The 69,351-nt window shown below is 50.7% G+C and overlaps 2 protein-coding genes and 3 long non-coding RNA genes across 7 annotated transcripts; 3 read left to right on the top strand and 2 right to left on the bottom strand.

The window, feature by feature from the left end:
• Positions 1-7,120: 7,120 nt before the first annotated feature.
• Positions 7,121-12,547, bottom strand: LOC125960928 (uncharacterized). Its single transcript, XR_007471120.1, has 2 exons — positions 10,718-12,547; positions 7,121-8,204 (listed from the first exon to the last, which is right to left on the bottom strand). It is a non-coding gene; the product is annotated as an uncharacterized LOC125960928 (long non-coding RNA).
• A 133-nt stretch (positions 12,548-12,680) lies between these two features.
• On the top strand, positions 12,681-18,685 carry RPS7 (ribosomal protein S7). The gene is made up of 7 exons (XM_004274914.3): positions 12,681-12,765; positions 12,973-13,056; positions 13,141-13,212; positions 13,381-13,524; positions 14,305-14,369; positions 17,531-17,681; positions 18,576-18,685. The coding sequence occupies exons 2-7, from the start codon at positions 12,982-12,984 to the stop codon at positions 18,651-18,653; spliced, it is 585 nt and encodes a 194-aa protein (XP_004274962.1). The 5' UTR covers positions 12,681-12,765; positions 12,973-12,981; the 3' UTR covers positions 18,654-18,685.
• A 2,710-nt stretch (positions 18,686-21,395) lies between these two features.
• COLEC11 (collectin subfamily member 11) lies at positions 21,396-57,105 on the top strand. 2 transcript variants are annotated; one of them, XM_033437509.2, is made up of 9 exons: positions 21,396-25,217; positions 27,549-27,803; positions 28,027-28,151; positions 32,120-32,262; positions 38,836-38,907; positions 51,547-51,618; positions 54,054-54,107; positions 55,969-56,064; positions 56,222-57,105. In XM_033437509.2, the coding sequence occupies exons 4-9, from the start codon at positions 32,145-32,147 to the stop codon at positions 56,611-56,613; spliced, it is 804 nt and encodes a 267-aa protein (XP_033293400.1). In that variant the 5' UTR covers positions 21,396-25,217; positions 27,549-27,803; positions 28,027-28,151; positions 32,120-32,144; the 3' UTR covers positions 56,614-57,105. The 2 variants fall into 2 exon arrangements, with proteins under 2 accessions (XP_033293400.1, XP_049552415.1); XM_049696458.1 differs by having other exon boundaries at positions 21,396-27,803.
• LOC125960927 (uncharacterized) lies at positions 49,654-56,399 on the bottom strand. 2 transcript variants are annotated; one of them, XR_007471118.1, is made up of 4 exons: positions 56,260-56,399; positions 53,159-53,232; positions 50,949-51,051; positions 49,654-50,846 (listed from the first exon to the last, which is right to left on the bottom strand). It is a non-coding gene; the product is annotated as an uncharacterized LOC125960927 (long non-coding RNA). The 2 variants fall into 2 exon arrangements; XR_007471119.1 differs by lacking the exons at positions 49,654-50,846; positions 50,949-51,051 and adding an exon at positions 52,443-52,574.
• A 4,107-nt stretch (positions 57,106-61,212) lies between the features above and the next one.
• On the top strand, positions 61,213-65,757 carry LOC125960828 (uncharacterized). The gene is made up of 3 exons (XR_007470893.1): positions 61,213-61,255; positions 63,997-64,065; positions 65,707-65,757. It is a non-coding gene; the product is annotated as an uncharacterized LOC125960828 (long non-coding RNA).
• The last annotated feature ends 3,594 nt before the right edge of the window (positions 65,758-69,351 follow it).

Raw genomic sequence — 69,351 nt, 5'->3', positions numbered from 1 at the left:
TGCTAGAAGGAAACAACAGTAGATTAGATGATACAGAGGAATGGCTCAGAAAACTGGCAGACAGAGTAGTGGAAACCAACCAAACTGAACATAAAAAAGAAAAAAGAATTTAAAAAAAATGAGGACAGTTTAAGAGACCCCTGGGACAACATCAAGCATATAACATTTGCATTACAGGGATGCCAGAAGACAGGGGCAGAGAGCTTATTTGAAGAGATAATAGCTGAAAACTTCCCTAGCTTGGGAAAAGAAATAGACATCCAGGTCCAGGAAGTACAGAGATTTCCAAACAGGATCAACCCAAAGACGACCACATCAAGACACACGGTGATTAAAATGGCAAAAAATAAAGATAAAAAGAGAATCTTAAAGGCAGAAAGGGAAAAGCAACTAGTTATGTACAAGGGAACTCTCATAAGACCATCAGGTGACCCTTCAGCAGAAACTTTGCAGGCAAGAAGGGGGTGGCATGATATATTTAAAGTGATGAAAGGAACAAAAACAAGAATACCAGGCAAAGTTATCATTAAGATTTGAAGAATAGGTAAAGAGTCTAATAGACAAGAAAAAGCTGAAAGAGTTTAGCTTAACACCAAGCTGGCTTCACAAGAAATGTTAAAGGGACTTCACTATATATGGCTATACATAAATCTATTGGTAACAACAATCCAAAAATCTACAATAGATACACATGCAAGAAAAGAGAAAAGGAGCCAAACATAACACTAAAGATAGTTATTAAATCACAAAGAGAGCAAAAGAAGAGAAAAAGAACAAAAAATAACTACAAAACAAGAAAACAATAAAATGGCGATAAGTACATACTTATTAATAACTACTTTAAATGTAAATGGATTATATGCTCCAATCAAAAGAGATAGGGTTGCTGAATGGATACAAAAACAAGACTCATTCATATGCTGTCTGCAAGAGACTCACTTCAGATCTAAAGACATACAGACTGAAAGTGAGGGGATGGAAAAAGGTATTCCATGCAACTGGAAATAAAATGAAAGCAGGAGAAACAACACTTCAAATCAGACAAAATAGACTTTAACAGAGACTGTAACAGGAGTCAAAGAAGGACATTACGTAATGACAAATGGATCAATCCAACATGGGAGTATAACAAATGTAAATAAATACGCACCCAACATAGGAGCACCTAAATACATACAGCAAATATTAACAAACATAAATGGAGAAACTAAGAGTAACACAATAATAGTAGCGTACTTTAACCCCACTTACATAAATGAACAAATTATCCAGACAGAAAATCAACAGGGGAACACTGGCTATAAGCAACACATTAGACCAGGTGAAGATATATATGTAGAATTTCATCCCAAAGCAGCAGAATACACATTCTTTTCAAGTGCACTTGGAACATTCTCCAGGATAGATCATGTGTAGGCCACAAAACTAGTCTCAATAAATTTAAGAGGACTGAAATCATATCAAGTATCTTTTCTGACCCAAATGGTATGAAACTAGAAATCAACCACAAGGAAAAACCTGGAAAAACACACAAACACACAGAGGCTACACAATATGCTATTAAGAACCAATTGTCACTGAAGAAATCAATGAGGACAAATGAAAATGTGAACTCAACAATCCAAAATCTATGGGATGCAGCAAAAGCAGTTCTAAGAGGGAAGTTTATAATGATACAAGCCTACCTCAAGAAACTAGAAAAATCTCAAATGAACAACCAGACCTTACATGTAAAGTAACTAGAAAAGGAAGAATAAACAAAACCCAAAGTTAGTAGAAGGAAAGAAATAATAAAGATCAGAGCAGAAATAAATGAAATAGAGACTAAAAAAAATAGAAAAGGTTAATGAAACTAAGAGGTGGTTTCTTGAAAATAGAAGCAAAATTGATAAACATTTGGACAGACTTATCAAGAAATAAAAAAGAGACCCCCCTCCCAAAATAAAATTAGAAATGAAAGAGGAGAGGTTACAACCAACACCACAGAAATGCAAAGGATCATGAGGTTACTGTGAACTATTATATGCCAATAAAATGGACAACCTAGAAGAAATCGATAAAATCCAAGAAACATATAATCTCCAAAGATAGACTCAGAAGAAACAGAAAATATGAACAGACCAATGACTAGTAATGAAGTTGAATCAGTAATCAAAAAACTCCCAACAAACATAAGGCCAGGACCAGAGGGCTTCACAGATGAATTATACCAAACATTTAAATGAGTTAACACCTATCTTCTTGAAACCATTCAAAAAAATTGAAGAGGAAGGATGGCTTCCAAACTCATTCTACAAGGCCAGCCTCACTCTGATAACAAAACCAGACAAAGATACCGCAAAAAAAGAAAATTACAGGTCAGTATCACTGATTAACATTGATTTTAAAAAAGCCCTTACAAAATATTAGCAAACCAAATTCAACAAAACATTAAAACAATCATATATCATGATCAAGTGGGATTTATCCCAGGGATGCAAGGATGGTTCAATATCTGCAAATTAATCAATAGGATATGCCACATTAATGAATTGAAGAAAAATCACATGATTATCTCAATAGATGCATGAAAAGCTTTTGACAAAATCCACATCCATTTATGATAAAAATTCTCAACAAAGTGGGCAGAGAGGGAACATACCTCAACATAATAAAGTCCATATATGATAAGTTCACAGCTAACATCATACTCAAGGGTGAAAAGCTGAAAGCATTTCCTCTAAGATCAGGAACAAGACAAGGATGCCCACTCTCACCACTTTTATCCAACATAATATTGGAAGTCCTAGCCACAGCCATCACAGAAGAAAAATAAATAAAAGGATTTTAAATTGGAAAGGAAGAAGTAACTGTCACTGTTTGCAGATGACATCATATTATACATAGAAAATCCTAAAGACACCACCAAAAAACCACTAGAACTCATTAGTGAATTCAGTAAAGTTGCAGGATACAATATTAATATACAGAAATCTGTTGTGTTTCTATACAATAACAACAAACTATCAAATAAAATTAAGAAAACAATCTCATTTTACAATCTTATCAAAAAGTATAAAATACCTAGGAGTAAATCTAAGAAAGTAAATATCTGTGCTTGGAAAACTATAAGACATTGATGAAAGAAACTGAAGATGACACAAACAAATGGAAAGATATGCTGTGCTCATGGCTTGAAAGAATTAATATTGTTAAATTGTCCACACTACCCAAGGCAATCTACAGATTCATTGTAATCCCTATCAAAATACCACTGGCATTTTTCACGGAACTAGAAGAAACAATTCTAAAATTTGTATGGAAATACAAAGACGCTGAATAGCCAAAACAATCTTATGAAAGAAGAGCAAAACTGGAGGTATCATGCTCCCTGATTTCAAGCTATACCACAAAGATACAGTCATCAAAATAGGATGCTACTGGCACAAATTCAGACACATAGATCAATGGAACAGAACAAAGAGCCCAGAAATAAACCCACACTTATATGGTCAATGACTCTATGACAGATGAGGCAAGAATATATAATGTGGAAAAGACAGCCTGAAGACCAAGTTTGGTTCAGTAAAAGAAGCAACTTAATTGTCCACTGGTAGATGAATGAATAAAGAATATGTGGTATATATAAACTTGACTCTCTGGAAGCTATGGGAAAACACCTTGCTGGTATTTCTGCAACAAATGCTGCCCTTAAAGGGGCCAACAGCAGCCAAACCTCTGTCATGGTCCAAAGTGCTATTTCCCCAAATGATAATTTAGAAAAACTGGCTAGAGAGGCCCAAAAATTGGCTTCAGAAAAGGAAAAACAAGATAGGAAATTCAACAACTACTGATTTGATAAAAAGATACAGTTCTGGTTTGGAGCAAATAACAACCTAGTTCTACCAGAGACTCTAAAATTCCCATCCCTGGGACTTCCCTGGCAGTCCAGTGATTAAGACTCTGCACTTCCATGGCAGGACGCACAGGCTCCATCCCTGGTCAGGGAAATAATATCCCACATGCTGTGCGGCACAGCCAAAAAAAAAAAAAATTCCCTTTCCTCACTATTGTACATGCATTTAGCCACTGGTATACTGACAAAATGATAGATGTTAGATGGTAGCTAAATGAATCCATTAAAGAATTTTGGAGACTGAGTTGTTGAGGTTCTTTCCATTAACTGGAGGTAAAATAAACTCTTGTGTCTTCTGTCTAGCTGAAAACTACCCTGTTCTATGACCTTAGAACTATTAGTTGTTAGGATGTCAAGATTCCCAAAGTGGGGACTTCCCTGGTGGTCCAGTGGGTAAGACTCTGCACTCCCAATGCAGGGGGCCTGGGTTCGATCCCTGGTTGGGGAACTAGATCCCACATGCATGCTGCAACTAAGAGTCCACATGCCGCAACTAAAGACCCTGCATGCCATTACGAAGATCCCGCGTGCCACAACTAAGACCTGGCGCAGCTAAAATGCATAAACAAACAAATAAATAAATATTTTTTAAAAAGATCCTTAAAGTGAAAACAATCTCAAATGATTGACCTAAACTCTCTATCAGAGAAATTTCAATACACACCAGAATGAGACATAATGTGGAACAAAGCAAACAAACTTTAAATCCTACTAGAAAATTTTTGAGTTTCATTAAGCAATTGTGAAATTAAGTTCCCCCCAAACTGAGTTCCTGTGCTGAGTTTATGATTAACCTCTTTATTTAAAACTGTATTCTCTTTCTTGTCCCATCCCCTGCTCCTCTCAGGATGGAAAAGAGTCAAAGAAAAGGGGGAACTGAAACTGAGCAGGCCCAGTAGAGGCCTTCCCAGTGACAGACCTGTTTGTGTCCTCGCTTATTATTAATTGGGAAAAGAGGCTATTGAAATACACTGTGACCTCCTAGGCTCCTACATGTGGAACAAAGAACAGGCCCTAGCAGTTAATATTTGGGGAAGTAAAGAATGCAGAAACAAAGGTAGGACAGTCAGGCAGGAGAACATCCATAACTTAAAAAATATATCAGTCACAATAACTCCCAGTTCTGTTTCAAAAGTAAAGATAAGTCTGACGCACATTCTTAAGTTGTTTTGCAGATACTAAACCCCCAACCACGTGGAGGAAGTTGACTGCATGCTGACCACCGGCATGCATGCTGACTGCCGGCATGCAGCCCCAAGATTGAATGGAAGCAGAGAGTTGATGATGTTGACTCCTAAAATGCCACCCTGTTACCTCACCACCGACCAATCAAAAGGACATGCATGAGTCAATTACGCATCCCTTAACCCTCTCCCTCACCCTGTCTTTAAAAACCTTTCCCTGAAAGCCATCAGGGAGTTTGGTTCTTTCGAGAATGAGCCACCCATTCTCCTTGCTTGGTGTCTGCAATAAATTCTGTACTTTCCTTCACCACAACCAGGGGTCAGTAAATTGGCTTTGCTGCACGCAGCTGAGCAGACCCAAGTTTGGTTCAGTAACAATTGTATGATTTATATTAATATTAAATTGTTATTTTAAAAAAATGTATTTTATTTATTTTTGGCTGTGTTGGGTTTTCGTTCTGTGCACAGGCTTTCTCTAGTTGTGGTGAGTGGGGGCTACTCTTCGTTGCAGTACACGGGCTTCTCATTGTGGTGGCTTCTCTTGTTGCGGAGCACGGGCTCTAGGTGTGTGGGCTTCAGTAGTTGTAGTACGTGGGCTCAGTAGTTGCAGTTCATGGGCTCTAGAGCACAGGCTCAGTAGTTGTGGCGCACACGGCATGTGGGATCTTCCCAGACCAGGGCTTGAACCCGTGTCCCCTGCATTGGCAGGTGGATTCTTAACCACTGCACCACCAGGGAAGTCCTGAATTGTTATTTTGAATTTGTTCTCTCATACTGCCAGATAAAGCAAGTAAGTAATTGTATTTACATGTTTAGGTAAATTGTGCTTTCATGTTTAAGTTGTTTATTATAAAAGGAGATACAATTATATAGTCAAGGATATTAAAAGGAACTGTTCTGTTAGAACTGGACTGTAAATAACAATATGAACTCATGGCTTTATATGAAAAAAACTATTGTAAAAATGCCTCTTTTCTAGCCCTGTCTACTGAAGTGGTGTAGGAGGACCTCCATGATGCACCCTAGTACTGAAATTCCAGCCTCCAATATCACTTTTTAATAAAAGGAATCAAGGCTTTTTGGAGAAAAGGCTAATCCCATGTCTGAGACAGAATAGTACAAAATGAGCCTGGAACACCTCCTTATGCCAGAAAGTGAGAAGATGCATAGAGATTAATGGCAATCACAGGACACAGGAACTGATTTAAAAGGGGCTCCTTCTGGCCCAAACTGAGTAAGACAACTTCAACATTGAAGGAGAATAGTGGCTGAGGTTTGTTGTTATAAAGTGAATATGAGTCAGAGGTCCATGATGATACACCAGAAAAAGGCTAACAAATTATCTTACAAGCCAGAGAATAAGACAGATCATATTTCTCTTGAGGCTTGTTACTCAATCACCGTATTACTGACTTATTTATTGTACAGTTAAAGAATAAAGAAACTAGCAAATGCATAAAAACCAGTTAGCAGGTATTATCTAACATAAATATCAGTAGAATAAGTTGTGACTGTGAGACTAAAAGCACCTATTTTTTAAATTTTTATATACAGCAGGTTCTTATAAGTTCTCTATTTTATACATATTAGTGTATATATGTCAATTCCAATCTCCCTATTCATCCCCCCCTGCCATGGTTTTCCCCCCTTGGTGTCCATACATTTGTTCTCTACATGTGTCTCTATTTCTGCCTTGCAAACTGACTCATCTGTACCATTTTTCTAGATTCCACATATATGCATTAATATACAATATTTGTTTTCTCTTTCTGATTTACTCCACAATGTATGACAGTCTCTAGGTCCATCCACGTCTCTACAAATGACCCAATTTTATTCCTTCTTATGGCTGAGTAATATTCCATTATAATATGTACCACATCTTCTTTGTTCATTCATCTGTTGATGGACACTTATGTTGCTTCCATGACCTGGCTATTGTAAATAGTGCTGCAATGAACACTGGGGTGCATGTGTCTTTTTGAATTATGGTTTTCTCTGGGTATATGCCCAGTAGTGGGATTGCTGGGTCATATGGTAATTCTTTTATTAGTTTTTTTTTTTTTTTTTTTTTTTTTTTGGTGGTACGTGGGCCTCTCATTGCCATGGCCTTCTCCCGTTGTGGAGCATAGGCTCCAGACGTGCAGGCTCAGCAGCCATGGCTCACGGGCCTAGCCACTCCGTGGCATGTGGGATCTTCCTGGACTGGGGCACGAACCTGTGTCCCCTGCATCGGCAGGTGGACTCTCAACCACTGTGCCACCAGGGAAGCCCTGTTGGAAGATTTTTAATCACAGTTTCAATTTCATTACTTGTGATTGGTCTGTTCATATTTTCTATTTCTTCCTGGTTCAGTTTTGGAAGGTTATACCTTTCTAAGGATTTGTCCATTTTTTCCAGGTTGTCCATTTTACTGGCACAGAGTTGCCTGTAGTAGTCTCTTAGGATGCTTTGTATTTCTGCGGTGTCCATTGTAACTTCTCCTTTTTTGTTTCTAATTTTATTGATTTGAGTCCTCTCCCTCTTTTTTTGATGAGTCTGACTAAAGTTCTATCAATTTTGTTTATCTCCCCAAAGAACAAGCTTTTAGTTTTATTGGTCTTTGCTATTGTTTCCTTTGTTTCTATTTCACTTATTTCTGCTCTGATCTTTATGATTTCTTTCCTTTTACTAACTTTGGGTTTTGTTTTTTCTTCTTTCTCGCGTTCCTTTAGATGTAAAGTTAGATTGTTTATTTGAGATCTTTCTTGTTTCTTGAGGTAGGCTTGTATACCTATAAACTTCCCTCTTAGAACTGCTTTGGCTGCATCCCATAGGTTTTGGATCATCGTGTTTTCATTGTCATTTGTCTCTAGGTATTTTTTGATTTCCTTTTTGATTTCTTCAGTGATCTCTTGGTTATTTAGTAACGTATTGTTTAGCCTCCATGTGTTTGTGTTTTTTACATTAAAAACACCTATTAAATGTACACATGCAACATTCTCTCAGGTTCCAAGTTTTAAAAGTTCAGCACATGCCATGAGGGTTATGAATAAGAATCTAGGAAGCCTGTGTCCTAAATCTGTTAGTAGATAAGTCAATCAACTGGTCTTCAGGTTGGTAAGTAGTTTTCAGTCTGGGAAGATCTAGAATTTTGTATAGAAATGTCTATGAGAATTAGACCCATTGTACAAATAACTTTCGGTCAAGGGAGAAAGAGTACATCCTTGGTCTTTCTCTCATAACCATATGTAAGGGATAGTTTGGTCTGTTTAGAGTGACAGCCCAGTGGCAGTTATTTGAAATACATATCTGAGTAATCGGTTTACACTAATGATTTTTAGGTGAAACCTAGTTTAATATTGGTATATCTAAAGAAAGCTTTAGGTTCTTTAATATATGTTAATTGGATTTACAAGAAGTTGTTACTTTTTAAGAAAGTTTTGTTACACAATTGTTTCTTGAGATACTAAAAAAATGCTTGAAGTGATGAAGATGCTGCATCTGTTCCCTCGGAAAAAGGAGGAACAACCTGCAATATGGGCACTTGACTCTATTCCTCATCAGCTGTACACAGGCCACTGGACAGAGGCCGCCTTGACCTCTGCTCACAGCGTCCAGGGCAGCCTGGGTTGGTGTCCTGGGGCCCCTCAATTCTCCCTCATGCCCTTGTCCAGATGCTCACTCAGTAGCATTCTTGGGGGTAGGGAGAAAGGACAAAATACCTTTTTAACATTTGGGTTTGCAGCTGGATTTCCTAATATAGTCATTTTTCTTTGCTTGCTTCACCTACTTGCACCACTTTAAGGCTTTCCTGACCTTCCTGGTCAGCAGGCATGTTTTAGTTGTAATGTGCCTATTCTTCCCACAGCCAAGGCTTTCCCCTGCAGGAGAACTAATGCAGCCTGAGGCTAGGAGGGAAGAAAGGCATCATTATGTTGCATCTGTGACTGATGCCAGCAATTGAGCAGGGCCCTGAGTGTGCAGGAAAATGGCTGTCATTAAGCCTCTACATATGCTGTGCCTTTCAGAGTGGACATGGAGTTAACTTCATGCCTGGATGAACAATGTAGTACAATTACAACTAATACTGATGTAGCAAGCGGGGATGACCTCATCTCCCTTGGTCACCCTTTGGCTATTCCCATTTGCAAAGGGCTTACAAGACAGTGGATTGAGGTACTTGTTAGAAGTCGATATATTGACAGTGATGCCAATTTAATAACCAACTGTAAGGTAGATGTGGGCTATTTACGCTCCGTTAGCTAACGAAGGTGTTGCTGTATTCCAGTATGGCAAGGACTCTGTGTTCATAACGGCACCTCTCCTGAATAAACAACTTAGAACTGTATTTCCGTTAGGCAGAGGCCTAAGCAAAATTTGACTCCAGTGCCTCCAATCTATACTTTTTCTATATTTCTTTTCTCCTGTTGTAAAACCTCTCCTTTCTAGGTATGGAGTGACCTTCCTCTGATCTCTGGAAGGTCAAATCTTCCTAAAGAAGGGGTGCTTTTCTGTCCCCCCTAACAGACTCCACTCTCCCAATCACTGCCCAAATGTTCTCTTATACCTCTTTTATCATTTCTCTGCTCTTCTGCTAAACTAACCCTGGGGGTACGTTCTCTGTTTCCAGGTAGTATTTTCATTCTTACAGGAACTGGAAATAATGTATTGACTTGAAGGTTCCCCATGAAACCTACTTAAAAAGGTATCTTTTACTGTTACGAACATTAAAAGGATAATAAGGGGATATTATGAACAATTCTACTCGCATAAATTCAACAATTTAAATGAAATGAACCAATTCCTCTAAAAGCACAAACCGCCAAATCTCATCCAATATGAAAGAGATAATTCAAATAACCTTGTAACTATTAGGAAATTGAATTCATAATAGTAAAAAACCCTGGAAAAAGAAATCTCCAGGCCCTGATGATTTCATGGCAGACTTCAACCCAATGCTTGAAGAATTAACACTGATTCTACACAATTTTTTTTCTGAAAATAAAAGACAAGGGAGCACTTTCCAAGTTATTTTATGATGCTCATATTAACCTAATACCAAAACCTGACAAAAACAGTACAAAAAAGAAAACTACAGACCAATGTCCCTTGTGAACACAGACATAAAAAATCGTCATAGGGCTTACCTGGTGGCGCAGTGGTTGAGAGTCCGCCTGCTGATGCAGGGGACACGGGTTCGTGCCCTGGTCTGGGAAGATCCCACATGCCGTGGAGCGGCTGGGCCCGTGAGCCATGGCCGCTGAGCCTGCGCGTCCGGAGCCTGTGCTCCGCAATGGGAGAGGCCACAACAGTGAGAGGCCCGCCTGCCACAAAAAAAAAAAAAAAAAAAAAAAAAAAAAAATCCTCATAAAAAATGTTAGTAAATGGAACCCAGTAATATGAAAAAGAATTGTATCCTATTTCCAACTGGGGTTTATTCCAGACATTCAAGGTGGGTTCAATATGTGAATAACAATTAACGTAGTCTACAATATTAACAGGCTAAAAAGAGAAACTCACGTGATTAATCGATGCATAAAATGCATAACCCCATTTATAATAAAAACTCTTAGAAAATAGGGATAGGAGGGAACTTCCTCAATAAATAAAGATAAAGAATATCTATGGAAACCTAAGGTTAACGTCATATACTTACTGATGAAAGACAGAATGCTTTCCCCCAGGGTTGGGGAACAAGGCAAGGATGTCTTCTCTCACCACTCCTCTCATCAAAGTACTGGAAACCAGAAAGTACTTTACTGAAGGCACTTTTGGAGTGCTGCTTTGGTGGAGTGGCTGACACAGATTGAAAAGGCATGTAGAGCACTGACATGGAAATGGTTCATCAAGAGGGTTCAGAATGGCTACCCAGATAAGACCGCAGATGCAGCTATACTTTCTCTCTTGAACAAGTCCCAAGCTGACTCTTAATTTTCCAGTGAGATAGTTAGTTGCCCTTTTTTTTGAAACATTATTAGAGAAGCATATACAGCTTTAAAAATCTGAGATGAACACAATCTTAGCTTATTTAAAGTTGTTGGAAATCTTAGAGATCACCTAGTGTATTGTTTTCAGCATTTTCCACAGCGCCTGGCCCATGTAGATAATTGCTGTTAAATTTGACAAGTGAGGAAACTGAAGCTCAAGTAGACTAAGTTATCTCCCCTTTGCCAGATAACGTGGCACAAGTAGTTCCCTGCGTCGGAAATGCCCTTCCCCCTGGTGACTACTCTTCCACATTGCTGGTTAATTCCATCTCTTCCAAAGAATTCCATGACTTCTTAAAGCATGAATCCTCCTGGCCACCTTTACTCATTTTACTGTTACGTGTTATTACAATTCATCATTATATATTTAGCCATACAATTTATGGGATATTATGTTCACTAATCTGCAATCTCGCGAGGGCAAGGATCCAGTGGGTTTCCCTTATAACTAGCACCTAGGGCAGTATTAGCACGGAACATTCGCATTAACAATTATTTGTGAATCGTATTTTTGGCTCCTGTCTAGGGCAGGTAGTGCTTTACACATGAGTTTCAAGTGACAGGACGGTAGGCACTTTTCCAACAAAACATTCTTCTGTTGACTTCTTGGTCCATTCTAAGGCAATTCACCATCTCTCACCACACCTTGACCACATCCGTTTCTCCAGCTCGAGCCCCGACTCTTCCCAATCACCTTTCCCCCCGCTCTGGCCCTCCTCCTGGAATCGCGCGTCCTGCATCTGGCCCCCAGGTCTTCACCCCTTGGGGTGGTTCTCCTCCAGCTTCAGGCCACCCCACCACCGCCGTTCGCAGATGTCTCAGAATTGTCGGCCGCACCAAGCAGTCAATACGAGAGCCACGTGTGGCCTGAAAATCACATTTATTTGTAAAGCACTTCGTTTCCAAAGAGCTTTCACAAATGTCATCCTTTGGGTTCTCTACACACAGAACTGGCATCCAAGTCTGTGACTCCTTCCCATTGCTTCAGCAGTGTTTTAGCTTCCTCGTGTTTTTTTGTTTTTTAATTTATTTGTTTTATTTATTTATTTTTGGCTGCATTGGGTCTTCATTGCTGCGCGTGGGCTTTGTCTAGTTGTGGTGTGCGGGCTTCTCATTGTCGTGGCTTCTCTTGTGTGGAGCACGGGCTCTAGGCACGCGGGCTTCAGTAGTTGTGGCTCGTGGGCTCTAGAGCGCAGGCTCAGTAGTTGTGGCGCACGGGCTTAGCTGCTCCGCGGCATGTGGGATCTTCCCTGACCAGGGCTCAAACCCATGTCCCCTGCATTGGCAGGTGGATTCTTAACCACTGCGCCACCAGGGAAGCCCCTTCCTCGTGTTAAGTTAGCCTTTTTAAAACGTCCTCACCTCGGGGTAGCCCAGGTTGCTTTTCTCGGGCCCGGGGCTCCAGCCCAGACTCCGGCCCGGCCACCCGGCTACCGCCTCAAACTTCCAGAGAACGCAGAAAAACTCCCGCAAACCGCCCGGAAGAGGAGGCTCTCGCGGGCGAAAAAGCGTAGCGAACGCACTGGTCCTCCGGAGCCTCTTCCTGGGACTCTCTAGGCTTCCACCTTTTCTCAGTGGTTCTTCCGGTTTGTTGACTCGCACTATTCCCGCCTCTTCCCCTCTGCCGCCGGGATTTAATGAACTGTCGCGAGATCTAGGCCTCTTCCCAAGCCTACTGGAGTCGGCGGCTGCAGCGAGCGTTGGCCGCTTGTTCAAGGTATGTTGCCGGACGCCGCTGTGCTGGCCCGACGGCTTTGAGGGGCACACGTCTGGGGTCCCCGGGTGGAGATGCGGCCGATTACCTGGCCCGCGGGCCCCGATGGCGGGTGCGGGGGGAGCTGGGGCTGGGACCGGGGCCGGGCCGCGCGGGCGGGTGGGCGGGCGGGGTCGCGGGCCGCCCGGCTTGAGCGCTCCGTGCTTCCAGGTGCCGGCCATGTTCAGTTCCAGCGCGAAAATCGTGAAGCCTAATGGCGAGAAGCCGGACGAGTTCGAGTCGGGCATCTCCCAGGTGAGGGGGCGGGCGGAGCGCAGAGGCCGCGACGGGGTCCGGGGTCCGGGCGCTGAGGGTGCTCTCCTGCCTCTTCTCCCGCAGGCCCTCCTGGAGCTGGAGATGAACTCGGACCTCAAGGCCCAGCTGCGGGAGCTGAACATCACGGCCGCCAAGGTACAGTGGGGCGTCGGGGCACGTGCTGTTGGCGGGACGCCCCAGCGACTCGGGTGTCGAGCGTGTGACGGTGTCGGCGCAGTGCGTTACCGCTTCAGCTGGGCCAGACCGGAGGGGCGGCGCTGGGGGCCTAAGCGCGAGTGCGCCTCTCTGCTCTCTCTTTCCCAGGAAATTGAGGTTGGTGGCGGTCGGAAAGCTATCATAATCTTCGTTCCTGTTCCTCAGCTGAAGTCTTTCCAGAAGATCCAGGTCCGGCTCGTGCGGGAGCTGGAGAAGAAGTTCAGCGGGAAGCACGTTGTTTTTATCGCGCAGGTAGCTGTGCTGCTGCTGAATGCGCCGTCTTGCGAGTCCCGTTATACGTCGCTCGCGAGTGTGAAGAAGCTGTTCCCGGAGCTTAGGGTGCTCGCACTGGGCTAAAGGGAGGCGGCGCACGGCTGCTGTTAACGCGAAGGCGGCTGTGTGTGTGCAGCGCCGTCGGTGCACCGGGGGTGCACACAGGTGATCGCGGTGAGACGTGCGCTCGCAGTGAGCCTGAGTTTTCAGCCTGATGGAATTGCCTGTCTGAGGTTCAGCGAGGTTTTCCTGCCTGGTGCGTCAGACGTAGGTTTGGGGAGGAAAAGAGATGCAAAGAAATGGTATGTAGGGAAAGTGGAACACGGTCGAGAGGTTTTGTTTTGTTTTTAAAGTTATCTGGCCTTCCTGCAAACAGAAATCTATAGAAATTAAGTGCCTGGCTGATGAGGAATTAACGGAGTGGTATCCTGGCTTAGTACTGAAGTGGGTAGTGGGCCGGATGGGACGTGAAAAGGGGTGTGATCTTTGGGAGATCAGTCATATCATGGAGCAGCCGACATTTTCCAGTTGCATTTTAATGTAAGCCATGGATTCTGAAAGAATTACCGAGAAATCGGGGAGTACGTAAGAGGATTTCTCAGTATCTTGTTGGGTCTAGGTTGTTTGGCTTTCTGGAGCTTTGAATTTATTCAGCCGTGGAGTCCTTTGGTTTTTAAAGCAGGTTGACAGTGCTTTGTTTTCTGCCGACTTACTTACGGTCTTTTTTTTTGTTGTTGCGTGATAATTTTTACCTTACAGAGGAGAATTCTGCCTAAGCCAACTCGAAAAAGCCGTACAAAAAATAAGCAAAAACGTCCCAGGAGGTAAGTTTTAGCAGCATGAAAAACGCACCACTCTTGTCAACAATTCTTGACTGGCGTGTGTTGTTCATAGTCAGAGCTGGAGTAGGCTCCTAAAATTAAATGTTAACGTAGGAAATCCATTTGCACGGGGACTTTTATCAAGTGACTTAGCTTTTTCTATAATTATATGCGACATGTCTTAAAAGTAACTCTGGAGGTAAGAATTATGTATATTCACATAGGTGGTATAATAGGTTACTGTTATCACAAAAGATGAGATTGTTTCCTCCAGTTCTTTGGGCAAAGGGTAGGAACAGTGGGGAGGAATCTTGAGTTGAGTGCCGTGGGGTAAAGCACACCAGATGTGCAGGTGGGCTGCGACCTGTCATCCTCATTGTTGACTTTTGCTGTGGATTAAGGCTGAAAGATGAGATTTTTCTATTGCTCACATCACGGGTTAAAGGTGTCAGTGCAGTTGTAGTTGCTGGTGGACGAGGCTTTGTAAATTTGATCGAACTGCAGGTTATCTGACAGAAACTTAGATATTGCAAGTTGGCTCTTTGGGCCTTCTGGTATTTTGTTGAAGTCTCTGGTTTCATAGACTTGGATTATTGGATCGCTGCAGATCCTGCCCTTGGACCAGTTTGAGAAAAAAAATACTCAGGCATCCCTCTAACTGCCAGAGAGGCCAACCTTGTGAAGTACGTAATTTGTAGTATTAGCATCCCTGCTCATGGGCTGAGGAGACTCCCCCATCGCTTGCTCATTACAGCTAGCATTAGTGACGCTGGAATTTACAGTCAGTCTTGTTTCTAAAGTTCCTACAAAATAGGAAGTGATGGGTCTCCAGTGTTGTGGGCGGATGTGTTGTACCATATGCTGTGGTGGAGGGGGGAGAGGGAGTAGTGGTGAGGCTGGAAAGGCCGGTTCCAGGTTTTCTGGAACTCGGGAGTGTTGGTCAGTACCTTGAGCTTGTTTTTTTTTAAAATATAAATTTATTTTATTTATTCTTGGCTGCGTTGGGTCTTTGTTGCTGCGCACGGGCTTTCTCTAGTTGCGGCGAGCAGGGGCTACTCTTCGTGTTGGTGCGCAGGCTTCTCATTGCGGTGACTTCTCTTGTTGCAGAGCACGGGCTCTAGGCACGTGGGCTCAGTAGTTGTGGCTCGCGGGCTCTAGAGTGCAGGCTCAGTTGTTGTGGCACACGGGCTTAATTGCTCCGCAGCATGTGGGACCTTCCCAGACCAGGGCTCGAACCCGTGTCCCCTGCATTGACAGGTGGATTCTTAACCACTGCGCCACCAGGGAAGCCCCTGAGCTTGTTTTAAGTTGGAGTAGCTGGCAGTTGGAGTAGCTGGAGTAGCGTAAGAATTTAGCTTTTTTTTTTTTTTATTCTGGACAGTTTGCAAGAGATCAAATATAGGGGATAATCAAGAACGTTTAGTTTGTTAATTATGATACTTAAAAAGTGGTTTTATAATCTCAGTTCTGACAACCCCAGTTAGTACTTGAGTATAAAGACAGATCCTTTGCTTCGCACCCAACTAAGGCACTGACTCCCAAATCTACAGCCTTAATTATCTTCATCCCAAACCTGTTTCCACATTTTCTCAGGTAATGACTTCAACCCATTCCTAGTGACCTGGTCTAGACATTGGAGTCTTCATTCTCCTGCAATGAGGTCTAGTTGGGAGGCCAGAGTGAATCCACCCCTTTCCAATCTGGTTTCTTGCCTTCAGATTCATTTTCCTTCTCAGTCGTTATCTCTCTCCTACAACAGATTAAATGCTGAGGTTTATGTTTTCTTTGGCTTCTCATCTGTAGCAGGGTTTCAGTTATTTTTCTTCTGAAGCAGATTAGTTCCTATGCTTTGTGATTATTAAAGTTGCGTTGCCACTGCTCCCCCTTAAAAAGTCTTTAGACTGGGTTGGAATTTGAGTTTGAGGCTAGCTTTGATTGTGTCCTAATTTATGTTTTGAAGGAAGTAATTAGCAAGTTTCCATATGTGTGCCTACCTAGTCCTGTAAGAGTAAGAAGTGCTTAGTCGGTGGTTAGCAGCCATTTATCGATTGGGCCATCTATCTCATTTGCTTTTGGAGAGGTGATAAAGGCTTTGGAAAGTGGGTCCACCATGGGGCAGTGAGGCCTTTGCAGTTATTTAGGAGCCCCTTCTGTGTGCGTGGGAGCTGCCAGACAGGAAATAGAAATGAGTAGAACATAGTGTCTGATCCACTGAGGGGTGAACAAGACCTAGACACGTTCCATAATACAGGGTAGCTGCATAAACATTGAGAATGAGAGCTGTCTTTTCGTTTGCTTATTCCTGATATCCTGTGGTACAAAGCTGATACTCTAAAGGTTTGGAATTAATTGAACCTTCTCATCAGGCAGCCAGATGGGTTGTGAACTTGAAGTGATACTCAGGAGAGGAGCACGGTTCCCTTGGCAGTTCGTGTGATGGGATGGGCTGGAAACCGGGGACCCTCATAGGAGGGGCCACATCCTAGAGCTGGTGATAGAGCAGTGTCTTTTGGGATGGGATGTCACCTCATTCCATCGCAGGGAACAAGGGGTTTGGTGCATTTTGGAGGCCAAGGGGAGCCCTCAAAGGGTCTTTAGTAGGTGAAGTGTGTAATGACATCAGTGATTATTTTGACAGCAACGGATGGGATAGTTTTGGAGAGAGGAAAGAGGTTACTGCAGTGATTTAGTCGAGAAATCATACGACTGACAATAAACCTAAAGATAATGTATAAAAATAAAAGTCATCGTCAATCTCCATCCCCTGGAGAAAATCAGTCATAATAGCTGGTGTATGTGTACGTTACAAGATAACACATTTAAAATACGCTAAGCTTTTGAAATAAAATAATAGGGTGTCGGGAATTCTCTGGCAGCCCAGTGGTTAGGCCTGGCTTCAGTTCCTGGTCAGGGAACTAAAATCCCCCAAGATGTGCTGTGTAGCCAAAAAAAATGGGGTGTTTGTTAACCTGTTCTAGATTGTTAATGGCTCGTGGTGTGATACATTAAATGAAAGTAGATTACTTGAAAGCTAGTGTTAATCTGGTTTCAGGAACCTGGAGTTTGCCATTTATGTTTTTGACTTCAAGAGGTGCCCTTGGGGCTCCCAGGAGGGCAGACCTTGCTAGATTTCTCACTTTTGTCACTGTATTCTATTCTTCAAGCCGCACTCTGACAGCCGTGCACGACGCCATCCTGGAGGACTTGGTTTTCCCAAGTGAGATTGTGGGCAAGAGGATCCGCGTGAAGCTGGACGGCAGCCGACTCATAAAGGTTCATTTGGATAAAGCACAGCAGAACAATGTGGAACACAAGGTAATAGGCCTTGTTTATTATGGAAAGATCCAGAACAGATAAGGGTAGATAGAATGCAGCCTAACCCATCCCCATGTGGCAGCAGAACCAATCTTTGTGAACTGAGGGCCCACTTCCTCTTGGATTATATGTCAGGTTTTAAATTGGGGTGTTGGTTTGTTTTTTTTTTTTTTTTGGCTGTGTTGGGTCTATGTCGCTGCGTGCGGGATTTCTTTAGTTGTGGCGAGCGGGGGCTACTCTTTGTTGTGATGCGCAGGCTTCTCATTGCGGTGGCTTCTCTTGTTGCGGAGCATGGGCTCTAGGCTCATGGTCTCAGTAGCTGTGGCTTGCGGGCTGTAGAGCGCAGGCTCAGTAGTTGTGGCGCACGGGCTTAGCTGCTCCGCGGCATGTGGGATCTTCCCAGACCAGGGCTCGAACCCGTGTCCCCTGCATCGGCAGGCGGATTCTTAACCACTGCGCCACCAGGGAAGTCCTGGGGGATGTTTTAAAAGATGGAATTCTCTACCTTTTAAGTTATTAGAGAAATTGAAGTAACTAATTCCATGGTGTGACTCTTAGTAAAGCTGTTTTTATGGGCGGGGTGGTGGTCGTGTTAGAATCTGGGGAGAACTGTCACTTTGCTTCATTCCTGGTAGAGCATTAACCTCTGGGGTCCCCCGGGGTCTGCCGAGTGGCCTAGAGGAGACAGCCCTCGGGTGCAGTGCTGTGGAGGCCTGTCCCACGACACGAGAGGAGCTTGCCCCCAGCTTGGGACTATAGAGGCATGTCTGGTATATTCCTTCTCTGCCTGGTTGCTGAGGAGAAAAACCATACAGGGCACAATTTCACAGTCTTTAGGCTTTAAGACGAATGTGTATTGAAATGTTTTGTGATGAGTTATTTCTTTTCTCATAGGTTGAAACGTTTTCTGGTGTCTATAAGAAGCTCACGGGCAAAGATGTTAATTTTGAGTTCCCAGAGTTTCAGTTGTAAACAAAAATGACTAAATAAAATATTATTCACAATATTCTGTTTTGGGTATGTTTTTCCAAAGGAGAGAGCTGTGGGTGCAGAGCTGTGTGCATTATCAAGTAGCTTCCTACACAGGCTGGAAGATTTTGTAGTTTGTGTCCGTGTGTTGGTTTCAGGTGTACGGCACCGTGATTCAGTTATACATATATATGTTCTTTTTTCAGATTCTTTTCCCTTAGGTTATTATAAAGTATTGAGTACAACCTCGTGTGCTCTACAGTAGGTCCTTGTTGGTTATCCGTCTTCTATATTAGAGCCGGATTGTCTTGGGGAGCATGAGAGGCCAAGGGCTGCCCTAGCCTGGCGTCCGCTGTCTGATTTGCTGCCTTCACACGAGCCGCCCTTGCTGCCCCTCCCCATCCTGCCTTCCGCTGGCCTTGGGCCTGTGTGCTGGTGACCTTGCCACACCCTGCAGGCCTGCCCCTTCAGGCAGGGGACAGTTGACCTGGAGTCGCAGGATGTGCGGCCTAGTGGGCAGGAGCCGGGCCGGGCAGCAAGCGGGGCGGAGGCAGGTCAGCTCGCCCTCCACGGCTGCGCTCACTGGGCCTTGGGAGCGGGGTCCCTGCACCAGCAGCAGCCAGCAGCTCGGGACTCGGTGGAATGAAGACACCTGGGCCCGCCCCGCCTCCTGAATCAAGCTCCAGGGGTGCCCGCCATCGGGGTTTTCAGGAGTCCTCCAGCCGATTCTGAGCGTATCCTCCAGCACTACGTTCCCTGATGATCTCTGGTGATGTAACATCATTGGACGTTGTAATGTGTGGTGTCTCTGAGGGGTGAAGCCAGAACCTACCTCTCGTCACGACGGGGTGCCGTGCGCTCCAGATTCGTGCCCTTGGCTGTGCCGGCTGGGCTCCTGGACCACGTCCGCTCTGTGTCCACCAGCGAGCAGGCTTAGCGGATGGGTGGGGGGGTCCTCACACTTGGGGCAGGGGGCCTGGCCTTGCTCTGGGCTGTCGTGGGCTCTGGAGAAATGAAGCCTTCAGGCGGAAGCAGGCCGCGGTTAACGTCCTCGTGGACAAAGTGGTGAAGAGATACGGCTGCACGGTGCTGTGACCCCGGGGAACATTCCCAGCCAGAGACACATGGGTTTGATCTGGCTCCTGTGTCCAGATTTCTTAGTTATGTCTGAGAAATGTAAATAATAACTGGGAGATGAGCCAGATTCTTGTCCCAATCCCCTGGAAGTGGCCCGTCTCTTTGGAGGTCAGAGTTCTGAGGGAAAAGCCTGTTCCTGGTGGCCATGACTTTCGTGCGTTCCAGAACAAGCCGAGGGGAAGGAGGAAAAAGGGAAGAGGGAGACAGGGAAGCCCAGAGGAGAAGCACCTGGTGATTCTGATGGCTTTTGGTACTTGTTTGCAAAGCAGGTGTAAACATGGTTTATGATCTAAAAATGGTTCTAATTTGCAATCTACTGGAAATAGGCAAGTTAGTCTAAAATTATCACTTGTTTTTGTAACAGTAATTCTCAGGTTATTGGCGCTTTTTATAAAAAGTGCGTAACATTTCAGGACTCAGAAGCAGAAGGTAAGTACCCCCCGTCTGTCAGCTGTGAGACAAGAAAGGGGGCTGGGAGGAGGGAGGGTGGCCTTGGGACGGCCGTGTGCGATCTGCTGTCCTTGAGGTCTGGTCGGCATGTCCCCTGCCTGTGTGAGCACGGGCCAGTGCTCTAATTCTCTCCCTGTCTCCTGAGCTGTAAATGGAGCAGTGATGCCTTGCTCGGGGGCTGGTTGTGCGGACTGAGTAGTGATGCTGATCCTAGCCAGGCCCCCGGGAACTGAGCCTTCACCCCATGTGAATCAAACACAGCCCAGCGACTGCGTCTCAGTGGCGTGGGTGTGCAGGCGCAGCCGCCGTCCCAGTCCTCAGGTCGGGGGTGTCCCAGTGGCCGTGGGCATCTTTGGGATCTGGCCACGGGGTTCTCCCTTCTGCACTCTTGGCATTTGGGGCTTAGTTATTCTTTGTGGTGGAAACTCCTGGGCGTTGTTGGATGTTTAGCAGCATCCTGGAAGCCAGTGCCCCTCGCCCCCTCCACGGTGTGACTACTGAGACTGTCCTCAGAACATTGCCAGATGTCCCCTGGCGGGGAGTTGGGGCAAGGCTGAAGCTGGGCTAGGGTTGCATTATTTTGGATTTAAGTTGGTTGAGTGGTTCACAGTGATTTCCACGTACAAAGAGCTCATCACTTACAGCCTGGACAATGGTGTGGTCAGTTCAAAAACTCAGATTATTCTCTGCACAAAACAAACTCAAAATGCCTGAGATCAAACACCTCATATGAAAGAAATGAGTTTCTTCCAAATATAACTACCAACCTAAAGAAGTACATGACATACCAATAATGGCTTAGGAAGTTGAAATAAATGTTTTAAAAGCTACCAATAATAAATTCAGATAACCATGCTAGGGAAAATACTGAGTTACTGTCTATTCTTTCAATAGAAAAGCATTGGCATGGCAGGAGGTGAGGACAGAATATGCAGCCTAATAATATAGAACAAAAGAAAGGTAGTGTCAGGCAGCTTTTTTTTTTTTTTTTTTTTTTGCGGTACGCAGGCCTCACTGCTGTGGCCTCTCCCGTTGCGGAGCACAGGTTCCGGACGCGCAGGCTCAGCGGCCATGGCTCACGGGCCCAGCCGCTCCGCGACCTGTGGGATCTTCCCAGACTGGGGCACGAACCCGTGTCCCCTGCATCGGCAGGCAGACTCTCAACCACTGCGCCACCAGGGAAGCCCCAGGCAGCTTTTCTTAAGTGCAAGTTTTAATTTTGAGACAATTGTAGCTTCACATGCAGCTGTAAGAAGTAAACCAGAGGAGTCCGTGTACCCTGTCTCCCCAGTGGTAATAGGTCCTGCGGGAGCAGGGCCCACATCACGGGTCACGGACGTCCCTCTGTCCCTCTCTTACACCACGCCCACCTCCTCAGGCCCTGGCCACCACTGGTCCGTTCATTTTGTAGTTTCATCATTTCAATACCATTCTATAAACGGAAGCAGGCAGTGCAGAACCTTTGTAGGACTGGCTCTTTTCATTCAGAATTCTCTGGAGACCCTCCCAGTTGGTGCTGTGTCCGTAGTTGGTTCCTTTACCACTGAGCGGTGCTCCCTGGTATTGAGGACCAGAGTTTCTTTAACCAGCCGCCCATTGAAGGACGTCTGAGTTGTTCTCAGTTTGGGGCTGTTAGGGATTCAGCTGCTATAAACCGCCGTGGATGTTCAGGTTTTCATGTGAAGGTAAGTCTTGGCTCCTGGGGTAAACGCCCAGGAGTGCAATCGCCGGGTTGTAGGGTAGTTGCATGTTCAGTGTCTTAAGAAAGTGCCCAACTGTTCCCAGAGCGGCTGCACCATTACATCCCCCCCAGCTTGTCATCCTCAACAGCATTTGGGGTCCTTGCTCCTTTCAGTGGCAGCCATTGTGACAGGTGTGCGGTGTGCCTCACTGTGGGTGTGAGGGGCGTTTCCCTGGTGGCCAGTGATGTTGGACATCTTTTCATGTGCTTCTTTGCCATCCGCACAGACTCTTGGTTGTAATAGCTTTTCATGTTGTGGCCCGTTTTTTAACTGGATTGTTATTTTCCTGTTGAGTTTTGAGAGTACTTTATAATTCTAGATAAAAGACCTTTGGTAGATATATAGTTTGTGAATATTTTTTCCCCTCCTGTAGCATGTTTTTGCATTTTAATAGGGTTTTCATTTTGATGAAGTACAATTTATCAATTTTTGCTTCTGGGGATTGTACTTTTGGTGTTTTATGTCTAAGAGCTATTTGCCTATCCCTAGATCCTGAAGATTTTTCTCCTATGTTTTTTCTAAAAGTTTTATAATTTTACACTTAAGTTCGTGATCTATTTTGAGTTAATATTTGTATAAGGTTCACCTGTTGCCTCTGGATGTTGAGCTGCTCCAGCACCATTTATTAAAAAGACCATCCTCAGGCTTCCCTGGTGGCGCAGTGGTTGAGAGTCCACCTGCCGATGCAGGGGACGCGGGTTTGTGTCCCGGTCCGGGAAGATCCCACATGCTGCGGAGCGGCTGGGCCCGTGAGCTGTGGCTGCTGAGCCTGCGCATCTGGAGCCTGTGCTCCGCAATGGGAGAGTCCACAGTGGTGAGAGGCCCGCGTACCGCAAAAAAAAAAAAAAAAAAAGACCATCCTCCTTCCACTGAGTTGCTTTTGCTCCTTTGTCAAAAATCAGTTGGGTCTAGGGAATTCCCTGGCGGTCCAGTGGTTAGGACCTGGTGCTTTCACTGCGTGGCCCAGGTTCAATCCCTGGTCGGGGAACTAAAATCCCACAAGCCACGCTGAGTGCCGCGTAGGCCAGTTAGCACATGAAAAGGTGCACTGGTCAGGAGGGAAATGAAAGTCAAAACTACAAAGAGAGCGACCTCACAACTTTTGGGATGGCTGCTATCAAAACAAAACAAAACAAAACCCAGAAAACAGCAAGTGCTGGTGAGGCTGTGGAGGAATTGGAGCCCTTGTTGGTGGGAACGTAAAGTGGTGCAGCCACTTTAGAAGACAGTATGGCAGCTCCTCAAAAAAGTAAAAATAGAGCTACCATACGGTCCAGCAACTTCACTTCTGGGTATAACCAAAAGAATTAAAAGCAAGGTCTGGAAGAGATATTTGTACACCCATGTTCATAGCATTATTCACAGGAGCTAAAATGTAAAAGCAACCCCAGTGTCCACCAGTGGATAAATAGATGAGCAAAACATGGTCCATACATACAGTGGGACATTACTCAGCCTTAAAAAGCAGGGGAGGGACTTCCTTGGTGGTCCAGTGGGTAAGAGTCCACGCTCCCAGTGTAGGAGGCCCGGGTGTGATCCCTGGTTGGGGAACTAGATCCTGCACGTGTGCTGCAACTAAAGATCCCGTGTGCTGCAACTAAGACCTGATGCAGCCAAAGTAAATAAATAAATATATATATAAAAAAATTGGACTTCCCTGGTGGTGCAGTGGTTAAGAATCCACCTGCCAATGCAGGGGACACGGGTGTGATCCCTGGTCCGGGAAGATCCCACAAGCGCGGAGCGACTAAGCCCGCGTGCTGCAACTACTGAATCCCGCGCACCTAGAGCCCGTGCTCCGCAACAAGAGAAGCCACCGCAGTGAGAAGCCTGCGCACCGCAATGAAGAGTAGCCCCCGCTCGCCGCCAACTGGAGAAGGCCCACACACAGCAATGAGGACCCAATGCAGCCAAAAATAAAATTAGAACAAAACAAAGCAAAATAAATTTTAAAAAAAAGGAAGGGAATTCTGACAACTGCTATCATGTGGATGAACCTTGAGGACATTAGGTTAAGTGAAATAAGCCAGTTACACAAATACTCTGTGATTCCACTTACCTGAGATGCTTAGAATAGTCAGTTCATAGAAATGAAAAGTCGAATGGTGGTGGCTAGGGGCTGAGATGGGGGGACAGTGGGGAGTTATGTTTAATGGGGACAGAGGTTCAGTGTTACAAGGTGGAAAGAAATATGGAGCTGGATGGTAGTGATGGTTGCGTGACATTATGAATGTATTTAATACCATTGAACTCTACAGTTAAAGCGATTAAGAGGATAAATTTTATGTTATGTGCATTTTATTTAAAAAAACTTAACAAAATCAGTTGGGTACATTTGTGTGGGTTCTCTGTTCTGTTCCATTGTATAATAAGTCTTGAAACTGGGTAGACTGATTCCTCTTTATTCTTTTTCAAAATTATTTTAGCTATTCTGGTTCCTTTGTCTTTCATATACATTTTAGAATAGTATTGTCTGTATCTGTAAAAACTCTTGCTGAGATTTCAATAAGAATTGTGTTAAGCTTGTAGATCGGTTTTGGGGGAAATGACATCCTATGCGGAGCCTTCTGGTCATGAACATGACATGTCTCTCCGTTTGTTTAGATCGTCTGTGATTTTCTCACCAGCATGTTGTGTTTCAGCATATAGGTCCTATACATGTTTTGTTAGATTTATACCTACAAATTTCATTTTATTGAGCAATTGTAAATTGTATTGCTTTTAATTTCAGTGTCCATACGTTCACTGCTAGCTTATAGAAATACAACTGATTTTTGTATGTTTATCTTGTATTCTGAGACCTTGCTGAACTCACTTAATAGTTCTAGAAGTTTTTTGTAGACTCCTTGGGATTTTCTTGGCAGACAGTCGTGTCCTCTGCAACAAGGGACTGTTTTACTTTTCCCTTTCTGATCCCTGTGGCTTTTGTTTCCTTTCCATGCCTTCTGCATGGGCTGGAACTTCCAGCATGTTGCTAAATAAGAAGTAAGATTACTGTCCTGATTTTCCTGATCTCAGGAGGGGGCACTCAGCCTTCACCTGAGGATGATGTTAGTGTTGGTTTTTAAAAATAGATGCTCTTTGATGAAACAGGAAGACATTTTTCCAAAGGACATGCAAATGGCCGACAGACACATGAAGCGATGTTCAACATCGCTAATCATCAGGGAAATGCACATCAAAACCGCGAGCTATCACCTCACACCTGCCAGAATGCCGGGCATCAAGAAGATGAAAGGTAATGAGTGTTGCCGAGAGTGTGGAGAAAACACTGTTGGTGGGAATGTACATTGGTGCAGCCACTATGGAAAACAGCATGGAGGCTCCTCAAAAAAGTAAAAATGGAATTACCATATGGTTGTGCAATTCCACTTCTGGGTATTTATGCAAAGGTAATGAAAACATTATCAAAGGGATGTCTGCCCTCCCAGGTTTATTGGAGCATTATTCACAATAGCCAAGGTACAGAAACCTAAGTGCCTGTCAAAGGATGAATGATAAAAGTGTGAGATAAATATATATATACACACACAATCGAATATTATTCAGCCATGAGAAGGAGAAATGTCTTTCCATTTGTGATGGCGTGGTTGGCCCTTGAGGTCATTATGCTAAGTGAGATAATCCAGACAGAGAAAGACAAATATTGTATGATATAACTTACATGTGGGTCAGAGGAAGCCAAACTCGTAGAAACAGAGGGGAGTGTTGGTTGCCAGGGTTAGGGTTGGGGAATAGGAGAGATGTTTCAGGGCACAAATGTGCAACTAATAGATAAATAAGTCCTGGAGATCTGATGCACAGTATAGTGAATATAGACAACAATATTTTACTTAAATCATCAAAACTTCTGAGAGACTAGATCTTAATTATTCCCACCACAAAAGAAGCAATGACAACTACATGGTGTAATGGAGTGCTAAATAATTTTACAATGGTAGGCAGCCATATTACCAGGCACAGGTGTATCAGATCAACACGTTATATACCTTGGACTTGCACATTGTATGTCAAATATATTTCAGTAAAAAAACATATCTTTTATCCAAAAAAATGGATGCTCTTTGTCAAGGTGAGGAAGTTCCCCGTCTATTCTTATTTTTCTGAGAGTTTTTATCATGAAAGGGTGTTGGATTTTGTCAAATGCTTTTACTGCCTCGATTGATATGATCATGTGATTTTCCTCTGTTGGCTTGTTAGTATGGTGGATTACTCTGGTTGACTTTTTTTTTTTTTTTGTGGTACGCGGGCCTCTCACTGTCGTGGCCTCTCCCGTTGCGGAGCACAGGCTCCGGACGCGCAGGCTCAGCGGCCACGGCTCACGGGCCCAGCCGCTCTGCGGCATGTGGGATCCTCCCGGACCGGGGCACGAACCCGTGTCCCCTGCATCGGCAGGCGGACTCTCAACCACTGCGCCACCAGGGAAGCCCCTGGTTGACTTTTTTTATATCCTCCTTGTTCTGTTTAATTCTTTATCATTCCATCGTGAACATTTCTCCAGGTCATTAAAATTGTTCAAACACTGCATTCTTTTTTTTGTTTTTTACACATCTTTATTGGAGTATAATTGCTTTACAATGGTGTGTTAGTTTCTGCTTTATAACAAAGTGAATCAGTTATACATACACATATGTTCCCATATCTCTTCCCTTTTGCGTCTCCAAACACTGCATTCTTTTTTTTTTTTTTTTTTTGCGGTATGCAGGCCTCTCACTGTTGTGGCCTCTCCCGTTGCGGAGCACAGGCTCCGGACGTGCAGGCTCAGTGGCCATGGCTCACGGACCCAGCAGCTCCGTGGCATGTGGGATCTTCCTGGATCGGGGCACAAACCTGTGTCCCCTGCATCGGCAGGTGGACTCTCAACCACTGCGCCACCAGGGAAGCCCCCAAACACTGCATTCTTAATGACTAGTTGATTTTTGAATATTGACCCAGCCTTGCATCCCCAAAATACCCCACTTGTTTGTAAATAGTTTGCAAATCCTTTTATATATTGCTCAATCCTCTTTCCTGATATTTTGTTAAAGATTTTTGCATCTATATCCTTGCGGGTTATTGGTCTGTAGTTTTCTTCTTTGGTATTGTCTTTGTCTGGTTTCGGTGTCAGGGTAACACTAACTTCATAAAATGAATTGGTAAGTGTTCCCTCCTCTTCTATTTTCTGGTAGAAGTGTGTAGAATTGGTGTTATTTTTCTTTAAACGTTTGGTAGAATCCTCCTGTGAAACCATCTGGGCTAGAGGTTTCCTTTTAGGGAGTTTTAAAATTACAAATGCAATCCCCTTAATTGCTATAGGGCTGTTAAATTCTCTGTTTCATATTGGGTCCATTGTGGTAGTTTGTGTTTTCCAGGAAGTGGTCTGTTTTCGTCTAAGTTGTCAAATTTTCTTATGCTATCAGGTGGTTTTAATAAAGAATCCATTCTTTTTCATGGATTTTGTGGTGTGTGTGGAATTTGTCAGTTCTAAAATTTGTAATTTGTTATGACTTCTCTTGTCAGTCTTAATAAGTATTCACTTTTGGACCTCACTTTTTATGATCATAATTTGATATGTGTCTTTTTCTTAAAGGACCCCCATCTGCCCTTTCGTGTATAAGTCAGGCCACACAGGAGCTGGACCTGCCCAGCCCCCTCCAAAGACGTGGATTTGGCATGTGTTTGTTGCCTTAAATGACACTCCTGTGAGCCGAGGGAGTTTGGGGCCTCACCACCGGTTAGGTCTCGACACGCAGCAGACGAATACTTTATGCTTTTGGAGTGAAACCTATATGGAAAAACTGCAAAATATGCCGGCCTGTATTTAGTCCTGTCCGTGTGATACCAGGTGACAGTTGTTGCTCTTCTTTCTACTTTCCTAAATTTCCACGATACACATGCTTATTTTTTCAAAAAATGAGAGGAACAGAAAAGGTGGATAAAAAGGGACTGACTGGGGAGTTTGGGGTGCAGAGTTAGGGAGGCGTCTCCAGGAGGGGCCCCAAGACCCCGACATCTCACGTGTTTCCAAGTTCCCACACTCCCTTCTCCGCCTCATGCATTTCAAACAGGAAGCTGTTTGCAGATAATACTGCAGCCCCAGCCTGAGTTGCCGGGCAGTCTGACAGCCAGGCCTCTTGCCCGACGTGTGGGACCGCGGCCCGAAAACAGCAGCCTGGCCTGGCGCACGCCTCAGGTAGGGACGCTCTGCTGGCCACTCTGCAGCCTTGGGAGCGGGACGGGGGTGGGGAACCCGCGGGAGATGCTCAGGCGGGAAGGCGAGGCTCCTGACGGGGCACAGGTAGGAACTGGGTGCAGGGCCGAGGGATTTGCTCTCAGATCGGGTGTGTCGCAGGGATCAGGCCAGAATTCTGAGGCTTGATTGATTCGGTAGCTCACGGTGGAAACTTCCTGGAGCCGAGCGCCGGGCACCAGAGCTACCAGTTACTAGGAGATGATCAGGTTTCCATAGGTTCAAAGGGGTGACGCAGTTTTTCCTGCATCCCAGCCGGGGTACAAGCGGCCGCAAAACCCCCGTCCCAGCCCCTGGCACACACACCTTCCTGAGCAGCTAGCTCAGGCTCCTGGGGCCTGGTGGACCCCCCAGCGGGAGCGACGGGGTGACCAGCTCCTCTCTGCTCAGTGGACAACCTCTCTGTTTCGGGCTCAGTGGTGGGAGTCCCAGATGTGGGGCGAAAGGCGGGGCTGGAGAAGGCAACTTTCAAGGGCACATAGGGTCACCCTGTACGGGGTGGGGTCATCCTGCCTCCAAAATTGGATTCCACAGCGTCCTAGGGGCCCTCCTGCCTTGGCCCTGGCTGTCCGGCCGAAGTTAGGCAGTGGTTCTGAAGTTAAGAGGTAAAGTTTGGAAGCCACTGAGTGTGCATAACTGGATTTTCTGTTTGATGGGAAGCACGTTGCCCGGGTAGCAAGCAGAGCGGCGCCCCAAACGTTCACAGCTGTTCAGTTCTATTTACGAATTTGAAAAATCTATATGCCAAATAAAAGAACAGACGATTTGCATAAGGCCCGGGGAGGTAATAGGGAAAAGGCCTCTTCTTGCTTCATGGTCTTGGTAAAAAGATAGGAAAAATGTGTGCCCTTGGGGTGAAACTCTGTCAGTGCCATAGTCGCTGGGGAAGGCCCAGTGTCACTGTAGGGGTGGGGGTGGGGTGTCTGCCTGCCAGTGAGACCCGCAACGCTTCTAGGGACGTGCTTCTCTGCAGGCATTCACGGTGCCCGTAAGACGGTGGGCCCTGCTGTAGACATTTAATGAAAATGTACAGTTGCACGTTTGGCCCATTAAGCCGCACTTTTTTCCCTGTCTATTTCATTGTTATATCGTGTTTCTACCAAGAATTCCAAATTGAATTTCCTTTCTTCTCGGCCAAGCTGGCCTCCTTCACGGAGGGGCGGGCCTTGGCTGGGAGATAAGGATGTTTTTCTTGAAGAGACCCAGGAGGAGCTGCAGCCTCCCCGTTTATAAAACAAAATTCCTCTTGTAAGAGGGCAGGAAGGAGCCCGAAGTCTGGGAAAGAGGCTCCCACCAGGGCCGCCCGCACTGATTCCTGCTGCAGGACCCGAGGTGGGCCCAGACGCGTGAGCGGGCCAAGGGCCGAGGGCCAGCGGGAGGGCAGCCCCGGCTTCCCTGCACTCCAGGCCCTCTGCCCCTCGCTCCCCCTCCTTGGGAGGTGGCATCTGATCTTCTGCAGTGTGAGAGCAGCGAGTCTTGCTGAACAAGGTGGCTGTCTTCTGACCCAGTTGTCTCTAGCTAGAGAGGAAATTCCCATGCAGTTCCCGAGACATTTAAAACAATCTAAACACAGCTGGCCTCCCACACATACCAAGAGGCAAGCATCCATTGGCCTGAGCACAAAAGTCAGGGGAGCAAGTGTTTATCGTGGCTTTTTAAAAACCGCCAGCTAGTTGACACGTAACATTCTATTATCATCGCCTTCAAGAAGTACCTCCTTGACAGGAACAGGTGACTTGCCGCTAAAGCAGCAGCTGCGCTCTTCATGGTTAAGAACACAGTGTGATCGTCCGGGCTGGCCGCACACTTGGCGGTGCTGCTTTGTTCAAAGACCATTAGGAATTCAGGCCACAGTCCCATTGTGCGGCCCTCTACGTGGGTCCGCACAGGTCGCGTGTCTGAGGCGCTGGCCCTGGGAACACCATGGGAACGTGGAAAGCCATCAGCAGGAGAAGAGTGTCACGTTCTATGTGAGTGCCGCTGGGAACCTATGGGCGTTCATTCATTCATGTGCCCATCCTTCCATTCACTCGCTCAGCTTAGCGCCTGCAAACCCCAGGCCTGAGTGCTCCAAGCTCTTCCAGTTACGGCTGCAGGTGCTCACGGCGGCCGATGTCCGGGATGAGCTGCTCGCTCGGGGGTCAAGGCTTAGCTGACAAAGGAGACGGAGAGAGCCAGCTCGCCGGGGCCCGCATGCCTGAAGGGCCCTGCAGCCTCTCACTGCCTCCTATTCACTGTCTTTAAAACCAGGGGCCGTATACGTCACCAGGGGGTCCGGGGACTAAATAAGGCGTGTGTGTCCACGTTTGGTGTGCAGTAAACGTTAGCTCCTTTTCTCTCCACCAAACGTGAATGTTAGAAAATTAAATAAAATAAAAGCCCACTACTGCTGTGACTGAGGGGGAGGATGGGCCCTTACTTTGATTCGGGGAAGCTGACAGTCGGGCCGAGTGAGCAACAGTGCTGACAGGACAGCGTTAGGAAGTCCCAGGCCAGCCCATCGTCACCACTTCTTAGTTGTCACTGAGGTCTCTGCCTCTGGCCTCCTGGCCCGTGAGGCTGGAATGACGTGCCCATCCCTGTGCAGGGTTGCATGAGCACCATGTTGTCCCCGATCTGGTGAGCAGTCCTCCCCCTGCCTTGTCCCTACAGGATCAGATCTGTGACCACACGTGGGGAGCCGGGGCCTCACTGCAGGACGGCACGGATGACTGTCACCTCTGTCCCCTTCGTGGAAGATCTGGCTAACGCACAGGCTCTTCACGGGGGGCACAGAACGCTCTCACTCAGCAGCTCTGCTTCCAGCCCTTCATTTGTCTGGAAGCCAGGGCCGGCTGTGGGACTCCTTCCCAGGGTGTGGTGGCCAGGATGTCAAAAGCTGCTGTCCAGTGGGGCCGGCCTGGTGCTGAGCTGCGTGCACCGCTGCCTGTTCTTCCTCAGGGTGACCCCAGGACGCTTGCCTCGCTGTAAGGTGAGGGAACAAGCTGACAGGAGATGCAGTCTAGCCAGGGCGCTGGTCCGGGTGCAGCCGGATGCACAGCTGTCTCCCAGCACTGTGGCATCCAGACACCAAGGTCCCGGGGGGCAGACCTCAAAGTCTGCGTGCTTCCTCACTGGCCCATGGCGAGGGGACCGGCACAGGGACGGGGGGGCAGCTGTGTCCTTCCAACCTCTGTCCCTGTCCCACACCCTTTGGTGACGGGGGCTTCCTCATTGACGTGAGGACATAGTAAGCTACAGGAGTGTGCGGCAGCATAACGTTGATGAATCCTGGAGCACGATGTTGAGTCAAGTAGGTAAGACGACACACAGCGTGACCCAGTATCTCATAAAACTCAGAACCTGGCACACTAGACACGGCGTTGTCTAAGAATGCATCCACTGCCGTGCACTGAGGCTGTTTTGGAAACAGCAGGAGAAGGTGGGCTCAGGTGAGGAGAGCGGCTCCTCCGAGGGGAGGCCGGGGGCGGGATGGGCACCGGGGACTCGGGTCAGGGGCCCGGACGTGTGAAGCGAATGCTCACCAATGTTTGTTTTATGGCTGAGCGTCCGAGTTTTCACGTAACGGTAAACATGCCTCTGTGTGTATCAGGTATCAGTTATAAGGAATCAGAAGAAGAATCTGGAGTAACGCATCCGGAGTGGTGACTGTTGTCACTGCTGGGCGAAGGGGATGTCTCGGTGGAGGTTTCAGTCGGCACCCGTGTGAGAAAGACAGAATGACAGAGAGGGAGACAGACAGAGCGACAGGAAGAGAAAGAGGCACCAAAGCACTGACAGCCGCTCCAGGGCAGCTGCCACCGCGGCCCCCAAGCGGGGCGAGTGTGGTGGCCGGCGCGCCTGCACACTGTCACTTGCTGTCCCGGTTCCCGGAATTCCCGTCACTGTTTACTGCTTCTCCCTCCCTTCAGGAGTCAACGTGCTGCGAGGCTCACCATGAAGCAGTCTCTGGCTCTGATTGGCCTGGCCTTCCTGTCGGTGCTCCGGGCTGGGGGCGCTCAGCAGACGGTGGACGACACCTGCTCTGTGCAGATTCTCGTCCCCGGCCTCAAAGGTAACTTCCGCCGGGCCTCCTGGAGGTCAGGGCCTCCCGGGCAGCGGCCAGAGTGCAGGCGGGAGCTGCGTGCGAGCGGCGGATGCAGAGCTCATCCCGCGTCCCCGGGCCGGCTCGGGGCCCGGCCGCGGGAAAATCTGCCCCGTCGATGGCCCTGGTCCCCCCTTCTGTAAAGTCCAGGGTCAGACTGTACGTGGCGTCCACACTGTCTTCAGGCGAGGGACCCTGTAATTCTGAAACCAGACGTTCGTGTGCAGCTCGGTCCTCTCTGCAGGGACCCTGTAAGGCGTCCGAGGTGTGTTCCAGGCACTGCACACGTCACCCGCAGCGCCTCTCAGGGTGAGATGCTCTCATTGTGCAGATGAGGCCGGTCCAGGCTCAGGGAAACTTAGCAGCTTGTCTGAGTGGGTTGCGTAGCTCTGAAGCCTGGGCTCCTGCTACAGCTCCTGAGAGCTCTTTATTCCTCCTTCGAAAAATCAAGAAAACGCCTCCTGCGCTTTGTCTGTGATGCGCCTCCAGGGGGGCTGCCTCTGTAGAGCAGGGATGGGTGGGCACCAGCACAGGGGGAGGGCCTTCACTCAAAAAGTCACCGGGTTCTACCGCGCACGGGCAGGAGATCCCAAGCCGTGTGGCTCCCAAGCAGGACCAGCTCCGTAATTCGAGGGGCCCAATGCAGATGAAAATGTGGGATCTTTTGTTCAAAAGTTAGAAAGAATTTCAAGACGGGGACAGGGCACCTCCACCACGTGGGGCGAGCATGCCCCTTGGGCCTTGTGCTCCTAGGAGCAGCGGGCAGGGTCCCGCATCCCCAGACTCCACTCTGCCCCTCCTGCCTCTATAGGGCTGCGTGTGCTCTTAGTAATGAAGTTACACGGCCGTTTGTTCTCTGCTCTAAAATTGCTCGGGGCCTCTGAAGCACACAGCTCCTGACTCGAGCGAATCTCCCATAACCTGGGAAACATACACCGGGAGGAGGCCCTAAAGAACGGTGTAAGCGTATGTTTATTGTTATAGAAAGAGTCAGTCATTTTTATTTATTTATTTATTATTATTGTTACTGTTTTGGCTGCACTGCAGCTTGTGGGATCTTAGTTCCCTGACCAGGGATTGAACACCGGGCCCCCTGCATTGGGAGTGTGGAGTCTTAACCACTGGACTGCCAGGGAAGTCCCAGAGTCAGTGACTTTAAACAGTCTCTTCCTAACCCCATTAAAAATATACAAATACACAGAAATAGGAAAAAATCTAGACGGAGATATACTGGCATGCTAGCAGCAGTGCTTCTCTCTGAGCACAGAGTTGTGGGTGTCTGGGAAAGCTCGGTCCAGATATTCTACTGTATAGCCACATTCGCCATTTAAATATAAAACCGGGACACTATCAATATTCAGATGTCTCTGGGTTTTCAAGCACGTCTTGAGGGTACTCTGAGACAGATGCTTTTTGACATCTGCGTCGGTGACCATTTCTGCTGCATCCATGTTAAGGGCGTTCCAACCCGCGTGCTCGGCGGGTCCCCTGCAGTGCTTCCTTCTCCGAGGGTGGCCCGCTCCAGGGACACCTCACCTCCTCTAAGCAATGATTTCTCACCACCCAACACCATGCTGTGGTCGGTGATGAGCCACTGTATTGCCAGGTGGAGGCATGGTCCACAGTGATGAGCCACTGTATTGCCAGGTGGAGGCATGGTCCACAGAGAGCCGACTTGCTGTCACTCTCCTGCTCCTCCCCCGTTCGCAGACTGAGTGTCTGCAGTGAGCAGACACGGTGTGGGCCCTCCAGCGGAGGGGTCTGCCAGGGAATCTGCGGAGCCCCTGCTCGCCAAAGCTCATCTTCTGGCAGGTGGTCAGACAGGCTCCCGAGTGGTGCTGAAGCTGTGTGGGATGTTTGGGGCCATGGGCAACACGCAGACCACGTGCTACCCACAGTGTGTGTTCCGGATCCAGCGTTTCAGTGGCAGCATCGTTTCACACGTCCGGTTTCACGCTAGTCTGTCAGCACCAAAGCAGCGATTTTAGTGGAGAAACTTAGTATATTTATGAAAGCCTCTAGAAACTGGATATCTTGTTCTTTTCTAAATTTCCAGCTTTGCTGGGGGTGGAACTGACAGATGGAAGCTCTGTCTATTCAAGGTGTGCATCGTGATGCTCGAATAGGCAGGTACCTTGTGGACGGATCGCCGTCACGCTGATGACCACACCCACCTCACCTCGTTACCCTCCGTGCGTGTCTTCTTGTGACGCAGAAGCGTGGGTCAGTGAGAGTTCCTTCTTTGTGATGCGAGGGTGCTGAGCCGAAACAGAGGAGGGGTTTCATGCTCTGACTTGGGCAGCAGGGGTGAGAGTGGAGGAGAGAAATCTATGGCAGCAAAGCAAGTCTGGGGCTTCTAAGCAGCAAACGTTCAGGCCCATGTGGATGTGCGTCCCCTGCAAAGTGAAGATTGGCATCACGGCAGAGCTCCTTCCCCGGATCCGCGTCTCGTGCAGCGTGGGGCAGCGGCGGGCCGGCCGCCCTCTGCCCGGCGCCTGGTCCCACCCAGCTCCTCCTCAGACCAAGCTCCGACCTCGAGGACATTCTATGCTGCTCTCAGGGCACAGAGAGCAGGATGCGCCGGAGAGCCAGGGCAGTCTGTGAAAGATCTGATTACAGCACATGTGCCAGGGCCTGCCTTGGTCAGTGGAGATAAACACAATTCAGGCCCCGCCCTTAAGATGAAAGAGGCAGGTGAGGGGTCTCCGTTCGTTCATCAGCCGCGTCTGTGTTACAGGCCCCACCAGGCCAGGCTTAGCCTGCGAGGGTGGAGCCAGTGCCCGTTTCCTTGGAGACGGAGCCTGGAGGTGGCAGGAGGTCTCTGGGGACATGGCGCCCGGCTGCTTCCGGCCCGTCCTGGTGCTTCCTCCTGCGAATCCACACTGGGCTTCAGAATCCTTCTCAAGGACTCCAGGCGGCCTTCTCCTTGAGAAGAAAGTCATGTGCTATTACAGACCTAAATGTAGCACATTATCTTTGTATCTGGAGAGAGTAACAACTCATTCTGATGGAAGAGCAGTCTTTCCTTGATGGCTGGAAAAATGGGCTGTAGGTAGGAAAACACTGGTGTGTATTAGCAAGCCTGCTGCTCAGAGATTTTAAAAGGGCATCGTTATTCTTACAGGTTTTATCAAATTAATTGAAAGAAGGTTGATAAAGCCAATAATGTGACTAACACATGCACGTGGGGATTTCACGCTTCTGAAATGCTGCTCTGGGCCAGTTCCCTCCTCAGCTCTGGTCTCCCTGCCTCTTTCCTGTCCTGACTGCTCTCTCTCCCAGAGGAGGGTCCAGTCGGGGACGTGGCCTGCTTGTTCTCTGATTAGGGTTTTGCTGCCCGGAGCTGGAGAGCTGGCTTGTTGCCTGTCTCTGGCCTGGCTCTTCATCATAAAGTGGACGTGATCCCTGCCTCACGGGGCAGGGCGGGGGCAGGTTAAATTAATGGAACTAAGCGAATGGCTGTGTGTGAATGCTAGGAGTTCATCTTAATCTATAGAAGAAGCTGGTGGGTTTGCTTGGTGTTAATTTTCCACGATTATCCACAGAGCCGCTGTGCGGCCCAGGGCTCTCCCAGCTGCTCCAGGAGACGCAGGCGGGCACGACGTGGACCCTCCGTCCACGGGGGGCAGTGGGACGTGGGCACTGATAATGCTCGCGTCTGGCCTGGACCCTGGAAACATTAATCTCACTGTCCTCCCCTGATGCAGGCATGGGACCACGGTATTTTCCTCCTTAAAGCCTGGCGGGGGCGTCCGGTGGGCCGTACGTGTGAGGTCTGAGTGCTGTCTGTGCCCGGCCCTCCCAGCTCGTCCCACCTCACCTGTGCAGTGTCCTTTTGTCTCCTCAATCTCTGCCTGGCTGCATCTTCCTGGTTCAGCAGGTCTGCATTAAAAGCCACTTCATCAGAGAGGCCTCTTCTGATCTCAGTCTAAATTACAGCCCTTCTGTTCAAGTTCCTGCTTCATTTTATTCTCGTACCCTGTGTTGCTAATGACAATTCTGTGTCAATCTAATTCTCATTCACATGCGTGCAGTCTTTAAACATTCCTTCTCCTCGTGGCGCTCATAGAATTTTCTCTTGATTCTTGATGTTCTGCGTGTCACTCTGACACATCTGAGTTATTTTCCCCTCATTTCTTTCCTGCTGGCACTCTGTGGGCACGCGCATTGTGCTCTTTGGTGATTTTCCTTAGTGCAGGGAAGTCATAGCTATTAAATCTTCACAGCTGTTAAGGCTTCGAATGTCTCTTCTCCTTTTCTGGAATTCCTGTATGATGCATGTTGGGATCTGTGGGGTTTTTTCTTCAACGCTCGACGTGATAACTTCAAAACCGAAACAAAACTTTCCATCTCCTTCTCTCTCAGTGTTGCCTTGTAGACAAGTTCTTCATCCTAATTATTTGTCTCATGAATTAGCTTTTATCATTGGCCATTCTGTTACTCAGCCTGCCTGTAGAGTAACTTGTTTCAAAAATGTGTTTCATGCACGAGATTCCCTAGTTGGTCCCCTTTCATTGCCGCTTGTTCTAGTTCGTAGGTGCCTCTTCTCTCTCATCTTTATGAGGATATTCAGTGTCTTTCACAGTCAGATTCTGGCTGCCCCGCTGAGTCCTGTTTCCTGGGTTGTTATTTCTTTTTTCACGATGTTGGTGCTCCTCCAATGTCTGCTGATTCTTGATGGTGAGATCAGTCTGTTAGTCGGTATTTCTTGGTAGACTATCAGTTCTTCTCCAAATATTACTACTGTAATGATTTCCTTTCTTTATAAAGATAAGAAAAAACCCGAGAACTACCCAGAGATTCAGGGGCCCGTGTGTGCCAAGTGTGTCAGCCGCCCTTTAGCAGCGGTTCATGGAGCCGGCACAGCTGTGCCGGGGTGGCAGTAACGTGCCAGCCCTGCATTCCACGTTTAAATGGAATGCCCCCTCCCCTTAAGGCCAGATTATCAGTTTGGGGGATTTCACTGTGGAATCTGTAATCTCAGGGGAGCGTCTTACCAAATGAAGGCGCGTGTAGAGAATTTACGGAGAATGAAAGTTCACTTGAATGTTGGCCTGCTGTTTGCCCAGCTGGGCAGGTGCACGTCAGCACCCACACCCACCCGTGGGAGGCAGATACATCAGGGAAGTAGATGAGGCCACGAGACAGTGACTGTGGTACAGAGCAGGGTCCTCATCACGGGAGAACGGAGATCCAGTGAGGGGCTGAGGAACAGCTTCCTGGACAGTCAGGTGAGCAGGTGAAACCCGCACAGGTGGGTTGATGGTCACGGCCGACTAGGCAGAGGCAGCAGTGTAACCGGACCCCTGGGCTCCAGGTGCAGGCCTGTGGGGAGGAGCTTAAAAATGGGACATTATTTATAACTACATTTGGCTGTTGGTGGTTTTGAATCTCCTTTGAGAAGGGAAGTATCATAACGGACTCTGTGTTTTAGGAAGATGGTTCTGGGGTGGATTGGAGTGGGGGGCGGCGGGGGGCACCGGGAGGGGGCCTTGATGTCCCATCCGCACTCCGTCCTCTGCTCCCCCCGTGCACTGTGCTGCTCAGACAGGGTGTCTCCACGGTTGTTTGCGACCTGTCTCCTGCCCTGAGCCGCATGAGGGCGGGCTGGTGGTCCCGTCACCTCCAGAACTGCAGAGACGTGGCTGAGCGTGGAGCCCCCATGGGCATCGGGAGGGAGCGGCCGGTTGGGCTTCGCAGAGCTGGGCGATGCTTGCACTTATCCGATGAGGGAGACAGAAAAGCAGAGATGACCGTGGGGCTTGGAGCCTGGAGTCTGGGAGACTCGGTGTCTCAACGGCAGGAGCAGGAAAGTCCACAGAAGAGACTCACTTCTGGGGAAAACCACCAGGTCGACTTGGGACGTGCTAAGTGCGGGGTACCAGGGAGGCTCCACAAACAGCCCGTTTCCCTGTTTCGGTTCTGAACAAAACAGGAAATAAAGGAAAATGTGCCAAAACATGGTCAGGATCTGTGAGGAAGGCTGGGGGCGTGTGTAGCTTAGGCTGAGAGCAGGACGCACCTGGCCAGCGAACCTGAACCGGGTGATGTGCTCACCTGGTCACAGGTGTCCCCGTGTGGGAGGACCCTGCCCCTGAGCAGTAGTGTACCCTCTGGGGGGTGCTCACACTGAAGGGACAAGGGGACGCCGACTCGTGTGCCCAAGTTTATTCTTCCCGAGAGTACCGGCCAGACAAGGGAAGAGAGAGGCCAGCGCGGGTGGTAAGGGGCAGCAGAGCAGCCATGGTGGGTCCTGGGGAGCCCTGTGCACCAGAAGGCAGACTGGGGCCAGCCCAGGGGGATGGATGGAGAGAGGGACAGATGCATTCCCAGAGGGAGTGGGGAGGCAAGGCAGCAGAATCCTGAGAAGAGACTTGGGGAGGGAGACCTAGAGCCAAAGCTGGGAGCAGGTTGGGAGGAAGGGGTGAAACCCCCCGGGGGTGGGATGGGAAGAGGGAGGCCAAGGGGCCTGGCTGGCGGCACACAGACACTGGACCCCGGCGCTTAGAGCAAGGTCCTAAAGGCATGTGACTTTTTCCACAGGGGATGCTGGAGAGAAGGGGGACAAAGGCGCACCAGGACGGCCTGGAAGAGTCGGCCCCACGGGAGAGAAAGGTACCTGCTGCTCCTGGGCCCCAAGGGCACAGCTGGGGCACCGGCTCCTGGAGAGCTATTGGTGGGGAGAAGGGGGGTGCGTTCGAGAGGAACCCGGCACCTGTGTAGGTCTCGGGACTGAAGCAGGGCACAGAGAGGGCTCTTTAAACAGTGCTCCCTGGCTCTGGCCTGCCCGGCACCGAGAAACAAAGTGCCTTCTTGGAGGTGTGCCTCATCGGGTGGTTACGTGTATGGAAACTCGGCGCTCGCTTGGCCTCACGTGCAAATTTGGGATCACTTGTGATCGTTACACGTATAAGTGCAATTATGAGGGTGTGCAAACAGTGATGGAGGCGTGTGAACAGTGATGGAAACAGTCATGTAGGTGTGCAAAGGAGAGAGAGCACAGATTTGGGTGGGGCATGGGGGGTTACACCGTGGCCTCCCAGTTTTGGCTAACGGACCCTAGTCACCTTGAATCTGTTTCCTCATTAGGAAAAAAAATAGTGTCGTTCAGCCTGCCTCCTGGGGTTGTGCTGGGGCTTACAGAAAATAGATCCTACCTAAAAAAGAAGCTACATGGTGCACGGTGATGTCAGTAAATGCCACCATTAGGATATACTTCCTTTTGCTGCTTTAAAGTTTGTGAAATCCGTAAAAGCTGTGTTTGGAAGTGCTTTGTCAACGCCTGCACACTATTCTATGAGAACACATGCTGGGATTATCCAGCCCGTCCCCACCCCGCCTCATAGCATCGGAGTTAGGTGGTTCTTGTAACAACACAGATAAAGGTTGTTATGTTTTTAAGTCCATGCACTGTTTTTTCATTCTTAAATTTTTTTAAATGTTGGTTTTTTCTTTTTTGTTTAATTAATTAATTTATTTATTTTGGCCCCGCTGTGAGGCATATGGGATCTTAGTTCCCAGACCAGGGATCGAACCCGCACCCCCTGCATTGGGAGCACTGAGCCTTAACCACTGGACCACCAGGGAAGTCCCAGTTTTTTCGTGTTTTGAGGTGTGATTTACGTAGCGTCAGTGAGTTTGGCAGCTGCAAATGCCTGTGAAACCCGGGTCACAGTCTAGATCCCGAGCACTTGTGTCACCACCATCCCTCCATCAAGCCCACGTGCTGATTTTTATTTCTTACTTTCCCTTTACTCATAACAAATTAATTAAAAAAATAAAAGAACTGTTGTCCTGGTTCAAAGTTCAAAACATACAGAAATTATTCACAGCCACTAGTCTCCTTCCCATCCCCACCAGCAGCCCTCGCCACTGACAACCACTGTTAGGTTTCTTTATCTTCACAGAGATATTTTGTAATGGCTGAGTGAACACTATTCTTTCCTGCTTCTGTACAAACAATTGCAAAATGTATGTAATGTTCTGCATTTTCACTTAACCGTGTTCTTGGAGATCATTCATTCTACAGGAGGACATGCAGGTTGTGCTTGCTCTCGCCTGGAGACATTGTGTCCATTCTTTATCTAACTGGTCTCCTATTACTGCAGATTTACAGTTCCCTAGGGCCTTGCTGCAGTGAGTGAGTAATCTTGTAAATGTCATTTTTAATGTGGACGAGTACAGCCTGAAGATAAATTCCGGACAGAGTAATTGTTGATCAAAATGCACGTGCATTTGAAATGTTGGTGGATATGGCCTTCCAAAAGGATCGAATCCATTTACCCTCTGTTTATTGAAGCACAAGACGGCCGACCCCTTCACCCTCCCTGCCTCAGAAAGCTGCCAGTCTGGTAGCCGTGGAAGGCCACGTCAGTGGGGCTTTAACTTAGCCTCTCTAATCATAAATGAAGCCAGCTTATTTTTCAGGTGTTTAAAAGTCATTTGTATTTCTTTTCTTTTTTTTCCTTTTTGAGGATTGTCTTTTCCTGTCTTTTAAAAAACCTTCTTGGGTTCTTCTTTTTTTTTAATTTATTTTTCGGCTGCATTGGGTCTTCATTGCGGTGTGCGGGCTTCTCATTGCAGTGGCTTCTCTTGTTACGGAGCCTGGGCTCTAGGCGTGTGGGCTTCAGCAGTTGTGGCGCATGGGCTTAGTTGCTCCGCGGCATATGGGATCTTCCCAGACCAGGGATCGAACCCGTGTCCCCTGCATTGGCAGGTGGATTCTTAACCACTGCGCCACCAGGGAAGTCCCCCTCTATTGTCTTGTGAGGACAATGTCACATTTCACAGTTAGGAAGTGAATATGCCTCTATTCTGGATGGTCACAAATTCATTTTCATGACGCCATTTCATTGATTTTTTTTTTTTTTTCCCTTTGGCCGAGCTGTGCAGCATGTGGAATCTTAGTTCCCTGACCAGGGATTGAACCCACGCCCCCTGCCGTGGAAGCGCGGGGTTTTTGCATTGATGTTTTTTCAAAGTAACGATGTTTGAGCTCAACGCACGTGCAGCAGGCAATGCCTAATTTCATGCCAATGTGGACCCGTGGCTGCTCTCTCATCTCTGTCACTAGTGTCACCAACATGTAGCTCTCTCATCGCTCTGTCATCATCATCATTCTCTCTTATTCTCACTCTTGAAAAGGCAGGACAAGCACGCAGAAACTATAAATGCTGTTATTATAGCGTCCGAATCTTCTGATGAGGATGAACGTTGCTGGGAAGGCAACAGCCTAATTCACTGCGTTTTCCTGTCATTAACCACTAAGTTGAGTGCTGTTACGTGCTGAGATCTCGGGGAGGCCACCTGAGCCCCAGAGTCAGAGGGGGAGAACAGATATGTGGACCCTGGAGAATAAATTGAGGCAGAAAGCTGCGGGGCAGTGTGGAGGGGAATTTGGGCTGGATCGAGAATCTGTCTTGTTTCAAGTTTTTCTAACATGTAACAGTAAGGTGTGCTCATGATAGAAAATTTATATATATCTATAAAAGTGAGGAAAATCAGGCATAATAAAATCATCCAGAGATAACCACTTATTTTGGTATATTTCCTTTTTCGGGGTGACTTTTCTTGCTTTGTTGTAATTATATTGTGTATATAAGTTTGAACCTATTTCTTAAATTTAATGCCAAATTTTAGTGTAAGGATTTCTCATGTATGAAATCATTTTGATGAATGTCTCCTACCCATGGGTAACTTAAAACTCCACTGGGAGCGGTATGTTCGAGAGCAGAGTCCTGTGTATGATTCGGGCAGGAGAGGGGAGCCTGGACCTGCCCTTTACAGTCCCATTGACCTGCCTGACAAGGAACCTGCCAGGCTAGGAGGCGATGGGGCAGTGATCACCGGGCTTGCCAGGGGTCTGGCTTCGCCACTGACAAAATGAGCAGGTTTGGTCTGGGGTCTTTGCTACTTTGTAGAGCACAGAGAACAAGTCAACCCAAGTGGGATATATTTGGATTATTGAATAGTGGGATAGTTACGTAGAAATCTAGGAAATATCCATTTTTGGATGACCTTTAAAAAGAGGACTGGCCGTGGCATGATAGAATATAAGAGAATAAAATAGGATACAAGAACAGACATGTGATCGACTAAGATATTTACAAAAAGGCGAAGAAAAAGGATGGAGAAGAAATCAATCAGAATACTAGTAGTAGTAGACATTTCTGGGTTATAGGATTATGGACCTTTAAATTCTCTTCTTTAAATTCTTCTTTACATTTTCTCCTGTCTCTATCGTTGGTGTTCCCAGCAACGTGCATGAACTATACTTTGGATGTTAACAGGTATTTTGAAAGGTTGCTGTGGCCGTGGCCCTGGCCTGTGGGCGATGTAGGCTCACCTGGAGGCCCAGGTGAGGGTTCGTGAGCTCTGGCGGTCTCCCACACACTGACGGCCATGCTCACAGGGTCAGCATGGCTGCACCTGGGCTCGTCGGAGCCCGGAAACTGAGAGCTGCGGCCAACCTCAGAAGCGCTAGCGCAGGTTCAGTGTGGCGAAGCTCGAGGCGGGCCGTGCTCGGAGACTCAGGTGTGCTGGGAGGCGACCTCAGCTCCAGGACGCCCCAAGGCTCCTCACTGGAACCGCTCTCCCGCCGGGATGCGGGATTCTCCCGGCCACCTTCCCATCCTCCTGCATCCTGCTTTCGTGGAGGCGTTCCCACCAGTGCCCTGCTCTTAGCGGATTGCAGCTACTGCCCGGGGGCCCTGTCCCCTACGGAGAGCAGTGACCACTGCAGGGCGGGGTGCTGGGGAGACTTGCCTGGTTTCTGCATCAGCTTGGTTTCTACGAAGAATGGCAGTGGGCTGGATCTGGGTACCTGTCCAGAGGCTTCCGAAAGGGGCTCCTAGGATGCGGGCTCCGGGGCGGGAAGGGCAGGGTGTGGGCGGGGCAGACCCGCTCAACGCCAAGCGTGCTGCTTACCAGCTGTGCTGGCTTCACACCCTCGCTTCCAACCCGTGAAGGCAAAATAATAACGTAGTCGCTATCAGTCCCTATTGTTTATTAAAGGATGAAAGCTGGGAACTCGGGAGCAGCAAGCCTGGTGCACCGTGGGCCCTTGCGCAGCTGCCTTGTTCCCACTTCCGAGCTGTTCCAGCCCCACGCCCACCGGCACTGAACCCAAGGTGGTCCTCGCTCATCCCGGACAGCGGCCCCTTCAGAGTCGGCTGGGACCTTTCAAAAACGGTTATTTCCACTTGAGGCTGTGTTGATATTTCCCCAGGCACTACATTAAGCCAACTTAAATCCTCAGTTGTGTTTATGCAGTGCACTTACATCATTCACACTTGATTTTCATTGTTTAGAAATTATTTTCACTGGAATTACTTTTCCCCTGTGAATTTTCACGGACTCCTTGAACAGTTTTTTTTTTTTTTTAGGAATCAATTTTATTTATTTATTTATTTATTGGCTGCGTTGGGTCTTTGCTGCTGCGCGTGGACTTTTCTCTAGTTGTGACGAGCAGGGGCTACTCTTTGTTGTGGTGCGCAGGCTTCTCATTGTGGTGGCTTCTCTTGTTGTGGACCATGGGCTCTAGGCACGCGGGCTTCCATAGTTGCAGCACACTGGCTCAGTAGTTTTGGCTCGCGGGCTCTAGAGCGCAGGCTCAGTAGCTGTGGTGCATGGGATTAGTTGCTCCGCGGCACGTGGGATCTTCCCGGACCAGGGCTCGAACCTGTGTCCCCTGCATTGGCAGGCAGATTCTTAACCACTGTGCCCCCAGGGAAGTCCTCCTTGAACAGTTTTAACGTTTTAGTTTTTTACCTACCTCACATCTTCCCAACTCTCACCTCTGCCATCCTGAGCTCTTCTGAGAGTGTCATTATTTGCACCTGGTTGAAAATTTCAGCTCTAAATTGTATAGACAGGACTCTCCCATCAATGTTTAGTTAATGACAGTTTTCCTCTGTGTAGTTTTAGCCAGCGTCGGTTTTATTTGGTGACGGTTATTTCTACCAGTAACATTCTCTATGAAATTGTCAGAAGACTGAACGCTCTTATTTACTTTCTTGCTAGTTTATGCGAAAGCGTGGGTAATTCCCTGTGGGCGGCCCAGAGTCCCCCTGGGTCTTTGCACATTTCCATCTCCCCCGCGGGACCCTTTCCTTCACTTACCACCTCGTTCCTGACTGGACTGTTCACGTGCCATCAAGGACCTGGCCCTTGGAAGGCTCTCAATCAATTGTTTGTAAAATATCTTGACATTCACTGTCTTGAAATATCTTTGAAATCTGCGGGTGACCTGTCTGTGGCCGAGGCCCTCAGGTGTGCGTGCCCCTGCTCGCCCCAGGTTCTAGAGAAGTCTGCGGGCCGAGGAGCCTACTGAGCAGACAGCCCTGCTCTGAGGACGCTTCCCAAACCGTGGGGACCAGCTGGGCCTGAGTTAAAACGCAGCTTCAGCTTTGGTCTGGGGGGCGGCCTGAGAGGGGGCGAGTCCGTTGGCCCGCGCTGGGGCTGCCGGTCGCCCGGGGCTGCGTGGGGTGGGACTGCAGGTTGATCGCGAGCATCTGGATGCCCTCCACCTGGCGCCCTTCTCACGTCAGCTTCCGCGAAATGCAAGCTGCGTGGACATGGGGCTGCTGCAGGGCGGCTTCCTCTTCTGCTGATTTGCCTTGTGTTAGGGGGTGGCCTCTGGTCACACACTGAGCAGCCCCCCTGTTGAGAACTCAAAACAGCTGTAGGAGAAAGCGCCAGAAAGCTGACGGCTGCCTTTTCTGGAATAACAAAGACAAGCCCAAGGGCCGGCAGAGCCTCCCGCTGTCGCTGTCCATTGTCCTTTATTGAAATGAGAGCTGTCCCCACACTGTCAGAGTGCGCGCTGTGGCACACAGCACGGAGCTGGCTCTGCCACACGACCTGCTAAAAGCGTGTCGTCCCAGCTGTCAAAGCTCCTAGCCCCCAGACACGCAGCTAAGAGGCCGCCGGGCCCCTGGGCGCAGAAGCTGGGGACCCACCTGGCCTGCGATGGGGGAGGGTGACCCTACGTCAGCGACGGGCTTTCTGGGCGCTGTAATGTGCACATTATCTCCGTTGAAAATCTCAGAGGCAGCTGGATGCCAAGTGCTCTTTCTGCCCTGTCTCCTTTTCAAAGGACGGTGTGAGATCTTCATTAAAATTAATAAGAATTAGCAGCCCGCTGCGAGCTGCCCCCGTTCCTCGTGCACGTCCAGAGGACAAACATGCGCTGGCACACTTCTCATAAGCGGGATGGGATGGGAAGGGCTGGCACCGCAGTCACAGCTCCCTGGGGAGCCACCACCGCCAGCTCCGGAGACTTAAAGGGACCGGATCTGAGTGTGTCTGGTGCGTTTCCAGTCATCCACCAGGGTGGGGGGATTTGTTTGGTTTTTGCAAAAAGCTCCTTGTCATTTGGAGAGGCAAGAGGAGGCGGGATGAAGCCAGCAGGGCTCTTGTTCAGATCCAGTCTCCTCTAGGCTGGCAGCCACACTGCTTTTCTGCTGCTTTCCAAGGAGTGTCTGCGAGTTAAGGCAAGTCAGCATCGCAGACGACCTTGGGTTGCCCTCAAGTGGAGAGTGTGTGGACATCTCGGGGAACTCAACGGTTCTTGCTTTTTCTTCTTCTCCAACACACCCCGAAGAGAGAATATTCCTATGAGGAACGGCAGCCCACACCCTTGACCTTGTGTGCAGGGTCACGGTGCAGGGGCCTGCTGTAGGCTACTGCTTCCAGCTTTCAGCCCGAGTGCTGTGAGGATGAAAGGCTTGCTTGGTGTGTGTTTGTATGTTTGAACATGCTGTTTGTGTGTATGTGTGCATGTATTGTGAATGTAGATATGTGTGCATGTGTACATGCATGTATACGCACACGCACGTGTATGTATATATGTATATGCACGCGCATATTTGGAATGCATGTGTGTGCATGTATGGGTTCACATATGTATCTGTGTGCATATACGTATGTATGTGTATATGCATGTGAATGCATGCGTGTGAATGCGTGTGCGTTGTGTATATGCAGCACATGTATGTGAATGCATGCACAGTGCATGTGCGCACATATATGTGAATGCGTGTGTATGCACACGTGTATATGCATGCGCACATAGGTGCATGTGTGTGTGTGTGTGTGCACGTGTGTGTGTGCATGCGTTGCCCAGCAGGCACCCACAGGTGGTGGCTATTGTTACTCTGACACCCCTCTTGGGGCGGGACTGATGGCTGGGAGCTGTGCACGGCAGGGCGCTGGTCGTGCTGGCTGGGGTGACCGTCCGCATCAGGCCCAGCTGCCCCCAGCACCTAGCCTTCTGCACAGAGGCCCTCTTGTGAGGTCATCAGGGGGTGTCGCGAACCAGGTCTCCTCTGGTCCGAGGGCCTGGGCCGTGGGCCCCGAGGATGCAGGGCTGAACAGGGACAGGTGAGGCCTGGCCCCTGAGCGGCTCCTCACAGGTGAGCCGGCACCACGGGAGGCTGGGTGTCGGCTCTGCTCTCTCTGGTTTCCTAGTTCCCACCTTCTGGGCCCTGGGGAGGGTTGTTTGTCTCCCACGAGCCTGCAGCATGCCCTCAGGCCCAGTCCCTGGAAGTGCAGCCTTGGCTTGTGGCTGGGTCTGTGGGGACCAGGCCGCTGCCCCACAGCTGAGGTGAGGGCTCGGGGCCCTGGGTGTGGCCAGGAGACCTGGGCCGATGTCCTGTGCTCAGTGGCCTGAGGGTAATGCCACCTTGCAGGTGAGGAAGCCGAGGCTCTGAGGGCTGTGACCCACCCCAGGCTGCACGGGTTGGGGGCCGGGACCCGGGCCTGGTCTGCCCGATTGCAGGCTGCGCCCTGGATCACTGGACACCAGTTGCACTAGCGGCATCTGGTGGTGGGTGGCGCTACCCGTCTGATTCCACTTTCGCTTCTGGGGCAGAGGGAAAGCGTACCAGTCAGCTGCGGCTGCTGTAGCAAACGCGGCAGATGTTTATTCTCTCAGCCCTGGAGGCTGGAAGTCAGAGACCGTGGTGTCTGCAGGGCTGGCTTCCCTGAGGCCTCTCTCCGTGGGGTGCAGATGGCCGCCTTCTCCCTGTGTCCTCATGAGGCCTTTCCTCTGTGTGTGGCTCGCTGGGTGTGTCTTCTTCTTCCAGGGACACCAGTCCTATCGGATTAGGCCCTCACCTTTCTGACCCCATTAACCTTAATCACCTCTTGAAAGGCCATCTCCAAATATGGTCACATTGGGGGTTAGGGCTTCAACATAAGAATTTTGGAGGACACACAATTCAGCCCATGCCAGGTGGTAATGGCAATAACACTGTGAGGTTGAGATCCATCAGTACATGTGGACAGGCTTTCCTGGCACACAGTGTACCTGGAAGTATTCTAATTTATCTCTGAAAGTTGGAGAAACGAGCAGAACTGCCCAGATTGCAAGCACCTCTATTGCTAGCTCCAGTTTGCTCCTGGCAGCAGCAAGCAGTGGGTTACCATGGAATCTCAACCAGCCTCCAAAGAGGGCTGCCCGCGGGGTCTGGTCCAGCCCTGCTCCAGCTTTGGGGCCCCTGGAATCACCCAGGGATGTGTTAAAATGCAGATTTCGGTGCTTGAGCTGGTGGGGCCTGAGGCTCTGCTTGTGCAGATCCAGGGGGGTCATGGGGGACATGGGTCGCTCTTGAGGAAGCAGCGTCCCAGCTCGGAGCTTCTGCCTCCAAATGACAGTCATAGCGGCCAACACTTAGGCCCACCTGCCACGTGCCAGATGCCGTACCCGACGGTGCTCGCGTTTCCCTCAGCCCCGTGAGATGGCTCTACTATGGCTGTTATTAGCTCCATTATGTAGGTCAGAAACGCACAGAGATGGCACAGCTGAGTGACGGGGAGAATCAGCTGGGCCGCAGGGCCCGAGCTCCAAGCCTTGTGCACACGGCGCTGCGGGCCTGGAGTCTCACACACAAGAGGAGCTGTTATTACAGGACACCACTCTGCAGAGAGAAAGACTCAGCCTCGAAGGTAGAGCACAGACCTGGGGCTGCCTGACCCCCAGCCTTGGCCTGCACGGGCGACCTCCTGCAGCTCCAGCCTTCTCATGTCACCGCAAACCGCAGGGGTCTCCAAGCCCGGTTCAGGAAGCAGCGGCATCCGCAACACTCGGGAGCTCGACGGGGATGCCCCACCCGGACCTGTGGAATCCCCCCGGGGCAGGCCCAGCCGTCAGAGGTGACGAGCCCCCGGGGGACTCCCACCCTGAGGTTTGCAGACCTGCAGCGCCTTCATTCCCCGCCTTGGGCTTGGGCTCGCCGCCTGCCCCCATCCCCCTGCCCCGTGAGCTGCTGGCATCCGATTGATTTTCTATACGTGTGCCTGGTTTCTCAGAGCCCCCTACGGCAGGGGCCGGGTCCCACACCCCTCCAAGGGCGGGAGCTGGGCTCAGTACCTGCTGGGGGCAGGTGCCACGTGTCAGCGGCAAGCTTGAATTAGTGGTGAAGTTCGGCTGTGCAGTTGAGAGACGGGCTGAAAGCCGAGGGCTCTCCAGTCACCCTCAGTTTGGCTCATTTACCACAGCAGGATGTGCGCTAGACCCTGACGGCATCCTTCAGCAGGTGCCATGGATCATGAGTTAATCGTCTGCTAAGCGAGAGGTTTCCTGCGGGGTCGGGGCGGGGTGGGAGGGGGCAGCGCTTTCGCCATTGTTCTTGATCGCAGGTGTTTCCCCCTCCAGTGTGCTCGTCCAAGCCTCCTTACCCTCTCCCTGTCTGCTTGGGGCAGCAGGAGCCGTCTGGGCGGGAGCAGAGGGGTGGGCAGGTGTTGTTTTGAGTTCCCCTCTGCAGGGAGGGGTCTCGGGAAGAAGTGACCCCAAGGTTGGCAGGAGGCCCACACTCTGTCCTCACCTTTTCTAGGTGGAATCTTAGCAAACAGCAGACTCTTCAGGGGATGGGTTTGCACTCACACCCAGTCTGCCCCAATCTGCCCGTTAAAACGTGGACCAGACTCCTCTGCGGTGTCGGGTCTTCTGAACGAGGAGGCGTGTTCCCCAGGCAGAAGCCACTCTCCAGACTCTGGCGACCCTGCCCCTCTCCAGTGGGAGTTCAGTGGGATTCACGTGCTGGGGACCGTCCACCCGACTCATGACTGTAGGTGCATTACTGTAGGTGCCTTCCTGCCTGAAGATATGGTTGGGTTGGGGTCTCCGAGACCTGCCCTGGGCACTCTCTTCGTGGGACTGCCCGATGGAGCCCGAGCTTAATCCAGGTTATCAGGCCTGCGTGTCCCTGTAAGGACGCCGCAGCAAGTGTCCCAGCAGACCCTGCTGAGACAGCGTGAAAACAAGCCAAACCCCCCCGTGATTTGGCGAGACGTGAAAGTAAAAAGCATGAGCATGGAGGTCATCTCGACACTTATCCGGCTCAGCCCAGCTTCCCCAGGGCTCACGTTGACCCCAGGACCTCAGGAGGGGCACAACGGAGAGTTATAGGGAAGGGAACGTTGGCCTTTTGAAGAAAAGGTGTCCGGAAGGAGGGTGGCGGCCGAGGCCCTGGAACAACGGCAGTAGCTGAGTGCGCACTCCACAGGGGCTTTGCTCTGGAACACTTTGCAGGAGGCTGAGCAGGGTGTCTGTGGTCATCTTTGAGCTCAGACCACACTAATGGACTAGAGGGTCCAGACAAGGGACCAGGGTGTCCAGACAAGTGGCTCGGGGGCCAGCCAAACACCACAGACACAGGGGCTTAACCCCCTGACCCTGATCTCGCACGGTTCTGGAGGCAGGGGTCCCAGAGCAGGCTGTCTGCATGGTTGGGGTCTGGGGAGGATCCGCTCCCTGGCCTGCAGACGGCCGACTTCTGGCCGTGTCCACAGATGGTGGAGAGAGAGGATTCCAGGCTGTTCATCCTCTCATCAGGGGACGCATCCCACCCCGTGACCTCCTCTGACCCTGACCCCCTCCAGATGCATCACATGGGGGTCAGGCTTCAGCATATGAATCTGGGGGGCACTTCAGTCCCCAGCAGGAGGGGACAGTGGTCAGGCCTGCTTGGGGGCTGGTGCTCCTGTATGGGAGCACAGACAGGGTGGGGAAGCTGAGGGGAAGATTTCAGGGAGAAAACAGTTGAGATGTTTGAAGGACTGTCTGTGGACGGCGGATTAGACTAGCCGTGCATCTCTCTGGCTGCAAAACCAGGACTGCTGGGTGGAAGGAGCAGGTGGCACCTTTCGAGCTCCTGCAAGTCAACAAAGGAACACTTTTCTGTGGCTGGAGCTGCCTCAGGACGGCTGTGCTGGGGGGTTCACTTAGAGCCCCAGGGGCGTGGCTGTCGAGGCCGCTGTGGCCCTGTCTGGCCCAAGAGCTGAGTAGCTTGTTCCTCTTCCAGCAATAAAGTGAAGCCCTCACCATATCCTCAGAGTGAGTATTTACTAAGTCTCTGCCTCCCAGACATTTCTCAGTCTGGGAATTTCTCCCTACCCTCCCGACACCACTCCCCTGGGCCGCCTCCTGCGGTGCCTGCCTCGTCCCTGTCCAGGCCTCGTCCACATGTGACCAGAGGCATGGTGACGTGGTCCTGGCTGGTGGCTCTCTTCTCCCCAGCTCCCGGATGCCTCCTTGGAGCCCTGGGCATCTCCTGTTACAATACTAGTTGTGTGAGTTACCACTGGCCGCTTATCTCCCCGATCCCCCCGCAGACCCTGAGCCCTGTCACTCCTGTGTCCCCAGCATCACGCACCATACACGGTGTCTGGGGCAGGAGTCACCTCGTGGCGGGACCAGGTACTTGACCCGGGCAAGAGCTTAACCCCTGTGAACCCCATCTGCGCGATGAATCCCTCCTGTAACCAAATAAGAGAACGTGTGCGCGTGCTCTGTGCCAGACACTTCACCCTTGTGCGAACGTGAGCCGGCTTTGGGTGGGGCGTCTGCATCTCTGCTGTGGTTCACCCCTCAGCCTGTGTTCTGTCCTCTGACCTCAACCTGGCCTGAGCTGTGGGGACATCACAGAACTAGGACTTGCTTGCTGGCCGGAAGTGCTCAGTCTAAGGCGCTCGGTTGAGTTGAGGACATGGGGATGTACCGTGTGGCCTCCTCTGTTCCGTAGTGTGTGTGACTTTAGGGGTGTGTGTCTTCCTTTGGGAAATACATCAGCAGGTGACATGTAGAGCCTTCTGGGGTCAGTCGGATACACGACCTTGGAGAGGTTAAACAAGAGTCGTAACGTGTTCGGTCTCCTCGTGTGTGTGTGCATGCGTGTTCACATGGGCTGATACACAGGAGGTGTACTGCATTACCTGTGCCTCGACCAACTGTGATCTCATTGTTTTCCACAGGAGACGTGGGTGACAAAGGACAGAAAGGCGGCGTGGGGCGCCATGGAAAAATCGGTCCCATTGGTTCTAAAGGTACTTCCGACACACCTCTGCTCACGTTCCCTCGCAGGCTCACCTCCCAGGCGCTTAGAGAGTAGCTGGCGGTCGTGTTTATTTTGTGCGCTTTATACACGATAAGCTGTGTTCCAGCGTTTGCGTTTTGGGATCGATCAGACTTGACTGGGTGCCACGAGGTGGGGAGAGCTCCCTGCCCCTCAGGGTTCACATGCTGCCTGGGGGAGAATCAGGAGCCCCATTTAGGCAGCGGAAGGACCGCGTTCCCGACACACTGTCCGTCCACCTGCAGCTCGGGTGACTCAGACTCTCTGAGACTGGGGGCTGGCTCCCCATGAGCACGGGGGGCAGGAGGGTGACAGCAGCGTGGGAGCAGCGCCAGTGCCCACGCGACCCCGTTTGACCTGCACAACCCTGGAGGGTGGGCAGCTCGGGAGACTGTCCCCAGGGCAGTTAAGGGGTCGCTCAGCATCTCCCGGCTCTTCTGCGCCCCCGCCCCCCATTCCGCACTCAGTCAGCAGATGCTTTCTGAGCCCCTGGCTTGTCCTGCGCCCATGCTAGACCCCAGAGGGCTCGGGGTGGAGGAGGCGAGGCCCCTCAGCCCCATGAAGGGCTCCCCCAGGTCCTGTCGTGGGTGCTGGCAGCAGGAGACAGAGGCTGGGGGGCTTGGGGCTGGGAGGGAGTTTGGCTGTGGTCTGCTCTGCCCAGCGCGGTGCCCGCAGTCCTGTGCTCTATCACCGTGCCTGGGGCTTTGAGCTGTGATGGGTCCAGGTGGTCAGTTCCGATCGAATGGCACAGACCTCCCCCGGCCCAGCCTGTCCCTGGTGGGAAGGGTCCCTCAGCCAGGACCGAGCTCGGCGAGCTGCGTCTCTCCTCCCGGCGAATCCGTGGGCAACACCTGCCCCGTGGATTCATTACAGAGCACACAGATCGAGATGCGTGATGTAGAGAGGGATGCGGAAGCTGTGAAAAAGCTTAAAAAAATTGTGGTAAAATATTTGTAACATAAAATTTGTCACTTTAACTATTTTCAGTGTAATTCAGTGACACTAAGCACGACTGCAGTGTTGTAGGACCACCACCGCTACACATTTCCAAAATGTTTTCATTCCCCCAGAGAGAGACTCTGTCCTCATGAGGTAATGACGCCCCACCCCTGCAGCCCCTAGCAGCCTCCGATCTGCTGTCTGTCTCTGTGAACGTGCCTGTGTAGATATTCCATATAAATGGACTCGTACAGTACTTGTCCTCTTGTGTCTTGTCTCACTGGGTATAATGTTCCCAGGGTTCATCTGTGTTGCAGCAGGTGTCAGAATTTCTTTCCTTTTTAAGGCTGGATAATTTTCTGTTGCATGGATGGACCACGTTTTATTTATCCCTTCATCTGCTGACGGCCACTGGGGTTGTTTCCACCTTTTAGCTGCTGTGAGGAACGCAGTGGATACTGGCTACAAGTAGGGATGTGTGTGCTTTTAATATACAGCATACGCTCTGGGTAAATGTCAGAGCCTCACCAGGGGACAGCTTGCCAAGAAGGCCCTTACTGGGCTTAGCTTACCTGATCTGCTCCATCTCTGAGACTCTGCCGTCCTGGGTCCTTGTCGAGCTGATCCTTGAGTCATTTCCAAGCTCCTGGTGTTGATAAAAGAAAAAAAAAGGAATCACTTGGACGGAGACTGCCGAGCTCTCTCCATCCCCATCAAACGGAACATGACTCTCCAAGGATGTAGAAGTCGCTGCCCCTTCACTGTCCCAGGTCAGCCGAGAAGCTTAAGTTCTCTCAGGGGGAAGAAAGGTAGTGCTTTAGGAATATCCTGTGATTTAAAAATAAATAGCCATTGTCTAATTTCTAGAAAGCTTTGTTGCCATGATTTCCTCCTATCCCTTTGTTTCGTAAGTTGGAAGAAACGGAGGGGCAGAGTGGCTGAGTTGTCTGTCCTGTCCACAGAAGGCTGGCGCCCAGGTGTCCTGGTGGCTGTGCCCCTGGGACACCTTGCTGCCTCTCAGAGAGGGACAGGGAGGACCGATCTCATCTTGACTCTGTTTGGATGAGGGAACCTCTACGGTCCATCCGTCTCTGACGTTACCTGTTCTACCTGAATTTTCTTGCTGTGATGTGGGACGTGGAGAGAACTGGCACTGGGTGTTACGGATTTCCGAGGTGATAGCGTGTTCTAGGAAACATGCTGGGTTTTCCAGAATTGACTTAAAGAACGCTCATCTGATAATCTCTGAAGTCCCATGATATGTGGATGTCCCACGTCACATAAACAGAGCCTGAAGAATCAGTCATCTACAGACCATTCCTCCCTCCAGTTCACCGCAGAAGGAGGGTCTGGGAGGAACCGCAGGGCACTGCACATGGAAGAAAGAACATTGCTACCTGGACATTTGAACTCAGGGGACACGTCCCACCCCTGCTTTGTGACTTTGGCCTTGCTTCTCTTTTCCAGGTGAGAAAGGAGATTCTGGTGACATAGGACCCCCTGGCCCTAATGGAGAACCAGGTATGGCATAAGGGGTCCAAGGATTTTTTAGAAATGTGTTAAAATTGTACTTTTAGAAAGTATAAATCATGACATAAAACTTAATAGGCTGGAAAAGCGCGTGTAACTGACACGCCTTCCTCGTGCATCACACCCTCCTGTGGACTATTTCAGTGTTTGCTTTCCTGCTACCTGAACGTTTTCGTTCCCGTTCAGGGCTGTGGTCTGCACGCCGGCTGTGTATTATCCCCTCATCACGATCCAGCTTAGATACGCGCGCCCTAAGCGCACTTTCCTCCTTTCCTACTGTTCTCTGGGAGCATCAGGACCCCCTCCTGACCACCAGCTTCTCTGAGAAGCGCGCCTGTACTTTCCGGTTCATCTTCCTCATTCTGGGTGTCCTTGCAGCCGACTCCCCACAACCCTCCTGTCACCGCGGACCCCGGCCCAGCTCAGTGGACTTAACCGACTTCCCTGCCGACTTCCCTTAACTTCTCCCTGGTGCCAGGAGACCGGGCCGCGGGCAGCCCCCGTCCTCTCTGCCTGCCGCCCTGTGGCCCCTGCTTCTTCCTCTCTTCTCGGAGGAGCTCTGCCCGCTGCCCTTTCTTCTTTCTCCATGTGGCACAGCCTGCTGCCCGCTCCAACCCCACCTCTGTTCCCTGGACTTCGGCTGCACCCGCACCCCTGCCCAGCACGCACCTCCACCCCGATGTCACTCAACCCCTGTCCCTGCCAGGTTCAGGCCGTCTATGCGCAGTGTCCCCCAACCCCTGCCGGACTGTTCCCACCACCATCACTCAGGCTCTTGTGGCCTCTCAGCCCCGTTACTGAAACGCCATCCTAACAGGTGTGCACCCTCTGGTCCTCGTCCCCCACACGTGTGACCGCAGGAGACACTGCACAGATACTAGATTGAGGGGGAAGATACAGTGTCTGCGTCCCTTGGGTAGGCCCTTCCTGCCAGCTGAGGGGACCTGTCAGCTTGATACCGGTCCCATCTCTCCAGAAAACATCAGTGCCTCAAACCTCAGCGAACTCAAAGACAACGTGTGTCTCAGAAAAAGTTCCATTAAAGAAAAAAACCCCAATCACATCAGCATCATTCCAGGTGCCCATGTGTTGGGGAGTGTTTGGGTTCTAAGTGGTAGAGGGGGGCTGAGAGTTTGGAAGACCGGGCCAAACACCAAAGAGTGTGTTCAGAGTGGAAAGGCAGGCTGAGAGCTTCGCACGATGGAATTTCTCAGGAAAAGGTGAGAAGTCCTGCCCCTGTGCTCACAGAGTCAGAGCAGAGGGTGGGTGGGAGCCGGCGGCCCCTCCTGGTCTGGTGGAGAAGCCGAAGCCAGCAGTGCCACCATGGGCGACGGGCCCCCCAAGCGCTGTGCCGGCCAAGTGACATTCTGAGAAGTTTCCTGACTGCGTGGAGCTCTTCACAGCTGGAAGGTTAGGGCCCTCCTGAGAGGGCCAGGAGGAAACACCTGAGCTGAGGCAGGGTTGGCCATGCTGGGATGACTGAACATCACCCCACGGTTCCAGCTCCACCACTTTCCTCAAACGTCTTGTCGTCTCTCCTGCCGCGCTGTCACTGCCCGCAGTCTTCCCGAGGTGACTGTCCTAACCCCCTGCTCTCGCCCGCCCGTCTCGCCGCCATACCTCCACTGATCTCCTAAGCGACCAGAGCGAGATTGTGAAACGTGCATCCGACCTTGGTGCCCCTGTGGAAACCCTTCCACTGCTCCCTGCCTTTAGGATCAAGTCTGAAACCTCCATGCAGCCTCAAAGGCCTTCGTGTTTTGAATCGCCTAGCATGCTGGGAAGGGGGTACCCCCCCTCCCGAGCCCGCCTCCGGGTCAGTCCCATCACACGCCGGGCGCGGTCTCCGCAGGCATCCCGTGTGAGTGCGGCCAGCTGAGGAAGGCCGTCGGGGAGACAGACAACCAGGTCGCGCAGATCACAGCAGAGCTGAAGTTCATCAAACACGGTACGTGCTTCTCGGGGCTTCCCTGCTCCCGTGTACCCCCGACCCCTGCCCGGAGGCAGAGCGGCCCTGGGTCTGCTCCCCGTGCGCGCGTGCTGGGTTGGCGCCCCGGGTTTGCTGGGGACCCGCGAGCGCTCGCCCTCCAGCCCTGTCCCCGCAGCCGTCGCCGGCGTGCGCGAGACGGAGCAGAAGATCTACCTGCTGGTGAAGGAGGAGAAGCGGTACGTGGATGCACAGCTGGCCTGCCAGGGCCGGGGCGGCACGCTGGGCATGCCCAAGGATGAGGCCGCCAACGGGCTGCTGGCCGCCTACATCGCGCAGGCCGGCCTGGCCCGCGTCTTCATCGGCATCAACGACCTGGAGCGGGAGGGCACCTTTGTCTACGCGGACCGCTCGCCCATGCAGACCTTCAGCCAGTGGCGCAGCGGGGAGCCCAACAACGCCTATGACGACGAGGATTGCGTGGAGCTGGTGGCTTCCGGGGGCTGGAACGACGTGGCCTGCCACCTCACCATGCACTTCCTCTGCGAGTTCGACAAGGAGCACGTGTAGCGGGGGCCCTGCTGCTCCAGCATCGGCGGCCCCTCCGCCACCGGGTGGCTGCCGGCTGCCACCACGGGTGGGAGGCTCTGCCCGCCACGTGGTCCCCAAGCAGGAGTGCGGGGTCCCCGGTAAAGGCTCCTTTTCTGAATCTTAGAGAATGGTGCATGCTTGGGCGAAAAAGAAGAAAAAAAAAAAAAGTGTTTCTGGGTATTATGTCTGAAGAACTAGAGTTTTATTATTTGTAGTGTAGACAAAATGTTCGTTATGTAATTATTACTCAGAATCGCTCTTGGCTTTGTGCAAAGTATGAAACGAGATCTTTAAATGTTATAACAGTTAAGTACAAACAATGGTAGAGGGGTCTTCAATGACTACCTTCCTTTTAATTTCTATATGGAAAAGAATCCTCTTAGCTTAGATCAATGCTTCTGTAAACGTAGAAACAATTTTGCTTTGCTGCGGATTTCAGGAAAAAGAAAAGTAAATGCTCCGAATCTGACAACTGAATGTTGTTCTCAGTGTCTTCTCTAGCGGTATTCGTTATCTATTCCTGTATCGCGGTCATCCCCAAACAGCGACTCACGACAAAGCATCAATGTCCCCGCAGGTCCTGTGGGGTGGGACTTCACCCAGAGCTCGGCTGTGTGTGTGGGGGGCTCTGTTTCACCAGCCACACTTGACCGTGAGGTTGCTGGTGGCATTCAGTGCCACACGGGTGGCTGGATGGAGGCCTGGGTTCCTTGCTGGGCACCTCTGCCCTGGGCACCTCCCCAAGGACCGCTGGCCACCTCAGAGCAGTGCGAGCATGCGCCCATCCTGGAAAGCGACCCCCCCCAATCACTGTCTGCGTTCTGGTCTCAGAAGCCTGTCCCCAGGTCCAGCCTGAACTTGGGGAGGGGACTCCTGGAGACGGGACCGCTGGGGGCCATCCCAGAAGCTGCCTGCCCGTCACCCACGGTTCTTCCTTTTGTACATCAGAATCCCCAGTAAAACATAATAAACATCTTCATTTTTCAAAGAAAACAGGCAGACACGCACCCACAAAGGAAAACAGCTGGGGCTGGGAGCCAGAAGGGGGCTCCGGGGACACCGCTCTCCAGGGCCTCTTGTGTGTCTGCGTGTCTTGGGAGCGAGGCCCCGGCTGCCCGACGTTCTGGACCGCGCCTGCAGGGTGTTTGTGTAGCGACTGTTTTGGAGGAAGGGGAGCGTCTGCCTAGAGCTGCTGGCGCGGTGAGAGCCCAGCGCAGTAAAGGTGCCGCTGGCTTCTTCCCCAGGGGCTGGTCCTCTTTGTGCCCTGCAGACTGGAGCTCAGGCCCCGGTGCTATTGCTGTAGGTGCCACAGGGGCCAAGGCAGCGGCTCTGCTCCGGGTATCTGCGGGACCCCCGCTGCACCCACGGGCCTGTGGGGCAGCCAGGCACCCCTGCTCACAGCCCAGGGCCCATGACCTTGAGCTGGCCCAGGTGACTGCCCCTCACAGGACAGGCAGATCCAGTCCCGGGGGCCTGTGCAAGGGAACTGACCAGGTGGTGACTGCGGTTGGGCAGGGCGTCCTGAAGCCGGAGCTTCCCCAGCATCACCGCGACGGCCTCGGCCCATGCGACTGCCCTCGGTCACCTGGACAGAGCTGCCCTGGCTCTAGGGTGGGTCAGGTGTGCCCCACCCCTCCAGGCTCTTCACCGGGGTCAAGGGCAGCCCAGGGCAAGCCGGCGCCTCCCTGGGTCTGGATTCGTCCCTGGTAGGGGAGGAGTTGGGATGGGGCCACTTTTGTGCTCTCGTGTCGGGACGAGTTGGGATGGGGCCACTTTTGTGCTCTCGTGTCGCCTCGGCTCTCAGGTGAAACCAGAGGGAGCCGATCCACGTCCCCTCCTGTCGCCGCCTCCGATGAGCCCGCCTCCGAGGCTCTGTGCCAGCACGAAGCGCAGGAAAGCACGCCGGCCTTTGTCTGTGCCCGGGTCACACACCTCTACAGGGCTGTGACGGTTTCAAAGACAATTTGATAGGACAGGCGCAGCCGGCAGGAGGCCAGAAGCACAGCCGCTAATTGAATCCCCCAGCTCGGCAGGAAGGGCCCGCGGGGTGGGCCGCGGCCCCTGATTTGCAGCGCAGGAGGGAGGCGGTCTGGTTGAGGGGAGAACCGGGATTTATTAGGTGCTGCATCGAGGCGTGACCGGAAAGCTGGTGCGCGGGCAGCTCTCTGAGCCCCGGGTGCAGCGTGGGCGGAGAGGATGGGCGGCGGCGGCGTACCCGCGCGTCCACACTGCCACCCAGCGGCCGCGGGGGGACGTGCACCCGCGAGACGATGCTGCAGGGGTCCCGGGCCCCCTAGGCTGCCCGCCACACTGAGGCTCTGGGGGTTCGTGTGTGTGTGTGTGTGTGTGTGTGTGTGTGTGTATGCATGCGCGCGTGTGTGTATGTGTGTGTGTGAGAGACAGAGGTATTGAGAGAGTGGGGACCAGTCAGAAACGGAGAAGGGAGACAGATGCAGAAGAACAAAGGGACAAAGGGCAGCAGGGAGGGGAGGAGGGCCCCCCCAGACCCAGCAGTGCCAGACCCTTCAGGGAACACTCAGCCGTGCTCCGTGTGGCTTCTCATCGAGGCCTGAGTGTGAACCCAGGTGGCGGCAGCCATGGAGACCTGACAAACAGAGGAGTCGGGAAAAGCATTGGTCTTCTGACCGTAGGGGTCACGGCGAGCTCTAGCATGGGCTTCCACTCCTCGCCCTGGGCCCGGTGCCCCTGCAGCACGGGGGACGAGCGGGGTTTCGGGGGGCTGCAGCGAGAATGGCAAGAGGGTGTCTCCTCTCGGGCGGGGACCCGCGGCTCAACGCCTTCTTGTCCCCGGGGCAGCCTCTGTCTGTCGGTTCCTGCCTCACCCAGACTTGACAAACTGGCTTCCGCGTCTGCCGCCCTGGGGGTCTGGACGGCGCCCACCTGCTTCCTTGGGGGCGGGTGGCAGGCGAGGGCCCAGGAGTGGTCACCAGGGGTAACCCCGTTTAATCTAGCAGATCAGAACCAAGGGCAGGTGGCGTTTCTTAGCTGTAAGCAAAAAAATCTGAATCTGGCTAATTTAAGCAGAAAGGGAATTGTTGAAAGCTTTTTGGCAGTTCAAAGGAATTTTGGAAAGACTGGAGAATGTCTTGGGTGCTACACGGAAGGGAGAAAAGCCCATACACCATGCAGGGCCTGCAGGGTCCCTCTGCCGGTAGCCGGCTGCAGACAGGAGCAACTGCCCTGCACGCCCGCGCCGAGCTCCACATTCAGCACTGGTATCGAGCCTGTCTGGGTACCTAGATCTCCAGGCCAGTTATATGTGTCTGCCCAGGTTGTGCACTGCACAGATCCAGAGGCACCACACCAAGAACATTCCACACACAGTGGCTTTGTATGTGTCTGTGCCCTAGATATGAGGAAGGCTGGGAAAGCTTGCCGTTTGCAGTGTTGATGGCGGGAGGGAAACTCTGCTTCACAAGGATGGGGTATCCCAAGCAGACCATATCAGGTAGCTTAAACCACCGCCAAACTTAGGGACTTTAAACAGTAATGGACGAGTTTTGTTCTTAAGAATTTCATCTGGAAGGGGAGACATGTGCCCCCTGAGACCAGAGGGTCCAGTGGGAGCCGAATGGGGGAGGGCCAGGCAGGTTCTGGAAGGGGATGGGGGCAGTCTCTCCCGACAGTTTGGTTTCATCCCGGAGGACTGGAGGTGCAGGGGGGAGCAGGGCAGGCCAAGACCCGGTAAAGAGAACCCAGGAAGGAAAGTGGGAGGGGTTCTTGAGGCAGGAAACCCCTCCAGGCATCAGAGGATCCCTCGCTCCGGCACACCTGCTGCTCTGAATCCCTGCTCGGTTCAGCCGCTTACGACTTAGGCTCCCTGGAATAACCTTGGGCCTCAGTTTCTCCATCTGTGATAACAGCGCTCTGCAGGGTGGTGTGATGATGAGTGTGATCACCTGTGCCCCTCGTGTGTCAGGTGTGGCCATGTGTGTCAGGTGTGATCATGTGTGTCAGGTGTGGCCACGTGTGTCAGGCAGGTGCTCAGCTGTCCCCGTCTCACCGGAAGCCCTTCCCCAGACCCCAGGCTCCCAGGGCTGGGACATGTGTCTTTCTTGCCACGAGGCACAGGTGTGCTTTCTCAAGGTCCGCGAGACCCTTTAACCCCCATGGAAGCTCTGTGTGCGTCTGCGCTTTCCTGGCTGAGGGTCCTTCCCGTTCTCAGCCCCCCTGGCTCTCTTCTCTGCCTGGAACCACTGCTGGGTGTGCTGAACACATGCTCTCACGGAGGCCTCCTAGAGACAAAGCCCAGGGGACCCAGGAACCAGGGAGGAGGGGCTTCAGGCCAGGTTGCTGTTAGGGATGGGGGCGGACAGTGGCAGGGTCAGCGACAGCGGGGGGCCCAGGTCTGCCTTGGCCTCGCACAGGGGTCTTGCAGGGGCGCCCTTGGCTTCTGCAGGGAGGGGCTGCTCAGCTTGGAGCTCTAGCTCCCTGCAGCCCTTGTGACATCACACAGGTGAGGCCCGTCCCCGGGAAACTCTGACTCCCCGGCTCGGGCCCCTATAAATTTTCTCCTGCTGGCACCTGAGTACCATGGGACCTTGGCTGGCTAGTGGGAAGTAAGAAACCTGATTCTGAACACCGAACGTCAGGACTCCTGGTGAGCTTGGAGGGCTGTTTATAAACAACTTGCTATTTTAAAGTTGTTATTGCAGAAAGAACAGGGCGACAGAGAGGAATTTATCAGCACAGCAAGCGTTTGACCCTTTGAGAGGTGAGGGTGGGACGGATCTCCGCAGACGTTTGGTGTTGGGGGTGGCTGAATGCCGGGAATGGTGTTTGCGGAGCTGGGAACAGCCCGAGTGTGCTGAGTGGCTCTGGGCTCTGGTCCTGCTCTGCTGGGGTTTTAGCCACTTTGGTCTGTACAAAAACACTAAAGAACTAAGCCCACAGGTGAAATGAAACTTTGTCCCAAAGAAGAGCCACGCATCCGCGGGAAACTTGAACAAATCCCCAAGCACGTCCACCAGGGATCTCAGTGCTGACCTCGGGCTCCCCCACATCGCTACCTGTATGCGCTCTAGCTTTGTCCCACACTTGAATAAACTTCTTTTATTTCACTGTAAGTCTCAGCCTTTTGCCCAGAGGCTTTTTTATTAGGCCCCATCGGCAGTGATAACAGAAGCCTCTGTTCTTGAATGGGAATTGTCGGGACAGCCTGGCTTGCTCCTCAGAGGGAGACCACCCTCCCACATTTCTTAGACTCACCCCGTCGCACCTTCCTATTTTAAGGCAAATCCCAGAGGAAAACAGCTTTTGACTGTGAAATGTCAAGATTATGCTTTTTTCCACCAAGAGAAACTAACGGCCTCACTGCATTGGAATAACCCATTATAATGTTCCTCATTTCTGATGACGGCCTCACTGCATTGGAACAACCCATTATAATGTTCCTCATTTCTGATGACGGCCTCACTGCATTGGAACAACCCATTATAATGCTCCTCATTTCTGATGACTAAGTTGCAGTTTGCATGAAAAGCTTTAGCATATTCATTAAACATCACAGCCTGGCCTCAGCCACAGCCCCTTTTAGAGGTGATCTTGCTCTTTGCCTACAACTATTTAAAAGCTAATTTTATTCTATTAAAAAAAATAAATTATTTATTATTTTTATTCTTGGCTGCATTGGGTCTTCGTTGCTGCGCATGGGCTTTCTCTAGTTGCGGCGAGCAGGGGCCACTGTTCGTTGTGGTGCGTGGGCTTCTCATTGTTGTGGCTTCTCTTGTTGCGGAGCACGGGCTCTAGGCGCCTGGGCTTCAGTAGTTGTGGCTTGCGGGCTCTAGAGCGCAGGCTCAGTAGTTGTGGCACACGGGCTTAGTTGCTCCGCGGCCTGTGGCATCTTCCCGGACCAGGGCTTGAACCCGTGTTCCCTGCATTGGCAGGCGGATTTTTAACCACTACGCCACCAGGGAAGCCCCTAAAAGCTACTTTTTTTTTTTTTTTTTTGCGGTACGCGGGCCTCTCACTGTTGTGGCTTCTGCCGTTGCGGAGCACAGGCTCCGGATGTGCAGGCTCAGTGGCCATGGCTCACGGGCCCAGCCGCTCCGCGGCATGTGGGATCTTCCCGGACCAGGGCACGAACCCGCGTCCCCTGCATCGGCAGGCGGACTCTCAACCACTGCGCCACCAGGGAAGCCCTAAAAGCTACTTTTAAATGAACTAGTAAGGGATTCCAGATTTAGACGGATTTAGAAGTAGATGCCATAGGTGGTCTGAGCAGGTGGTCGGGTCTGGGGGCTCCTCCCCGTTTCCCTACAGACCTGGCTGCTCCCAGTAGAGGTGGTGGGGGCCATGAGCAGAGGGTTTGGTGAGCCCGCAACCCCTGGGTCCCAGAGCTGTGGACCCCCCACTGGCTTCCCTGAGACACCGCAGGTGATTAGGCTAAACCCACTGGATCAGCCAGAACTGCCTCCCTCTCACAGGGTCTGTAACCTTGGTCACAGCTGCAAACTCTCCTTGCCGTGTGAGGTGATGCAGGCACAGGTTTCCGGGACTGGGGAGCAACATTGCTGGGGGGGCCTTCTGCCCACCACAGGGTGGACAGGCGGTGCCGACACCCAGGCCCTCCGTGCATGTCTTTGCTGTTGGGATCAGTGGTGTGCCCTGGCTGCTCTCTCCTCCTGGACTCGTTCCTTGCAGTGAGGAAGTGTGTGTTTATGGGTCTCCTTATTGAACTCAGACCCAATCAACCAAGGGAGTCTGCCTATGGGCGAAGTCTGACTGGACACCAGTACAGAGTCCCCGGGCCCTGTGTTTGCTTCTCCAGAGAAGATGCAGCACACCCGTCTGTTTCTGGGGAACCTCAGCCGGCCTCCCGTTTTTTCCCTCAGCGCCCACACAGCAGCCCCCCTCCAGAGGCCTCTCTGCCCCTCCCACGCTCCAGCTCCGCCCACCCACGCTCCAGCCCCGCCCACCTCATCCTGCCCACTCTTCTCCTTCACACAGCAGCCCCCCTCTAGAGGCCTCTCTGCCCCTCCCACGCTCCAGCCCCGCCCACCTCATCCTGCCCACTCTTCTCCTTGGATGGCCTCGGATGGATGTGGCTCCTGAGTTTGTAGGAGGAAAGGTCAGTGGGTCTCTCAGGGTGAGAAGAAGCACTTAAAGCACCCAGGCCGAGGTTCCAGCTCACTTACCACTGCAGGGACCCCGACCAGAAGATCACGAATCAGACCCAAGGGCGGCCTCCTTGAGAAAGCCCATTATTGCAAAAGGCTTCCGAGAACTTCTCTTAAATTGGCGACAGTTATGAGCCAAGGCAGCATTGCCTGAGGTTTAAACAAAAAGACATTTTGCACCCATGAAAAGAATTCCCCGTCCCTCTGTGTTTTCTTACAGTAGAGATGAGTGGTCCTCAGAGTTTAGTAGGAGAATCACGTGGAGAGCTTAACGTGGTGTGCGAGGCGCCAGGTAAGGCACAGAGGGAAAGACCCAGGCCTGCCCTCCAGAGCTTACACTCTGCCCGGAGACGTCTAGACCAGCGCTGGCAACAAGGCAGGCCAGGGCGCCGCGTGGGGTGGGGAAGCAGGGAGGACCACGTAGGTAAGTGATGCTCAAAGGACTCCTCAGGAGGGGAGGGAGCTGGCCAGACAGAGGATGCAGCAAAGGGAGTTGACGGGGGGCCTGAGGGGCAGGACCCTGGAGGGTAGGTGAGGGCCCCTGTGTCCCAGGGTTCAGGCCCTGGGGCAGGGGAGGGACTCCCAGGTCAGCTCCCCTGTGCTTCGCTGGCTCTGCTACATTCTCAGGGGCAGGTGTCAACCAAAACAACCCCTGCACAACCTAAAAGTTGAGAGTTATGTTTTATTTGGCGGACAAAACTGAGGACTTAAGCCCAGGACGCAGCCTGTCAGTAGCGCTGAGGGACCGCTGTGCAGAGGTCGGGGAGGAACCAGGATCTACAGGGGTTTTTGCCACAGAGACCAGGCAGTCGGAACATCAAAGATGACTGTTCATTAAAGAAAACCAGACATCTCAGGTTAATGAATTCAGCCCTTTTCTATGCATGGGAAGAGGCAAGAGTCTGGGCTCACCGGAATCGTTCCTTTGATCCGCACCTCAGCTACCTGGGGCCAGGATCCTGTGCTTTTTCATCCTGAGTCCCCGCAGGGGGCCCCCTGTCTTCAGGGGGTGGCTGCAGGGGCTGAGGGCTTGGTGGCGGGCATCCTGTTTCCATGCTGAGCTCCCTCAGGGCTCACCATCTGGGCGGCTGCAATGTGATGGCTCGATGGCCCAACATCCTTTGTTTACTGATACGGCAGCAGCATTTTTTTCATTGATGCAGGTCGCACATAGCAACAGCCCCACAAGCTAGGTCACCCAAACCGCTGGCAGCTCCAGAACAGCCAGGTCCTCCCCTGCCTTTTGGGTTCTGGCTGGCGTCAGAGGCCAGGACACTGCATCCTTTCCAGACCACAGGTGTCCCTGGGCCCCAGGTTCAGTAGGGTGGCCAGCAGCCACTTTACACCTTACTCTCAGAAATGGTCTGCTTTGGGAGTTTCCTGGCGGTCCAGTGTTTAGGACTTGGTGCTTTCACTGCCATGGCCTGGGTTCAATTCCTGGTCCGGGAACTAAGATCCTGCTAGCCTAGCAGCGTGGCCAAAAGGAAAAAGAAGTTCTGCTTTGGTGAACAAATCACCAGGCCAAACTACCTGCAGGGCATCCTCTGAGGAGCTGGCTGAGACACAGGGGTGACCTTGTGCCCCTTTTTTTTTTTCGCCCTTGCTCTGTGAAAGGTTCACAAAGCCCAATGTCCTTTGTCCTTGAAAATAAGTTGGTTTATTTTCTTTCCAAGTGTAAGAAGTTGGCACTTCTGCATCCAGATGGTAAAGGGGATTAAGAAAAAAGTGTGGGGAGGCAAGATTAAGGGGGAAGCAGGCGATGAAATCTAAACATTAAAAAGCACGTTGTGACTTAACTGCACATTGTTTCTCTCCCCCCAGGCAGTTTCACGTTTCCTTTTTACTGCAGCTCCTAATGTTTCACTAGGGAATGAAATAAAATGGTTTGTAATTTATGGTTATTTTGTCCTTACTTCTTTCTTTCTTTGGTTAGATTTTATTTGCAACAGATGACTTTTTTGCTCCTGCAGAAAACCTTATAAAGGTACTGTAAATTGGCCTCTGCGAAGTGCTGGGGTGGGGTAATCCGCGAAGCCCTGTTAATTAAAATCTCCCCGTGTACTTGGGCTGGGAGTCACATGACGCCAATCAGTGAATTAGCATATTAGAACAGCAGAAAAGTGTAGAAATCAGCCTCCACTCATGCTAAGACATGGCAGAGACAGACGGGGACCTGACACAGGAATTTGGGACCACTTTGCTCTACGGGGGAAATCACTGAGATCCTCCTGTATTTCTCTCTGCCCCACGTGGTGTTCATAATCTGTGATGGGAAGAAAAGTGGGGCAGATCTTGAATTTTTTTGAAAATGTTTTACCTGCCTAATTATAAAAATGTAGGACATGTATATTAAAAAGAGAAAATACTGATAAATATGGGGAAGAACCGGAACTCTGCTGGAATACTGCCACCCTGTCCCACCAGTGAGAGCAGCGAGAGTTCTCTCGCGAGGGATGATGGACGCAGAGGCCTGGCAGCGGGTGTGACTGCCGTCGGGTGGGGTGTGGACTCTGGCCTGGTGATGTGATTTCTGGCCATCTGGCCACTCTGGTGGCACAGCTGCTCCTTCTGGGCAGGACCCGGCCAGGTCCAGAGCACGCTGAAGTCTGACCCTCTGAGGACACCTTGCATATGCTAACTTACCCGTCGGAGAAAATGATCGTAAAATGAGGAACAGAGATGTTGATTAGCTTGCTCTAGGTCACACAGCCGTCATTGTCAGAGCTCTTACGATTCACCATATGTCTATCTTTGAAAAAATTGAAATGCATCCACACCTTGACTTTGCTATTCCACAGACTTACCTTATTTGCACAAGTACACAAAGATATGTAGAAAATATTCTTTCCAGTGTTGCTTGAAGGGGAAAAAGCCAAACTCAATGTCCCCTAGTGGGGAGCTAGTTAAAGAACCCTGGGGTCTTTCAGATATGGAATGATGTGGCCATCAGAACCTGAGCAGGCTGCCCACGTGCTGGGACAGAGGTCCAGGCAGGCCATGTGTGCAGGAGACATGCTGGAAAGGGTTCACGCCAACCGTAAGGCGGGGTGTCTGTGGGGAGCCGGGCTTGGGGAAGTTGGCGAGAGAGAGAATGGGCCTTATTTCCTACACTCCACTCTAGTGTGTGTATATATATATATATATATATATATATATATATTCTCTCTATATATACACACTTACATATGTTCACACTTACAGACCACTTAAGATGTGTATGTATGTATATATATATATATATATACACACACACACATTCTCTTATTTGAAAAGAAAAAGGATATTACAGGTAAAGCTAAAGTCCCTTTCACCACCAATTCAATGCCGATTGGCTCCTTCCCTTAACACTGTGATAAGACTGGCACATTCTTCTAATATATTATGTACTTTTAAACACACAATATGTGCAAGGGGCTTCACAAGTGTTACTTCAACTTAGAAACAGTCTTCGGGGGATGTGCTCACCTCACCATTGCTGTCCTCCGGTTAAGCGGTGGGACGCAGCCGTTTGTCTAAGGCTCCACGAGGGGCCGCGCTGAGCCTCCCCCGGGCCCGCCGCCGGCTTCCGTGATGTCAGAGTGTTCGCTTTCACACGTGGCCACGGAGCAGCTCAGAGCGCAGGGCGCTGGGTGCTCAGGGGGACCCCAGCATCGAGCCTACTTTTCCTCTGACGTCGGCTGAATTCCTGGTTACGTGGTCTTTTCGGGGTTGCTTTGGGAATCCGACTGCCCTTTCTCGCTTTGCTCGACAGCCTTTTGGGAGGCACCTAGGTTGCAGTTGGGAGTTGCACCAGTGACGGGGCTCGTGGAATGAATCCTATGTGGTCTTACCTTTTGCTGTCAGTGGCTAATTCTGTGAATAAAGGCCCACAGAGAAGTAGGACTTCTTTCTCTGAAGGCAATACAGAGATAAGGAGGCACCCCCTGATTTGGAGCAGGTTCCCTGGGCGTGAAGGTGGGGCAGACACCACTGCGCCTGCTAAGGTCTCGCCTAGAGCCCCCGTCTGCACTGCCCATCTGTCCCTTTAGCCTGGGCTCTCGCATGGATGTTAGCGATCCACTGTCACACATCTTTGCTTTCCACGAGCACACGGAGTTTAGGAAGTGGATGTCTGGACGGCAGACCAGAGGGAAAAGGATCCCAGGTAAGACGATGATGACTGTTCACTCACGCTTGCGAAGTTTAAAACCAGGGGCTGTTGGAAAGCAGTGTACGTTTGGGGTCGATTTTAACCTGGGGCCCTTGGAATGCTCTGTCGCCTCTGATGTCCCTTCTGACCATCAGGCGCTAAGAATTCAGGAGAGGTCGTGCGCGCCCTGGTCATCTGTGCAAATAGGAGGGTGTAAACGCTTCGTTAGGAAAAGGAAAGGATGATGAGGGCTGTGATGAAGGATCTGAGCCGCGCAAACAGCATTTGGTACATGCGCTGCATTTGGCTTCAGAATCCCTCTCTGAAGCAGGTGTTCTTGTCCCACCTGGTTGCCATGGAAACAGCCTAATTCACTAAGCCCAGGTCACATCACTGGTGACATAAACTGGGAACTGAGCCAAGATCCATCCTGTCTTTTATGTAACCTGAAGATGCTACTTTCACTCATCGCTACTCATCAATCAAAATACAGTGAAAGAAATGCCTGTGAAAGGAAACCAATCCAGCATTGGGCTAATGGGGTCCTTTTCGCTATCATCTCAAGTATCACACAAATATTGGATATTTCTAATTTTCTATATTTCTGTGGTCCTCCAGACCTTATGAGGTTCTAATACGTCTGGACGTTTTAAGGTGGGTCTGTATCTGACGGCCAGAAACCAAGAACAACACAGCGACACACTGATCAAGAGTTCTTAGACTTAGCTGATGCCAAGGAGGGCGCCTGGCTGGGGCTGTAGGAAACCCCTGAAGCTTGAGATGGCAAAGAGCACGATGTTTCTAGGAGACCCAGCTCGATACCGAGCGCCGGCCGAGCTGGGCTGCGTGTTCCCTATGCCAGAGTCACAGCTAAACTTCTTGTTAGTTTGTTTTGGCCATGCAGCTTGTGGGATATTAGTTCCTGGAACAGGGACCGAACCCGGGCCCTCAGCAGTGAAAGCGTGGCATCTTAACCACTGCACCGCCCGGGAATTCCCACAGCTGAACCTTTTGGAAGCCAATCTCATCCTTGATTCACAGTGGAAGACCTGAGACTCAGAGAGGTCAATTTGCCAAAGACACACACAACTCAGGAAGTGAAGAGTTTGGAATCAGAACTGCTCTCAGAATCCAAGGCCTGTTCACGTTCTGGTCTGATTAGAGTTGAGGATTCACGCGGGAACGGCGGTCACGTACGGCCACGTCAGGAGAGATCTTGAAGTCACGGTCAAGAAGGAACCCACACACGTTTTTCTGTGATGGGAGGAGTGTGTTTCTGGTGTTTTATTTTCATTGTCGTTTTGTTCAATCATGTGCTTCGTCTGCCGGATTCAACCTGAGGCGGGTGTTGCTGTTGCCTCCAGGTCACGACTGGTGTATCGTCCAGCTGGGAGTACAGGGGTCATCCGGGGCTTCTATGTGGACACTTCTCACTTCACACGAGGAGAT

The sequence above is a fragment of the Orcinus orca genome, chromosome 13 (genome assembly GCF_937001465.1).
Source record: "Orcinus orca chromosome 13, mOrcOrc1.1, whole genome shotgun sequence".
NCBI lineage: Eukaryota > Metazoa > Chordata > Mammalia > Artiodactyla > Delphinidae > Orcinus > Orcinus orca.
This window is presented reverse-complemented; position numbering and strand designations above follow the sequence as displayed.

Coding starts and splice junctions, on each gene's coding strand:
- RPS7 (XM_004274914.3), top strand. CDS start 12,982: ATGTTCAGTTCCAGCGCGAAAATCGTGAAGCCTAATGGCGAGAAGCCG. Junction 13,213..13,380: donor TGAACATCACGGCCGCCAAG/GTACAGTGGGGC, acceptor TCTCTTTCCCAG/GAAATTGAGGTTGGTGGCGG. Junction 17,682..18,575: donor AGAACAATGTGGAACACAAG/GTAATAGGCCTT, acceptor CTTTTCTCATAG/GTTGAAACGTTTTCTGGTGT.
- COLEC11 (XM_033437509.2), top strand. CDS start 32,145: ATGAAGCAGTCTCTGGCTCTGATTGGCCTGGCCTTCCTGTCGGTGCTC. Junction 32,263..38,835: donor TCTCGTCCCCGGCCTCAAAG/GTAACTTCCGCC, acceptor CTTTTTCCACAG/GGGATGCTGGAGAGAAGGGG. Junction 54,108..55,968: donor TGGCCCTAATGGAGAACCAG/GTATGGCATAAG, acceptor CGGTCTCCGCAG/GCATCCCGTGTGAGTGCGGC.